We start from the raw sequence: 72089 nt of genomic DNA on the forward strand, positions 1-72089 counted from the left end.
ACTAATAGATATAGATTATAGATATAGATATAGATATAGATATAGATAGATATATCACATCTTCTTGATGTATATCACATCTTGATCATCAGTCAATGGACATTTGGGCTCTCTCCATGACTGGCTATTGTTGATAATGCTGCTATAAATATTGGGGTGCATGTATCCCTTCAAATCTTTATTTTTCTATCCTTTAGGTAAATACCTAAGTGCAATTGCTGGATTGTATGGCAGTTCTATATTTACTTTTTCGAGGAACTTGCATCATGTTCTCCAGAGTGGGTGCATCAGTCTGCAATATCATCAGCAATGCAAGAGGGTTTGCTTTGTCCTCATCCTTTCCAACATCTATGTTTTCTTCTGTTGTTAATTTTAGCGATTCTGGCAGGCGTGACGTGCCACCTCATTGTGGTCTTGATTTGTATTTTCCTGGTGATGAGTGAGGTAGAGCATCTTTTCCTGTGTCTATTGCCATCTGGATGTCTTCTTTGAAAAAGTTTCTATTCATGTCTTCTGCCCATTTCCCAACTGAGTTGTTTGTTTTTGGGTGTTGAGTTTGATAAATTCTTCATAGATTTTGGATACAAACCCTTATCTGGTCTGCCCTTTTCAGATATCTTCTCCCAGTTCATAGGCTGTCTTTTAGTTTTCTTAATTCTTTTTTTTGTGTGTGTGAATTCTTAAATCTCTGTCTCACATTTAGGTCTTTCATCCATTTTGAATTTATTTTTGTGTATGTATGGTGTAATAAAGTTGTCCAATTTTATGCTTCTGCATATCACCATCCAGTTTTCCCAATGCCATTTGTTGAAGAGACTCTCTTTTTTTTCCATTGGATATTCTTTCCTGCTTTGTCACAGATGAGTTGACCATATGGGTTCAGCTTTTGGCTTTGTCCAGCAAAGCCAAGGATGGCAGAAAGGATTACTCAAGATTCCATGCGAGTCAAGAGAGGTGAGAGGGAGTCTCCCTGAGCTGCTCTAAAGCTCCTGCATTTGTTGAGCATACATTTAGGAAAACAATGAGCAATATGTCAGTTGGCTATGTATCAGTAAGAACGTATAGAAAATGTGCAGAAAAACAAGTTACAACAGGGTAAAATATTCCATGTAATAACATGGCCTAAGGAATTTATGAGTATAGGCAGACCTAACACCTAGATATACATTAACTGGGTAAGTTAAGTGTGTGCCCCCTACATACACATTCACTAGATAAGCGAAGCATGGCTGCTGTTTTCAGCAAGGACAGAAAGCAGTTTTCTGCTTTGCAATGCACTCCCTATAATCTCCTAACCTAAGACATAGCTATTTGATTTTCCACATGACCATACAGTTGTGAGTCCATCTCTGGGTTTTCTATTCTGTTCCATTGGTCCAGAATCAGATTGATTCTGTTTCTATTTTTGTGCCAGTACCATACTGTCTTAATTACTATAGCTTTGTAATATAGCTAGAAATCCAGATATGTTTTGTCTCCAGTTTTTTGTTTTTTTTTTTTGTTTTTTTTTTTTTTTTCAGTATTGCTTTGGTTTTCCTTTGTGGTTCCATACAAATTTTAGGATTATTTATTCTAGCTCTGTGAAGAATGCTGGTGGTATTTTTATAGGGATTGAATTAAATGTGTAGATTGCTTTGGGTAGTATAGACATTTTAACAAGGTTTGTTCTTCCAAACCATGAGCATGGAATACTTTTCCATTTCTTTGTGACCTCTTCAATATGTTTCATAATTTTTCTGTAATTTTCAGAATACAGATCTTTTACCTCTTTGGTTAAGTTTATTCCTACATATCTTATGTTTTTTGGTGCAGTTGTAAATGGGATTGATTCCTTGGTATCTTTTTCTGCTGCTTCATTATTGGTGTATAGAAATGCAACAGATTTCATGTTAATTTTATATCCTATGATTTTGCTAAATTCATATATTCTAGCAATTTGTGGTGGATTCTTTAAGGTTTTCTACACAGTGTATCATGTCATCTGAAAATAGTGAAAGTTTGACTTCTTCCTTGCCAATTTGGATGCCCTTTATTACTTTTGTTGTCTGATTACTGAGCCTAAGACTTCTAATACTATCTTAAATAGTAAGGGTGAGAGTAGATATCCTTGTCTTGTTCCTTACTAGGGAAAAGGCTCCCAGTGTTTCCCCATTGAGTACGATGTTAGCTGTGGGTCTTTCCTATATGGCTTTTATGAGGTTGAGGTATGTTCCATCTATCCCTACTTTGTTGAAGATTTTTATCAAGAATGTATGCTGTATTTTGTCAAATGCTTTTTCTGCATCTATTGTCAAGAGCATATGGTTCTTATCCTTTCTTTTATTAATGTGGTGTATCATGTTGATTGATTTGCAAATAATGAATCAGCTCTGCATGAAAGGAATAAATCCCATTTGAGCAAGGTGAATAATTCTTTTGATGTACTATTGAATTCTATTTGCCTGTGTTTTATTGAGAATTTTTGCATTCATCTTCATCAGGAATATTGGCCTGTAATTCTCCTTTTTTGTGGTGTCTTTGTCTGGTTTTGGAATCAAGGTAATACTGGCTCCATAGAATGAATTTGGAAGCTTTCCTTCCATTTCTATTTTTGGAACAGTTTGAGAAGAATAGGTGTTAACTCTTCCTTAATTGGTAGAATTCCCTTGGGAAGCCATCTCGCTTCCAGGACTCTTGTTTGTTGGGGGATTTTTGATTATTGATTAAATTTCTTTGCTAGTTATGGATCTCTTCAAATTTTCTATTTCTTCCTTTTTCAGTTTTGGTGGCTTGTGAGTTTCTATGAATTTGTCCATTTCTTCCAGAGTGTCCAGTTTGTTGGCATATAATTTATCTTAGTATTCTTTTGTAATTTTTTATTTCTGTGGTGCAGGTTGTGATATCTCCTCTTTCATTTGTGAGTTCATCTATTTGGGTCCTTTCTCTTTTTCTTTTGAGAAGTCTGGCTAGGGGTTATTCAATTTTGTTTATTCTTTCAAACGACCAGGTCTTGGTTTCATTCATCTGTTTTACTGTTTTTTGTTTGTTTGTTTCTGTATTGTTTATTGCTGCTCTAATCTTTATTATTTCCCTTCTTTTGATGGTTTTAGGGTTTATTTGCTGACCCTTTTCTAGCTCTTTTAGATGTCAGGTTAGGTTGTGTATTGGGGACTTTTCTTCTTGAGATAGGCCTTGAGATAGGCAATATACTTTCCTCTTAGTACTGCTTTTGCTGCATTCCCAAGGGTTTGGACTGTCATATTTTCATTTTCATTTGCTTCCATGTATTTTATTTTTCTTCTTTAATTTCCTGGTTAACCTACTCATTATTTAAGTTGGGTGTTCTTTAACCTCCATGTATTTGAGGGGTTTACAAATTTTTCTCTTGTGGTTGACTTTAGGTTTCATAGAGCTGTGATCTGAAAATATGCATTGTTTGATCTCAATCTTTTTGTACTTGAGAGCTGTTTTGTGACCCTGTATGTGATCTATTCTGGAGAAAGTTCCATGTACACTCAAAAAGGATGTGTATTCTGCTGTTTCAGGGTGAAATGTTCTGAATATATCCATTGAGTATATCTGGTCTGGTGTGTCATCCAAAGTCATTGTTTCTTTGTTGGTTTTCACTGTAGAAGATCTGTCCATTGATATAAATTGGGTGTTAAAATTCCCTACTATTATCGTATTGTTATCAATGAGGGTTTTTTTTTTTATGTTTAATATTAGTTGATTTATATATTTGGGTTATTCCAAGTTGAGGGCATAAATATTTACAATTGTTACATCTCCTTGATGGATAGACCCCTTAATTATGATATAATACCCTTCTTCATCTCTTCTTACAGTATTTGTTTAAAAATGGTTTGTCTGATATAAGTATGACTACTCTGGCTTTCTGTTGACATCCTTTAGCATGATAGATGGTTCTCCATTCCCTCACTTTCAATCTGTAGGCGTCTTTAGATCTAAAATACATCTCTTATAAGGAGAATTTAGACGGATTTTTTTTTTTAATCCATTCTGATATCCTATGTCTTCTGATTGGAGCATTTAGTCCATTTACATTTAGAATGATTATGGAAAGACATGTGTTTAGTTCCATTATGTTACCTGTAGAGTTGCTGTTTCTGGTGATGTTGTCTGGTCCTTTCTAGTCTTTGTTGCTTTGGTCTTCTTTTTTCCTTTTTTTTTTTTTTTTTTTTTTTTTCATTTTCTTCCTGAGGTAGACCTGTATTGGTATATACTTCCCTCTTATGAACACTTGCTGCATCCCAGGGTTTTTGTACTGTTGTGTTTTCATTTTTGTTTGTTTCCATGTACTTTTTAATTTCTTCTTTAATTTCCTGGTTGACCCATTAATTCCTCAGTTGGATATTCTTTAACCTCCATGTTTTGTGGTCTTCCCAATTTTTTTTCTGTGATTGACTTCAAGTTTCAAAATATGTGTGGTATGACATTCTGCTTGTACTTGTTGAGTCCTGATTTGTGCCCTAGTATGTGATCTAATCTGGGGAATGCCCCATGTGCCCTTGAAAAATATGTGTATTCTGCTGATTTTGGATTAAATGTTCTGAATATATCTCTTAGGTCCATCTGGTCCAGTGTGTCATTCAAAGTCATTGTTTCCTTACTGATTTTCTATTTAGATGATCTATCCCTTTATGTGTGTGAGGTGTTAAAGTCCCCTTTGTTACTGTATTATTATCAGAGAGGTCCTTTATGTTTGTTATTAACTGTTTTAGATATTTGGGTTCTCTCAAGCTGGGGGCATAATTATTTACTATTTTTAGATCTTCTTGATGGATAGACCCCTTTATTCTGATGTAGCGCCCTTTTTCATCTCTTGTTACAGTTTTTGTCTTAAAATCTGTTTTGTCTAATATAAGTATGGCTACTCTGGCTTTCTTTTGATACCATTTGCATGATAAATATTTTTCAATACCCTCATTTGAATTCAATCTACAGGTATCTTTAGATCTAAAATGAGTCTCTTGTAGGCAGCATATAGATTGGTCTTATCTTTTTCATGCATTCTGACACCCTATGGTGGTTTGTTTATTTGTGCTTTTAGTTTTTGAGGAAGTGAGAGAGAGAATGAGTGGGGAAGGGGCAGAGGGAGAGGAGAGAGCAAATCTTAAGCAGGCTCCACACCCATCACAGAGGTCATTGTAGGGCTCTATCTTTGACCATGAGACCATGACCTCAGCCAAAATCAAGAGTCAGACACTTAACCGACTGAGCCACCCAGGTGTCCCAATTCTATGTGTTTTATTGGAGCATTAATCTATTTACATTCATAGTAAGTACTCATAGATACAAATTTAGTGCCATTTTATTACTTGTTTTGACATTATTTCTGAAGATTTTTCTGTTCCTTTCTAGTCTTTGTTGCTTTGGTCTTTCCCACTCAAATATTTCTCTTTATTATTTCCTGAAAGACTGGTTTAGTGGTCATGAACTGCTTTAGTTTTTGGTTGTCTGGGAAACTATCTTTCTTCTATTCTGATGACAGCTTAACCAGATAGATTATTCTTGGCTGCATTTTTTTTTTTCCCATTCAGCACATTGAATGTATTATGTCACTCTTTTCTGGACTGCCTAATTCCCATGGCTTGATCTGGTGCTAACCTTATTTGTCTCCCCTTATACGTTAGGGAGTTCTTTTGTAGCATTTAGGATTTTTTTCCTTATCTCTATATTTTACAAGGTAACTACAGTATGTCTTGCCGTTTGCCTGCTTTTGTTGATTTTGTTGAGAGTTCTCTGTGCCTCTTAGATTTGGATGTCTGTTTCTTTCCCTAGATTAGGGAATATTTCAGCTATCATTTGCTCAAATAAACCTTCTGCCCTCTTTTACCTCTCTTCTTTTCTGGGACTACTGTGATACAACTGTTATTATGCCTTATGGAGTTGCTGAGTTCCCTAAGTCTACATTTGTAATCAAATATTTTTCTTTCTCTCTTCTTTTCATCTTCATTCTTTTCCATAATTTTATCTTCTATGTTATTTATGCATTTCTCTGCTTATTCCATACTAGTGGTCATTACAGGTAGTCATTTTAGAATCTCAGTTCTTACATTTTCATTTTGGCCTGAGTAGTTTTTCAATCTTTTATTTCTGCAGTAAGCGACACTCTGGTGTCTTCTATGCTTTTCTCAAGTGCAGCTAGTATCCTTATGATTGTTGTTTTAAATTCTGGGCCAGGTGTACTACTTTAATGTTTTTATTAGACCCCTGGCCATGACCTTTTCTTGTTCTTTCTTTTGGAGTGAATTCCTCTGTCAGCATTTTATCTAGGTCTCTGTCTTCTTCTGTGTGTTAGGAAAGCCTGTGGTGTTTCCTCCTCCTGAGAGTAATTGCTTTATAAGGAAGAGGTCATATAAGTTCCAGGGCCTGGTACTTCAGGAAGTGTCTCTGTTGTATGGTATGTGCACAGTATGTGCTGCTGTGTTTTAGTTGCTCTTTTCCTCAGGTCAGTAATCTGCAGAGTTTCTCCTTCTCTGCAGTGGGAAGTGTTGAACCTTGGCCAGAATGTGTCAAGTTTTAACTAGGTGTGCTTTGGTCTGCTTCTTAAAAGAGATGTGATGCTGTTTTCACAGGAGCTGAAGCTTTGCAGCACTCCGTGGTTAGTACACTTTGTGCATACTGGGAGTTTGTGCTTGTCTTCTGGTGTATGGGCCCTCTGCCCTGCTTCTCAGTCACAATCAAGAAATGCAGCCCCTGCAGAGCACAGGGGAGCAGAGTTTGATGCCACTGTTGGCATTGTGCTGATTACTGAAGTTAGTTTAATATGAGGGATGGGGGAAAGAATTGATGTCAGCCCCCTCTCTCATCCCTGGAGAGGGGATTTAATGCTTGTTGCTGTCTGGAAAATCCTCACAGAAGATTGAGCAATCTCCTCTCATGTGTCTTAGGCATCCTTCACATCATTGCCTTCACCCTGTCTGTGTCTGGGCCTCTGGGTAGCACAGTGCACCTTAGGGTCTCTCCCAGGCAGGCTGTCTGAGTTTTAAAACTCCAAACTTTAGGGACCTGGCATGGTAGTACCTACAGTGGTCCTCTGGGGGAGTGTCTTGCTGTACTGGGACTGATGCATATTTGCCTCAGAATGGCATTTGCACCAAATTGCAGGGACATGGAGTTTGGAGTAAAGTGCAGCAAAGAGTCAGTGTCCAGATTAGCTGCCCTCAACTGGTGTTTCTGTGCCTATGCTGGGAGGTGGGGGAGGAAAATGGTACCCTCCAAGTCTTTTGTCCAAGGAGAGGTAATGCCACTTCTCCCAGATGTGCTCTTATAAGAAGTTGGAACCATCTTTCCCAGTATATGTCAGGTAATCCTCAGATCGTGCCACCTGCACTTCTGGAGTTGTCTTTTGCACTCCTCTCCACAGGAGCACTCTCAGGAATCCCCACCAGCCATGCCAAAGACCTCTAAAACTCCAGTCTTAGAACCTTCTGATTGTAAAACTCAGAAAAACCAGCCCCTCTCATTTTCCCAGTCAGTGGTTTTGGGAAAGTGTTTTCCTTGTATGATCCCCTGGGCACTTCTCCCCGGGCCCCTCTCTCTTGTCCCTCTTCATGACCAGGGCTCCTTCCCCTCCACAGCACCCACAATCCATTTCTCCCCAGTCCTTATCTCTGCACCTTTTACCTTCTACCTGGCAGTTTTTTTTGTCAGTCTTCAGATCAACTTGTTGGGTATTCAAAATGATTTGATATTTATCTAGCTGTGTTCAAGGAATGAGGCAAGCCTAGGGTCCTTATACTACTCCACCATCTTAACTCTTCTCCCCATTTTCTATCATGAAGCAAAGGACAAGTCTGTTCTTTCAGGAGGCCCTGACCTCACAGGGGCTTCCTCCTGGAATTCAGAGACTGCTCTCTAGCCCCATATTCTTACCCCTAGAATATGGTGATCGATTGACTGCCTCACTTATAACTGCAGTGCTCTCTTGGAGACATGATAATTGGTTATATTGCTTATTATTCTTAGAGAAAGAAGTACATGGAAATATTAGCAATACTGGGAAATAATTAATTGAAAAATGAAAAGAAAATATGGGAAAAAAGAAATGGGAAGATAGTGGGTAGAGATGAGAAGGATGCAGAGAAGAAAAAGAATAATAGGTCGTATCTATTAAGCATATACTGTGTACTGACACTATGCCAACCACTTTCAACTGGAACCATAGCTGAAGAGCATTTCTTGATACATAGAATCATTTACTCTATAACCCTTTGTTATGGGTTGAATTGTGTCCCCCACCAAAATTCATATGTTGAAGTCCTGACCTCTAGTACCTCAGAATGTTGCTGTATTTGGAGACAGAGACTATTTGGATGAGGTCACTAGGGTGGGCCCTAATCAGTCAAAGTGGACCAGTACCCTCATAAGAGAAGATTAAGACACAGATACTATCTTAGTCTGTCTGAACTGCTATAACAAAATAACACATACATGGTAGCTTATGAACAACAAATATTTATTTCCTACAGTTCTGGAGCCTTGAAGTCCGAGACCAAAGGACCAGATGATTCAATGTCTGGTGAGGATTCTCTTTCAGGTTCATAGACAGCCATCTTGCTGTGTCTTCACATAGTAGGAGGGATGAGGGAACTCTCTGGAGCCTCTTTTATAAGGGCACTAATGCTACCTCCTAATACGATTACTTTGATGTTAGAATTCAGATATGAATTTGGGAATATGGTGCACAAACATCCAATCTGTTGCAGACACATACATTGTGAAGACACAATGAAAAGACACCCAAAGAGAGACGCCTCAGAATAAAACACCCCTGATGGCACCTTGGTTTCAGACTTCTAGCTTCTAGAACTGTGAAAAAATATATTTTTTGGTGTTGTTTAAGCCACCATGTTTGTGTTAGTTTGTTATGGCAGCCCAAGCTGACTGTTTCTAGGATATGGTGATCAGTTGAGAGGCACTACAGCACAGAGAATAAGGCACAGTCTACAAATTGACCATTTGGGTTGGAGTTCCCATCCTGTTGCCACTTTTTCTCAATAAATTGTATGTGGTGATAACAGTAACACTGGCCCACTAGAGCTGCTATGACCTCTTCAGGAGTTGAATCAGTACAGAGTTCCCCATTATTACATCAAGAGTTTCCTTATAAAAGGTCTCTTGTGCAAGTTCTATCTTAATATACTGCCTCTCTGGTATTTTGCTGCTGAACCATTTTCTAGCCTACCATTTCCCAAATGGGGACTTGACTTGCATACACATTCCTTCCTCAAAACTTGCCTCAGTTTACCATATTTATATACCAGCATTGACTCTACCTCCTTTTTCTTCCCTAAGCTTTCTTTAATTATTTGTGCTTAGAATCCCATGCAGTTACATGCAACCCTGTCATTGTTCTCTATGGATTAGCTCCTTATCCCTGAGGGAGGGCCCTGTGTTTATATCACTGTGCTGAGCACACAGTGGGAATGCACATGAAATATGAGGATAGGGAGTCTTGGGCAGATAAACCCTATTCCCTGTGTTCTCAAAAGCCTAGGAAAGAGAAAGTGGAAGTAGGATTCAAGAGCCTGTACCTTACTCCCTGGAGAGAATCCCAAGGAGAAGTCAAGGCCACAATCCATCAATATAGATTTCATGCGCAGACAGCCTTATAGAGTTCTGGGCTGCAGCATCATGCAGACAACAGATTGCTTCCCAGAGGTAATCACTACATGTGGGGCTTTTTTTTTTTTTAAGTTTATTCATTTTGAGAGAAAGAGAACATGAGCTGGAGAAGGGCAGAGAGAGAGAGGGAGAGAGAAAGAATTCCAAGCAGGTTTTGCTCTGACAGTGTGGAGCCCAACATGGGACTCCATCTCACAAACCATGAGCCAAAATCAAGAGCCAGACTTTTAACCGACTGAGCCACCAAGATGTATGTGGGGCATTCTTTTCTTTTACGTAACTTACTGCACCCTGTAGGAAACTGAATTTGGAGAATCAAGAGATACATCTGAGCAGGCTACCAGGTCTCTCAGTTGTGTTCAGCACCACAAAGACATCATACAGTTTGGATCCTGTAATGGCTCTTCCTGGCATTACATGCAGTATGGCTGTGACCACCCATGAATTGTGAGGACACAGCCCTCTGGACTCCTGGTACACATGCCTACCTCTTCCTTGGCATTTAGAATGAACTTCACAGATCACATCTGTCTGTATCCTTCATCCCAGACACATTCACCCTGAGTACATGTTGTGTTTCCCAGGTAAGAGAGAGTCCATTATACTTGGGATTTTACAAGCTGTGGGAAAGGAACTTTCTGAGCCCGAATTGTTCATTTGAAAGCATTTTCCTTAGCAGTGGGCAATTAAGGGTCAACAGTGGAAACTGAGAATATTAGGAAAAAGGTGTGTTCTGGAGCAAGTGTGAAGGTATGGTTGAGTGACAAAGATGAGATTACAACAATTCTTAGAAATTCTGTCTCAATTTCCTTACTTGCTACTTGGGGTGAAGAAAGAACCCATTAGAGGAATGAATAAGATTTTTTTAACCTAAAGTACTAACGAATGATTACACACATACTTAAGGAAGTTATCAACAATTTAATTCTGCATTGTCTTGGGAATGCTGGGGAGGGGAGTCATCTGAGGACTCCAACCTTTTCAGGTTTGTAGGATTATGAGCTTGGTAACACTGGAAACTTCAAAGCAAGACTTGGAACAAGAAGGGATTATTCAAGATTGATGAGGTGATGAACATCAGCGGGGGTCTCCAGCACTTTGTTCTACACAGTAGGTACGGATTTTTATGTTATTCAATATACTTATATTCTTCAAGTTGCAGGCAGTTTCAGTAGCACAACCCATGGCAAAAATCAAAAATATAGGGTTATCTGCCAAAAGAAAAATCCAGCAGTTAGTCTTTTCTCTCATCTTGTCTCCCCTTTTCAACTACATCCTATCCTATCTGCCTCTCTTGGAGAAGAAAAGGATGCTCAGGATGCCCCAGAATCCCCTTTTGTCTTTTGTGAAAGAAGCAACAACCACAGTTCCATCTCTGTCCAGGGACCAAGCCTATTTCCCTCTGCCTCCAGTATCTCCTCAATTTAAGAGGGATCCCAAAGGGTCCCCACCTGTCTCAGATGCATGGCTGAGACTGGAGCCCCTGTGTCCTGACTAGGGAAGAGATGGCTGGAATAAAGGAAGAAGGCTGAGATCAGAACTCATGTATTCAGCTAAGAAGTCCCTGTGGTACCATTTATTTTCCTTACTTTTGTTTCCTGGGGGAAAACAGAGGGAAGCAATACAGATCCCTTTTGAGATAAGATCCCTTTTCCCCAAGGCTATGAGTTCAATAGTTGTTATCACTGTGGAACCTCATCACTTGTCTGTGCTTTCCTTGACAAGTTGGAGTAGAGAGACTGCCTCACTTTCAACAGCCCCATTGTTACCCTGTATCCTTCATGACATCCCATTTTCCTTACTCGTCTCCACTTCACCTATGCAAGGGCCCCTTCATGTGATAGTCCCAGGCTCTATCTCAAAGTCTTCTCAAAAAAAGCATAACCTACTTCCATTCTCACCATACTCTCTCTCCCACCATTTAATAAGCTCTTAAAATGCCACTAATTTCATGAAACCTTTTACATGATCAGTAAAGAAGTGACAATACCCTTTCTGCATGGTCCAATACTAGGTTAATTTCCCAATTTCTATCTGAATAGTACATGTCCTTCTTATTACGAATATATACTTTCCTCCTACTCAGGAAAATGGCAAAACCTTCTGCAGATTTCAGAATCACATAATTCAAAAATTAAGTGCTTAATCATGGAGTTTTGGTAATAGCAATAATGGTAGTGATGATGAAAACCAGAACTGAGGGGCCATCCTCTTCATAGCCAATGGCTCAATGTCCATTCCAGCAGATCATGATATGACATGTTCCCAAGTCTCAAATTCTGGTATAGGAAGAAGTTGTGTACTCTTCTCCTCCCCTCTCCTGTGCTTTCTTCCCCTCTTCTCTCTTCTCCTGACAGATAGCTCCCTCTAAACCTTGTAGGGATAGCCAGTACTTGATCCTGTATCAGCCTTTGCTGTACATGGTGGTCAGTCTCTAGGATGTCCTGAAATAGCTCCCACCTCCTAGTATCCATATCCTTGTGTAGTCTTCTCCCTTGTACCAAAGTTGATCTATGCAACCAAGACGATATGACAGAAGTGAAGAAATGTCACTTCTGAGATTAGATTACTTTAAAACTGCAGTATCTCCTTCCTCCTTCCCTCTCCTCCCCTTCTCCCTCTCTCTGTCATCACTTGTTCTGGGGAAAGCTAGCTGATACATGAGGACATCCAGGCAGCCCAGAGAGAGACCCATGTCAACAGGAACCAAGCCTGACAACCACATGGGTGATCTTCCAAGAGAGGATCTTCTGTCCTGGAGCAGGTCTTCTGTCCAAATGACCACAGGCCCTGCTGATGTCTAGATTACAACTTCATGAGAGACTCAGTCAGAACCACTCAGCTAAGCCACTCCCAGATTCCCGACCCACAGACACAATGAAATAATACATATTAATTATTTTAAACTGCCAAGTTTTGGACTAATGATGCAGCAATAGATAGCTAATACAGCTATACCCTTTGATAAAATTAACACCAAAAACCCTGAGGATATATCCATACCTATGCCAATAACTTCCACACACTTTGTCTCTGTACCAGTGCAGGTAAGAAGAACTGGGTCACAGGAAATGTCATGCACATTGTAGCAGGCAGGACATTTAATTCCATTGGGTTTTGAGGACTTCTGAGGCACTAAATGAAGAAAGAAAATTTTCATTTTAAGGACAGGAAAAAAGGAGCTGAGAGCATTATTACCACCCATCCAAGATCATGGTTATTCCAGGATTCCTCTACCCAAAATCAAAATGATTTAAAATTAGGATACCATGGAGGGTGCAGGGGTGGGGGGAAGTATTAAGTGGGAATATATAGCCAAAAATAATCTTACAGAAATCTGGTTTATCTGCTTCTTTCATGAGATGGCCCTCTCTGCCCTGGCTGAAGAAAAAAATGCTTACATAATAGAAGATAATTTGTGATTTAAAAACTACTATTGAAGAATTATATGGTTTCAGATTTCACATTTAAGACTTTAATATATTTTTAGTTTATTTTTCTGTATGGTATAAAAGAGTGATCCAGTTTCATTCTTTTGCATGCAGCTGTCCAGTTTTCCCAGCACATTTTTTTTTGAGAGACTGCTTTTTTCCCCATTGTAAATTCTTGCCTTCTTTGTCATAGATTAATTGACCACATAAGTGTGGGCTTATTTCTCGGCTGTCTATTCTGTTCCATTGATCTATGTGTCTGGGATTTTTGTTTTGTTTTGTTTTTTAGGTTTTTTTTTCTGTTTGTTTGCTTTGTTTTGTTTTTCCAGTACCATACTGTTTTGATCACTGCAGCTTTGTAGTGTATCTTGAAATCTGGGATTATGATATTTTCAGCTTTATTTCTTCTCAAGATTGCTTTGGCTACTCAGAGTCTTTTATGGTACAAATCTTAGTATTATTTGCTCTAGTTCTGTGAAAGATGTTGTGTTTTTATAGGGATTGCATATCTGTAGATTGCTTTGGGTAGTATGGACATTTTAACAATATTGGTTTCTTCCAGTCCATGAGCAAACATAGGAAATAATTTCTTTGACATCAGCTATAGAAACATTTTCTATATATGTCTCCGGAGCAAAGGAAACAAAAGCAAAAATAAACGTGGGACCTCACCAAAATTAAAAGCTTTTGCACAACAAAGAAAAGCATCAACAAAATAAACAAGCAACCTACTAAATGAGTGAAGATATTTGCGTATTATATATCCAATAAGGGGTTTATATTCAAAATATATAAAAAACTTATACAAGTCAATACCAAAAAATCCACAAATAATCCAATTAAAAAATGAGCAGGGGACCTGAATAAACATTTTTCCAGAAAAGATACAGATGACCAACAGACACATAAAAAGATGCTCAACATTGCTAACATCAGGAAAATGCAAATTAAAACCATAATGAGATTTATACCTGTCAGAATGGCTAAAAATAAATAAATAAATAAATAAATAACGAGTATAGGTGAGGATGCAGAGAAAAAGGCATCTTCATGCACTGTTAGTGGGAATCTAAATTGGTGCAGCCACTATGGAAAACAGTATGGAGGCTCCTCAAAAAATTAAAAATGGAATTACCATATGATGTAGTAATTTCATTACTGGATATTTACCCAAAGGAAATAAAAACACTAATTTGAAAAGATATATGCCCCCTTATGCTTACTGTAGCTTTATTTACAATAGTCAAGAAATGGAAGAAACCCAAGTGTCCATGGACTGATGAACGGATAAAGAAAATGTAATACACACACGCACACACACACACATACACACACACACGGGGATATTACTAAGCCATAAAAAATAATGAGATCTTTACATTTGGAAAAACCTGAATGGGTACCTAGAGAGTAAATGCTCAGCGAAATAAGTCAGAGAAAGACAAATGCCATATAATTTCACTCATGTAGGATTTAAGAAACAAAACAAATAAACAAAGGTAAAAGTAGAGACAAACAAACAAAAAAACAAAAAGACAAATAGAATAAACTAATGGTTGTGAGAAAATAGGTGGGATGGGTGAAATAAGTAACAAGAATTAAGGATACACTTATACTATGAGCACTGAGCGAAGTATAGAATTGTTGAACCATTATGTTGTATACCTGAAACTAATATAACACTGTATATTAATGTATACTTCAATTAAAAAATACTGTTAAGGGAGTGAGGAATTAAATAGCCAAGAACAAACTACTTTTCAAGTGGAATGGAAAAGCAAATAATTTAAACCTACAGACTCAGTAAATCCAGGACACATCCCAGCCACCCAGTTGTCATTCAGTCTTCCATGTTAAGGAAGGGCTTGTGCCTTTCCTTCTTGTGGTGGGATTTCGCTCATTGATTCTCACTTGCCAAATGAATGAGTGGGTAAATGAATGGGCAACTCTGTCCAGGTCTTGAGCCAAACCAGTAGGAAGCAGCTCAGAAGCAGAGACAGGTCGTAGGAAGGAACTTAGAAGGCAGAGACTTAAGGAAATGGATTGGGATAAAAAATAGGAGGGGAGGGAGAGCAGAGATGTGTTGGCACTCACCTTGGAAGTTCCCTTGGTTACAGAGCTCATCTTGGCAGCATTGGTGATTGTACACAAATGTTTGATTATCCCCCAGTGTTGCTGAGAACATCCTTGGGACACAATTGCTTGAAGAACAACCTTTCTCTTCAACATATTGTAGGAGTTCCCCTGCACAGAACCAAACCCCAGAAGGAATTTCCCCTTTGAACCATACAGAGTGATGCCTAAATGGGCGGCCAGTATTGGATTCTTGCCTCAAATCCTTTTGCCTTTAGTCTTTCCCCTTCTTCAAGAGTCCTTCTGCATTGGTCCATGGTATAAACCAATGGAAGGATGGTTTGCAAGCATTTGTTACAATGGGAATGTCATATTTCAGTGGGGCTGATGAAGAACAGTGATTGCCCAGACTTTTTCCCAGAGTCTCCCACCCTCCCACTTCCCACCACCCCATAATGCCAGCCCCATAGGGGTAGAATGCTACATTAGGAAGCAGGGTAAAATAGAAGGTGCAGAGGGAAGTGAGGAACTCCATCAAGTTGCTAAAAGCAGCAACCTCCCTCACTCTAAGCACCTTCTCTGTCTCACATGACTAGCAGCATGGGGAGGGGCCTGGCACAGCATACCTTTTGTCCTTAATTCTTGCTTGTATCTGAAGCAGCTTTGAGAGGCTTCACAAGTCGTCTCCATGTCAGCACTACATGCATTAAGAGAGCAGCTTGTACATTTATAACTCTCTGTGAAATGGATATAAAATTTGTTTAGAAAGTAATTCAGGAATGAAAACTGTCAGGAATCATAGTTTATGCTTCCAATAGCCAAACATATCTGAGAGCCAAGATACCATGTTACCCACGATACCCATGTTACCCATGATACCATGTGGGACCTAATGGGCCCACTTGGCCCATAGTCCCTCCCTGATGGCCACATCTTGCCCCTTAGTGCTCAGGCTCAGTCCCTTTCAACTGCCCATTGCTCTAGATGCTTAATCAGGGTTCCCAACCTTGCAGAGCTCATCACTACTCGAGAAACCGGACCTTGTCTCTCCCAAGTTGGTTTATTTTCTGTATTGTCTACCTTACTCTTCCAGTTTTGGGGAGAAAGAGGCCATTTTTTTCATTCTTACCCACAATGCTAGAAACCAAGGCAGCAAGGACACAGGTGGTAAGGAGACTCTTCAGGGCTGAATATGTAGACATGGTAGCCCTGCAAAAGGCTTAAGTGAGAGGAGAAATGTCAGGACCATGGAGCCCGGGTCTCTTGTCTAGCAACCCAAGACCTGGATAGAGTTGCCCATTCATTTATCCACTCCTTCATTTGGCAAGTGAGAATTTGTCAAACCCTGGTTTTATGACAGATATGCCTCCTGTTGGAATGCAAAGATGAAAAAGATGTCTTTGTTATCAAAGGGCCTCCCTTCCCTAGAAATAATTCACATAGAGGATTTCTTTTTTTTGCATGGATGTGGAAGATATTGGAGCTCTTTCTAAAGCTGAAATAGGAGGATTTGGCCAAGATGCAGAAGTCACAGATAGCAGCTCTCCATGTGCTAGAAAATTCTGAGCCTGCCATATTCTGAGGCAAATACCCCCTTAACCAAGGTCCCTCATTTCTTGATTCCAAAGTCACCTTCCTACAAAGAGCCATATCCAACTATATTTGTTACTTGCCAGGCCCAAGACACCTTGATTCTCTACCAAAATGGCAGAGCCAGGATTTTCAGATCCTGTCATTCTTTCTAACCTTACATCATCAATGCTCCTTTCCAAAAGCCCATTTGAATTTTGCCAATTTAGGAAGGAAATCCAAATTCCCTGCCCCACATTCCACCTACCTTCAAATTTATCCTCCTAGGAGCCTGAGGAAAAGCCTGCAAGATCACTATTTAAAGACTAGGGAGCAGTTGGAGGTCACCCACCATTTCCTTCCTGAAAACAGGTTTTCAGGAAATGACAAAACCTAATTTCACACTCTGAATTCCAGGTCTCATTTTCTATAAGTAACCATGAGCTACTTTGTCTCAGAGACAAAAACATATAAATGAAGCCTGTCCAAGAATCACCTTCAACTTCAATCCAAGTTCTCCTGCTCGGCCTATGTCACAACCTCAAGATGAAAGATTAAAATGTTATGTGTTTCTTTCTTTAAAGAGATGAAAAGGGCTATTTTGCAGAGAGGCTGGCTTAACACAATGACAACAGGTTTTGAAGCAAGGCATTTCCCAGCTCTGTGGCCAAGTGTTGTGTGAACCTGGGCACAAGGTTTCACTATTCAGAGCCTCAGTTTCCTGCTCTGCAGGGAAATAGTGATGCCTGCTTTGCAGGGTGGAAGTGAAGGCTTAAGGAGAGTGTGAAATGACCATCACTGTGTAAACACAATGGACTTTGCCTCTGTCCACATCAGAAATGTGAAAACAAAAATGTGCAGGTATTGTTTGAATTTGAAAGAACAAGAGACAATGGGCCTGTGGACTTGTTTAAATGTTGTATGTATGTCAATGTGGATATGAACGTCTGAGAGCCAAATCATAAGACAAGTGCATTCCATGTTTTTCCCTCTGCCATCTCAACCCACCAGACATATGACAGATGAACAGACACCCAAAAGCTCCCAGGGGGTTAGACTATGGGTCTGAGAGGTGCTATACAGGGTCCTCTCATGCGTGGATAGGAAAAAACATTGCATCTTTCTTTCCCTATCCTGTAACTGAAATGTAGTTTTTCTTCCCAAAAATGGAGTCCACAAACCACAGAAAAACCACCAACCCTTAGAAATTATTGAGGTTTTCCCATCATGTGACATCTGCAGATATATTATTTGCCCTCATCAAGTACTTTCAGATTATGTCCTTATCAGTCCCCTGCAAGGGCCTGGTGACTGATGCATTCATAAAGAACCACATCTGTTACTATTCTGTACATTAGAGAAGTTTTCTAATTGTATTCAATACAATTGTAATTTTATAAGGTTTGATTTTTCTCGTGAGAAGGGGTTCATAGGTTCTATCACCCTTCCTGGGTCACATATCATGGGACCCAGTGTTGCCACCCCACTTCTGTAAATAGCAAAAGCACCAACTTCCTCTCAAACAGAACTTTGTATCCATGTCTCCAGGTCCATGAGGGAAGTATGACCCAAGGCTATACATTTATAGTTCTCAGCCCTTTCTCCTAGTACTACCTGCCCATGAACTCCTGACCAGCTGAGGTGGCTGGAGATACAGGTGGTTTCTGGCAGGGGTATGAGGCCAGGAGGTCAAACATACAGTGTGGACTTGGTCAAGATGTTCTCTAGTTTAATCCAACTATCTGTTGTCATCTGACACTAGTCATCCATCCCACCTGACTCACGGCATGCATGGTCTAGGGCTTGAAGTGCAGGCTAGGCTCAGGAAATGATGTTCAGATGGAATGAGCCAGGTTTGTCTTCACTGGTGGAGAGCTGTGAAGCCATCACTTGTCTACATGGAGTATAGAACATTAACATAGGGGCTGGGACCACCCAACTCTGTGCCAACTTCCTGCTTCTCAGGGCAGGTCCTCAGTAAACCCTTCAGGGCTGCGGTTACTACAGGGAGGCTGCCAGAGTGCCACCCAGAGGACACCACTCCGGGAGGAAAGAGAAATAGTGAGAACACCTAAAGCATGGGAGTGTCTGAGGTTATGCCTTTTAGTTATGCCTCCCACCCACCTTCTACCTTCAGAAGTTCCCCCACAGAACCCCTTGCAGTGACCCCACTCTCTTAGATCACTTTTGCTTATTCTTGTAACCAGAAACAACATTCTGTACCATGTCTGAAATAAAAACCATGTCATGAGGAATTATCCCCATCCCATCAGCCCAATTCCTGGTCACAGTTCTGAGAAGAACCCACTCTTTTTTCTCCCTGACATTGCCTGAGGGACAATGGGAAGGGAATAGAGAGGACTGTGGCTAAGCACACACACCTGGGAACCACTCACCGGCTTCTCTGGCTATCCATTCTCCCTCTGTAAAGTAGGGATAAGAACTGACCCCACTTCATAGATTTCTTTTCTGTGAGAGTAACGTGAGTCTACCTATACTCTCTGAGAAAAGCTCCTAACATCAGCACCAACTAGCATCTCTGTGTTCATGTCTTTACTTTGGAAGATAAGGTAGCATTTCTTATGGAGTATTTGCTTCCTAACTAGGTTCCTGGACTGTTCCAGGGATCAAAGACTCCATACCCAGACCAGCTGGATACTGGGCTATAGAGCAGCCTCTCACAAGGCCAGTCAGGAGAGGTGGCAGCCTCTTTCTATAGACATGCAGTGGTCTTGCCCTGTGTCCTGAGACAACTTTAGGCTAGAAGAGAATCTTGGATGAACCCTAAGAAGTCTCTTCTTGGAATGGAGTCCTTCTCTTGTGAGCCTTCCTCTGGTCATAGGAATCTGACACCTGATCCATGAGTCTTCAGTGGGTTGAGTTAAATTGGGGGCAGTGGTATGCCCATCACAGGAAGTACCTAACATGCCAGGAAGCCAGGGCTGAGCCCCACGATGACTGGGTAAAGTGCCAATGTTCATACAGAATTCATAGAGGGAGCCTCTCTTCCCTTATAAGTCTGAGCACTCAAAAAGGGAATGGGCACAGTTACCATGCCTCATTAATAATAGTGGACCCCAATAGAGGGCTGGAAAGGAGTGGAAGAAGGAACAGAGCAATGTGGACTAGCCTAGTCAGAGCAGCTGATCCAGGTTGGGGAGACCCTCTATCTTCTGAGCCCAAAATAACATCCTTTGTGTTCAGCCAGGGTCTAGCACCCAGTCCCTGGTCAAGGCTTTGCGATTTGGGTCAGAAATGCCCTGGGCAAGTGGAGACAGAAGCAACAGAAGGATGGGGCTTCTGACAACAAAAGGTACAGGGAGAATGAGTAGGCATTGTTTCAGGAAAAGGAACAGATTTAGGACAAAGCAAACATCCTGTTCATGCTCCTTGTTTCTAGGTATTCTGCGCTACTTGAGAACATTGGATGTAACCAGAAGGCATAGGACATCTCCTCACTTCTCTTGATCCTATTTTAGCGTGTGATGCCTCAGAGGTTTATTTGCTGCAGTGTGTGACCTTCTATGGAGAATTACCCCCTGGACCCAGGCCTACTTTACTCCCTGACTACTGTATTTGGTCAGGCAGTATGGACATGGCGTGGGCACAGAAATGAAGAAAAAAATGCCCACTGCTCTCATGGCAGTAACTTGGCAGGAGCCACAGGGCAAATGGCAACTAGGTCAGACCCATTATCCCATACATGGGAGGCCATCATCATGGTCAAATGAGATGTAAACACAACACTCAGCCGCTGAATGATCTCCTCACTGGCCTGCCCTTCCTCACATTTACTGCCTTCACTATCAGTTTTTATTCTCTGGCTTCTCCTTTTCTCAGTTTTTGGGGACCTCCAAGGTGCCATCTGCTATCTTGATTAAAAAAAACAAAAAACAAAAAACAAAAAAAACCTAAAGAATGCATTAAGGGCTCAGAGAGGAGGCCAGCTTTGTGGAGCAGCTGGCACCTACTAAGAGATAAGGTGAAAGTTTCCACACAGTCAACATTCCAGCCAGAGAGTGGAGGACAGAGAGGTCTAGCACTGCCACCTGGGGCCTATTTGACTTTGTACTTATTGGAGTCATCCAGGGTACTTTGTCACTTATGTTTCTTTTGGTGCCAAGAGGACTGTCCTTAGGACCCCTACCTCTGCCTGCTGGCCATGATGTTAGAACGCCCATTTCCTGGCCACACAGCTGGTCATGAGTAGGGTAGGAATGGGAGGCCCAAGTACAGGTGTAACTCATCCCTCACCACTCCCTGAGGAGTACAGTATTGAGAGAGGTCAGAGACCACCTTACTCCCTGGTCTAAAGGCTTCCAGGGCCAGACAATGTGGGTTTTCATCCTCGTTCTGCTGTATGACCCTTGTCTAGTGACTCAAACTCTCCTTCCTCAGTTTCACCAGTTATAAAATGAGGATAAGATGGGAGTAATCACATGGAGTGGTTGTGAGGTTTTTCATGAGTTAACATATATATAGCGCTTAGAGCAAACAGTGCCTGGCCCAAGGAAGCTCTCACCAAGAATTGCTGCCATTGTTATCATTTATTATCAACTGTGTGCCTGCATTTCTAGGCAACAGTGAATGGGCACAGACCTTATCTGCAAAGAGGGAACGTAAGAGAGAAAAAGTACAGGGAACAGGTGTAGAGGCCCCCTAGATATGAGGAGAATGCTCACCCAGCCCAAGCATTACACATGGTTGGCTAAGCTTGGTGCATTCTGGGGGGGAGGGGGGAGACAGAGAGAGACAAGGACCCAACTGGACCAAATTCCTGCTTTCAGGTGCCATGTTCCTGGGACAGGACCAGCATAAAGCATGTGCATATGGGGCCCCTGAGTCAGAAAATCTATTAATTTCCCACAGGTGGAAGGAGCAGTGAGCCTTACCTGGGGTCCATGAAGCCTAATGAGGCCCTCCACCATAAAGGAATCAAGAAGGCACCCAGGAAAGTTTCTGTCCACTGTGAGCCCAAGAATGTCCAGTGGCCAGGATGAGATGCAGGCAGCACTGAGACCAGGCAGCCTCTGTGGGAGGCCAGAGTTAACCCAGGAGGGGATAGTGTCACCTTCATCATCCAGGATGTAAATCTATGGTTTCCTCATCTGGGTGAAGTGGTTGAAGTGGGGACTCTTGTGGGTGGAGGTACCTTTGGGCCAGATGCAAGAGCTGAGAGAGTGCAGACGGCAGAGTCAGACTCAGGTGAAGCATTGTGGGGACAGTGTGGTCTGCAAAAGGCTTTGCCCCATCTCCACAGTCCTCCCTCATCTACCATTTTTCCTTCTCTCCTTTTATGACTCAGGCATATGAGGATTCACCTGCAGGTTCTAAACAATGGCCTCTACTCCTCAGAAACTGAAAGCCAAGTATCAACACGTTACATTCAGGTCAAGGCAGAGACCAAGTTCTAAAGGGTTTCACTTTTGTTCAAACCCTTTGATCATGTAAATATTAACACATATTTTTCCTAACAGTTTGTGAGATATATATATTTTTTCATATATATGATATATATTTTTAATATATAAAGATATGAATCTTTTTTCATATTACTGTTATATGGCTCAGCATTTATTGCTTAACATTCAATTTGGGAGAAATTTTTTCTCATTAAATACTTTTTAAATTTAATTTCAAGTTAGTTAACATATAGTGTAGTATTGATTTCAGGAGTAGAATTTAGTGATTCATCACTTTCATATAACACCCAGTGTGCATCCCAACAATTGCCCTCCTTAATGCCCATTACCCATTTAGCCCATCCCCCCATCCACTTCCCTCCAACAACCGTCAGTTTGCTGTCTGTATTTAAGAACCTCTTATGGTTTGTCTCTCCCTCTGTTTTTATTTTTCCTTTTCTTCCCCTGTGTTCATCTGTTTTGTTTCTTAAATTCCACATATGAGTGAAATCACATGATATTTGTCTTTCTCTGACTGACTTATTTCACTTAGCATAATACACTCAAATTCCATCCACTGTGTTGCAAATGGCAAGATTTCATTCTTTTTGATCACTGAGTAATATTCCATTGTATGTATGTACCATTTTTTCTTTATCCATTCATCAGTCGATGGATATTTAGGCTCTTTCCATAATTTGCCTATTGTTGATAGTGCTGCTATAAACATTGGGGTGCATTACCCCCTTTGAATCAGCACCTTTGTATCCTTTGTATAGTTACCTAGTAGTGCAATGGCTGGATCATAGAGGATTTCTATGTCTAAATTTTTGAGGAACCTCCATACTGTTTTCCAGAGTGGCTGCACTAGTTTTCATTGCCACCAACAATGTACAATGGTTTCCCTTTATCCACATTTGCACCAACATCTGTTGTTTCTTGGATTGTTAACTTTAGCCATTCTGACAGGTGTAAGTTGGCATCTCATTGTGGTTTTGATTTGTATTTCCCTGATGCAGAGTGATGTTGAGCATCTTTTCATGTGTATCTTAGCCATCTGGATATCTTCTTTGGAAAAGTGTCTATTCATGTCTTCTTCCCCTTTCTTCACTAGACTATTTGGGTTTTAATTGTTACATAGACAAATCTTGTACCTCCCTTTCTGTGAGCTCCATGGGGTGGGATTTCCATCTACTTTGTTTACTCTTGCACTCTCAGCACTTTTAATGCTAGTAGCTAGTCCTAGTTGGTGAATGATTGTTCTTTTTTTTTTAATTTTTAATTTTTTTTTTAAATTTACATCCAAGTTAGTTACTATATAGTGCAACAATGATTTCAGGGGTAGATTCCTTAATGTCCCTTGCCCATTTAGCCCATCTCCCCTCCCACAACCCCTCCAGTAACCCTCTGTTTTTTCTCTATATTTAAGAGTCTCTTATGTTTTGTCACCCTCCTTGTTTTTATATTATTTTTGCTTCCCTTTCCTTGTGTTTATCTGTTCTGTGTCTTAAAGTCCTCATATATTTGTCTTTCTCTGACTGACTACTTTTGCTTAGCATAATACTCTCTAGTTCCATCCACGTAGTTGCAAATGGCAAGATTTCATTCTTTTTTGATTGTGTATATATATATATGTGTGTGTGTGTGTGTGTGTGTGTGTGTGTGTATATATACCACATCGTATTTATCCATTCATCTATTGATGGACATTTGAGCTCTTTCTACTCTTTCCATACTTTGGCTATTGTTGATAGTGCTGCTACAAACATTGGGGTATATGTGCGCCTTCGAAACAGCATACCTGTATCCCTTGTATGAATACCTAGTAGTGAAGTTCCTGGGTCGTAGGGTAGTTCTATTTTCAATTTTTTGAGGAACCTCCATACTGTTTGCCAGAGTGGCTGCACAGTTTGCATTCCCACCAGCAGTGAAAAAGACATCCTCTTTCTCTGCATCCTCGCCAACGTCTCTTGTTGCCTGAGTTAATGTTAGCCATTCTGACGGGTGTGAGGTGGTATCTCATTGTGGTTTTGATTTGTATTTCCCTGATGATGAGTGATGTTGAGCATTTTTTCATGTGTCAGTTGGCCGTCTGGATGTCTTCTTTGGAGAAGTGTCTAGGTGAATGATTGTTCTTGATCTAAGAACACCATTTTTTTTAAAGAAAATATTTCATACCTCTTATATAACTTTTAAAATGTATGGGAAACAACATGTGATGATAGAATTCACCTTTACGGGCCACATTTCTTGAGTTTAGCCCCTTTTTTTGTGCTTTAATATACTTTGATATTTCTCTAAAAGAAGTATAAAATACAATCAGTATCCTGAATCAAAGGAGGTGATATTACTTCTTTGGCATTCTAAGTAGACTTTTGACTAACTAGAACCTGGGCTGCACCCACTGTAGACATGACTCAGGCTTCCACTTAACCTGACAGCATCATAAACACAGAGCTGCTCAGCTCCAAAGTACTCCATGGCCATCTCCAGCCTGAACTTCCTCAGGAAACACCTTTCCACACCTCTGATAGCTAGGTTTCTCATATGGTGAAGCAAACACACAAATATAAAATCAACCTCCTTTTTTTGGATTCTGGAATATCTAAACAAGCAGATGCCACCCAATTCCTGATGGACTCCAAAAAACCTCAGATACTGCATAGGAAGACCTCCTTCCACAGAGATATAAATAAGCAGAGGCAACACACACTTCCACATGCATTCACACACAGGCACATTCACACTCAAATATTCATATACATTTAGAAGATAAAATAGAGAGAAGTACTTGAGGAAGTCAGGGCAAATGGGCCTTATGAAACAGGAAAACTTCATGAAATAAGAAAAAAACCAAAAGCAATAATGAGGTGTAGAAATTATTTGTTAAAAATATATATAGGGAGGGCACATTTTGGGATGAGCCTTGGGTGTTGTATGGAAACCAATTTGACAATAAATTTCATATAAAAATATATATGTGTGTATATATATATATATATATATATATATAGGAAAGAGGGTGAGATGAAGTATGGGAGCAGAGGGTTGAGAGCAAGGGGTGTGGGAGCAGAGGGAAGGAAATAGATATCAGGATCACCAACCTCACCTCACTATCATTCTTGACCACACCACCAGCAAAGTGATTGGGAAAAAGGTAAATGCTTGTCTGAAAACATAAATATTTCCACCAAAGCTAGTATTGCCCACTGAACGAATAGGTCCAATTGGGTAAGGTGTAAATGCTCCAAAACACCAAGTCAATTTTCAGGTTTCATGTGTCCTAAACAAAATGTCCTAAAGCACCTGAGGTTGTGGTAGCCAGAAGCATGTTACAGGTGACAATATCCTAGATACCGTTCAGGAGAGTAACCTATTTATGGAAAAAACCCAAATGTCTCAATTGACTTTGAAATTTCTGGTCTACAAAATCACATACATTCTCTTAACCTGAACTTGTAGTCCCAGAATGCTGAACACTATAGATGAGAAGGAAATAGAAAAATGGAAGTAGAACTTGAATGTGCAGCATCAGTGATAAACAACTACAAAGTGGTCAGTCCTGTGGTGAATTTTTTTTTTCTCAACATGAGCCATAGGCAACACCATTTCAAGTTCTCTGATGCATTAATATTTTTAGAATGTTCAGTACTATAATCTGGATTTCATTGAAGCAAGTAAGGAATCTAGCCTTTGAAATTCCAGATTCAATCCCATTATAGTAACCTCAGCCCCAAATATCTCAACTAGCCATAATGTCCCTACATATTTGTACATAGATGGTGTCCCTCCATCTATATTACCAGTCTGCAAGGTAATTTGACCTCTATTCAGCACAACTGTGTAGATCTAGCTGCATTCTAGCTGGTGTTTCAGTTTAATCTCATGCACCTCAACAAGTCCATCCACTTTCCAGGCTTGTCCTGCATCTAACCCAGCAATCCAACAGCCAGAGCAGCAAGGCCACCAACTCACTAGTCCACAACTACCAACAGTTTATCCATCTGGTAGCTCACAGTCATCATGTATTAGCCAATATAGCATTCAGAATATTTCAACAGAACCTCAAAAAACTAATTGAAATCAAACTTAAACCCCCACTGAGAAATATTTCTTCAAAATAGCATTTACCCGGCTTTGAACCTCCAGCACCTCCTCCTTCGTTAACAGCCAAACTATAATAGAAATCAGTGCACGATTACATGTCCCCCAAATACTAATGCGGCAATGTCCTACAGTGAACATAGTATATATATCAGTTAAAGACACCAAGAAGATGAACAAATCATGCAGAATCAGCCTTCATTTCTCATATCTACAAATCTTGGAGCATCTGCTGCCTCCAAAAATATGACCAGGCAAGTGATTATATACTCCGCCTTTATTTGTTACCACCCTGCCAAATATAAAGTAATAGGCAACAGCTCTGCAAAGTCTCCTCAAGCAGTGGTCTTTCATCTCAACAAAATATCCATTCAAAATTTTCAGGTATATAATCTAAAATTTCACCAAATGGGTGTCATCATTTTTTGAACTTTCAAATCTCCTAACCTTCCTGACTGTTGTATAGACACAGTGCATTCAGCAGCTCATGGATCCAACTTTCAAACATGAGAATAGAATAACAGAAGTGTAGAGAGTGAGCATTATTGGTTGTTATAGGCTGAATTATGTTTTCTAAAAAATCAGATTCTGAAGACCTAAACTCATTGCTGATTACCCCAAAATATGACTATATTTGGAGATAGGGCCTTTAAAAGGATAATTAGGTTAAAATGAGGTCATTAGTGAGGCCCTTAATTCAATATGACTGGTGTCCTTATAAGAAGAAGAGATTAGGACACAGTCATAGACAGAGAGAAGATCATATGATGATACAAGGAGAGCGGTCTCAGAAGAAAGGAACTGTCCAATCAGTTCTTTGATCTCACATTTCTAGTTTATGGTACTTTACTATGGCAGCCCTAGCAAACTAATACATTGGTAGATTAAAAAAAAAAAAAAGAATAGAATAGCTTCAAAGAGAACTTAAGATTTTAAAAAAGTTCTGGATAAGCTAAAATCTAGAGTCAATGAAAGAAAGAATAGGCTAAATGGAATATGCCTGAAAAAAATAAAATTTCATGTCACAAAGACTTGCTGTAGTGGTAAAGCTACACCACACAACTCCAGATTGACACTGGATACCTTAAGCAGAGACTGGACTTTTTCAAATCTCAAGACCACATTTTAATCCCCATGACAAGTTTGAATTTGTAGGTTCTGTGCCACCAAAACCCAAAGAAAAAAGACTGAGCATACAACCATAGAAGACTCAAGCCATAGATGAGCAAAGGGATTCATTGAAATGGTGCTGTCTCTACTTATTTGCCCACCCACTCTCAGTTAATTTTGAGCAGTGAGAACTGCCAAGGAATTTCTGAGCCAAAAGGCTCAATATATTCTCTGAACCCACATTCAAAGCTTAGGAGGAGTGACATAATCACCATGGCAGAATGAGAGTTTCTATTTTCCCCACAAAGAATGCTGATTTTAACAATCACCCACAAAAAGAATGCTTTTGTACTATCTGATAGTCTAGAAGAGAAGTTCCATCACACAACTGGAGCCAAAAATATCTACAATTAGATGCTTTGAAGAGGTTAAGAAGAACAGTTTCACCTTGGGGATTAAGGAGTGCACTTGTGATGAGTACTGAGTGATGTATAGAACTGTTGAATTACTATGTTGTATATCTGAAACTAGTATAACATGGTATGTTAGCTAACTGGAACTTTTTTAATGTGAAAAAAAATCTAAACACACTCACACAAACTCAAGAATAGTTTCAGAACAGTTTCACTTTACCCACATCATCCATCTCCCAATGGCACAGTGCCATGAGAGAACTCCTCAGCCTGTTCTTTCTACCACAGGGAATGTGACAGTGTGTCAGTGAGTACCTAGCTTCCCCAGTTATGAAGATGCTGCCCAAGAGGCCCAACTATTTCTTACTCTATCCAGAATACTGAGTCACAAACTTAAAGATAGTCGGCAATGAATAGCTGGAAAAACAGAGCAAGGGCATGGAATAAAATGTATCAAGTGAAATGCAAATCCTAATAACCCAAACTCCATAAAGAACTCTGCCCACAAGCTACTGAGGATCCCTCCAACTGGCCCATGAGCACTCCAACACACTCTGTGCCTCCATTACATATCCATTCACTCCATGATTGATTTCTTGTGCATGTCTCAGATGGTTAAGGGGCAGAACTTGGCCAAAAGTTAGTAGGCATACATGGAAAGCCAACACAACTGTGTTGGATAAAGGACAAAAACCTGAAAATTCAACACCACCCTAGGAAGTGAGCAAGTGGAAGTTTGTCAGCACTGCCTGGGCATTGGAGGATCAAGAGGAGGCATAAAATCTTAAGAGAGTAATCATAAAATGAAACAAAAAATGTCTATAGATGTATCCACAGAAAAGATCTGAGAAATCCCTATAAGCCCTAACAGGACTAAAGAAAGGTGTTTTTCTTCAGAAACCAGTCAGTAAACAGTGGAGGAGATCATTTTTTTTAATGCAAATAAAACAACACAAAATGTTAAAGAACTTACTTAAAAAAACAAAAACAGAAAAAGACACAATAACAAAAAAGAAAACTACAGAGAACTACTATGTTGCCTACTACAGAGAAAGAACAGAACTACTATGTTATTTATGAATAACATAGATGCAAAAACTCTTCAACAAAATATTAGCAGACTGAATCTAGCAATACATTAAAAAAAAATCATTCACTGCAATCAAGTGGGATTTATTCCAGACATGCAAATGTGGTGGTGTTATCTACAAATCAATCAACATGATACATCATATTAGCAAGAGAAAGTATGAAAACCATCTAATCAACTCAAGATACCAAAAAAGGCATTTGACAGGGAGAGGTTTTGGGGAAGATGGCAGCATAGGAGGACGCTGGGCTCACCGCGTCCTGCAGATCACTTAGATTCCAACCACACCTGCCTAAATAACCCAGAAAATCACCAGAAGACTAGCAGAATGGATTCTCCAGAGCCAAGCATAGACAAGAGGTCCACGGAAGAGGGTAGGAAGGGTGGAGAGGTGGTGCGTGCTACACAGACTGGAGGGAGGGAGCCGGGGCGGAGGGGCAGCCCGCCAGCAAAGCAGAGCCCCCGAGTCTGGCTTGCAAAAACAGAGGGGTTGGATGGAGTGTGTTCTGACAGCAAGCAGGACTTAACATCTGGAAGGTTATAAGTTAACAGATCTGCTTGGAGAACGGGAGGGCTGGAGGGCAATGGGAGGGAGAGTTGTTGAGCCCTGGACAACAGAACACAGATTTGCAGGGAACAATGGCACTTGCCAGTGCCATCTCCCTCGCCCATCCCCCAGCCAAAATCCCAAAGGGAATCAGTTCCTGTCAGGGAATATGCTTGCACATCCAAACACCCAACACTGCGCTTCTATGGATCCATCCCTGCAGCGGTTCTGACTCCCATTGCCGCAGGGCCCCTCCCAGAGCAGATCTCCAAAGGAAAAGTGAGCTGAGCCTGCCCCTCCCACCCCTGTACACCTTGCGGATCCACCCCAGCTAATAAGCCAGATCCCAAGCACCACAAGCCTGGCAGTGCGCAAGTAGCCCAGATGGGGCACACCACCGCACAGTGAATCCCGCCCCTAGGAGAGGGGAAGAGAAGGTACATACCAGTCTGACTGTGGCCCCAGCGGTGAGCTGGGGGCACACATCAGGTCTGACTGCGGCCCCGCCCACCAACACAAGTTATTCAAGACAGCACGGGGAAATGCCCTGCAGTTCCTCACCACTCCAGGGACTATCCAAAATGAGGAAACGGAAGAATTCCCCTCAAAAAAACATCCAGGAAATAACAACAGCTAACGAAGTGATCAAAAATGATTTAAACAATATAACAGAAAGTGAATTTAGAATAATAGTCATAAAATTAATTACTCGCTTGAAAAGAGTATAAAGGACAGCAGAGAATCTATTGCTACAGAGATCAAGGGACTAAGGAACAGACAGGAGGAGATAAAAAATGCTATTAATGAGCTGCAAAATAAAATGGAGATGACCACAGCTCAGATTGAAGAGGCAGAGGAGAGAATAGGTGAACTAGAAGATAAAATTATGGAAAAAGAAGAAGCTGAGAAAAAGAGACATAAAAAAATCCAGGAGTATGAGGGGAAAATTAGAGAACTAAGTGATGAACGAAAGAAATAATCTATGCATAATTGGTATTCCAGAGGAAGAAGAGAGAGGGAAAGGTGCTGAAGGTGTACTTGAAGAAATAATAGCTCAGAACTTCCCTGATCTGGGGAAGGAAAAAGGCATTGAAATCCAAGAGAACTCCCTTCAGATGTAACTTGAATCAATCTTCTGCACCACACATCACAGTGAAACTGGCAAAATACAAGGATAAAGAGAAAATTTTAAAAGCACCTAGGAATCAATGTGCTCTAACATATAAAGGTAGGCCGATAAGACTCTTCACAGATCTTTCTACTGAAACTTGCCAGGCCAGAAAGGAATGGCAGGAAATCTTCAATGTGATGAACAGAAAAAAAATATGCAGCCGAGAATCCTCTATCCAGCAAATCTGTCATTTAGAATAGAAGGAGAGATAAAGGTCTTCCCAAATAAAAACTGAAGGAATTTGTCACCACTAAACCAGCCCTACAAGAGATCCTAAGGGGGATCCTGTGAGACAAAGTACCAGAGACATCGCTACAAGCATGAAACCTACGGACATCACAATGACTCTAAACCCATATCTTTCTATAATAACACTGAATGTAAATGGCCTAAATGCACCAACCAAAAGGCATAGGGTATCAGAATGGATAAAAAAAAAAAAGACCCATCTATTTGCTGTCTAGAAAAGACTCATTTTAGACCTGAGGACACTTTCAGATTGAAAGTGAGGGGATGGAGAACTATTTATCAAGTTACTGGAAGTCAAAAGAAAGCTGGAGTAGCCATACTTATATCAGACAAACAAGACTTTAAATTAAAGGCTGTAACAAGAGATAAAGAAGGGCATTATATAATAATTATAGAGTCTATCCATCAAGAAGAACTAACAATTATAAATGTCTATGCACCGAATACGGGAGCCCCCAAATATATAAAACAAATACTCACAAACATAAGCAACCTTATTGATAAGAATGTGGTAATTGCATGGGACTTTAATACCCCACTTAGAACAATGGATAGATCATCTAGACACACGGTCAATAAAGAAACAAGGGCCCTGAATGATACATTGGATCAGATGGACTTGACAGATATATTTAGAACTCTGCATCCCAAAACAACAGAATATACTTACTTGTCGAGTGCACATGCAACATTCTCCAAGATAGATCACATACTGGGTCACAAAACAGTCCTTAATAAGTATACAAGAATTGAGATCATACTATGCATACTTTCAGACCACAATGCTATGAAGCTAGAAATCAGCCACAGGAAAAGTCTGGAAAATCTCCAAAAGCATGGAGGTTAAAGAACATCCTACTAAAGAATGAATGGGTCAACCAGGCAATTAGAGAAGAAATTAAAAAATATATGGAAACAAACGAAATGAAAATACAACAATCCAAACGCTTTGGGATGCAGCAAAGGCAGTCCTGAGAGGAAAATACATTCCAATCTAGGTCATCTCAAGAAACAAGAAAAATCCCAAATATAAAATCTAAAAACACACCTAAAGGAAATAGAAGCAGAGCAGCATAGACACCCCAAACGCAGCAGAAGAAGAGAAATAATAAAGATCAGAGCAGAAATGAACAATATAGAATCTAAAAAAAAACCGGTACAGCAGATCAATGAAACCAAGAGATGGTTTTTTGAAAAAATAAACAAAATTGATAAACCTCTAGCCAGGCTTCTCAAAAAGAAAAGGGAGATGACCCAAACACATAAAATCATGAATGAAAGTGGAATTATTACAACCAATCCCTCAGAGATACAAGCAATTATCAGGGAATGCTATAAAAAATTATATGCCAACAAACTGGACAACCTGGAAGAAATGAAAAATTCCTAAACATCCACATGCTTCCAAAACTCAATCAGGAGGAAATAGAAAGCTTGAATAGACCCGTAACCAGTGAAGAAATTGAATCAGTTATCAAAAATCTCCCAAAAAATAAGAGTCCAGGACCAGATAGCTTCCCAGGGGAATTCTACCAGACATTTAAAGCAGAGATAATACCTATCCTTCTCAAGATATTTCAAAAAATAGAAAGTGAAGGAAAACTTCCAGACTCATTCTATGAAGCCAGTATTACTTTGATTCCTAAACCAGACAGAGACCCAGTAAAAAAAGAGAATTACAGGCCAATATCTCTGATGAATATGGATGCAAAAATTCTCAATAAGATACTAGCAAATCGAATTCAACAGCTTATAAAAAGAATTATTCACCATGATCAAGTGGGATTCATTCCTGGGCTGCAGGGCTGGTTCAACACTCGCAAATCAATCAATGTGATTTGATCACATGTGATTGATCAATGTGATCAATCCATCACATTAATAAAATAAAATATAAAAACCATATGATCCTGTCCATCGATGCAGAAAAAGCATTTGACAAAATTCAGCAACGTTTCTTAATAAAAACCCTCGAGAAAGTCGGGATACAAGGAACATACTTAAACATCATAAAAGCCATTTATGAAAAGCCCACAGCTAATATCATCCTCAATGGGGAAAAAATGAGAGTTTCCCCCTGAGATCAGGAACACGACAGGGATGTCCACCCTCACCGATGTTGTTTAACATAGTGTTGGAAGTGCTAGCGTCAGCAATGAGACAACAAAAGGAAATCAAAGGCATCCAAATTGGCAAAGATGAAGTCAAACTTTCGCTTTTTGCAGATGACATGATATTATACATGGAAAATCCGATAGACTCCACCAAAAGTCTGCTAGAACAGATAGATGAATTCAGCAAAGTTGCAGGATACAAAATCAATGTACAGAAATCAGTTGCATTCTTATACACTAATAATGAAGCAACAGAAAGACAAATAAAGAAACTGATCCCATTCACAATTGCACCAAGAAGCATAAAATACCTAGGAATAGATCTACCCAAAGATGTACAAGATCTGTATGCTGAAAACTATAGAAAGCTTATGAAGGAAATTGAAGAAGATATAAAGAAATGGAAAAACATTCCATGCTCATGGGTTGGAAGAATAAATATTGTTAAAATGTCAATACTACCCAAAGCTATCTACACATTCAATGCAATCTCAATCATAATTGCACCAGCATTCTTCTGAAAGCTAGAACAAGCAATCCTAAAATTCATATGGAACCACAAAAGGCCCTGAAGAGCCAACGTAATTTTGAAGAAGAAGACCAAAGCAGGAGGCATCACAATCCCAGACTTTAGCCTCTACTACAAAGCTGTCATCATGAAGACAGAATGGTATTGGCACAAAAACAAACACATAGACCAATGGAATAGAATAGAAACCCCAGAACTAGACCCATAAACGTATGGCCAACTCATCTTTGACAAAGCAGGAAAGAATATCCAATGGCAAAAAGACAGTCTCTTTAACGAATTGTGCGGGGAGAACCAGACAGCAACATGCAGAAGGATGAAACTAGACCACTTTCTTACACCCTTCACAAAAATAAACTCAAAATGGATAAAGGACCTGAATGTGAGACAGGAAACCATCAAAACCCTAGAGGGAAAAGCAGGAAAAGACCTCTCTGACCTCAGTCTTAGCAATTTCTTACTTGACACATCTCCAAAGGCAAGGGAATAAAAGCAAAAATGAATTACTGGGACCTTATGAAGATAAAAAGCTTCTGCACAGTAAAGGAAACAACCAACAAAACTAAAAGGCAACCAATGGAATGGGAAAAGATATTTGCAAATGACATATCGGACAAAAGGCTAGTATCCAAAATCTATAAACAGCTCACCAAACTCCACACCCGAAAAGCAAATAACCCAGTGAAGAAATGGGCAGAAAACATGAATAGACACTTCTCTAAAGAAGACATCCGGATGGCCAACAGGCACATGAAAGATGCTCAACGTCGCTCCTCATCAGGGAAATACAGATCAATACCACACTCAGATATCACCTCACACCAGTCAGAGTGGCCAAAATGAACAAATCAGGAGATGATAGATGCTGGAGAGGATGTGGAGAAACGGGAACCCTCTTGCACTGTTGGTGGGAATGCAAACTGGTGCAGCCACTCTGGAAAACATTGTGGAGGTTCCTCAGAGAATTAAAAATAGACCTACCCTATGACCCAGCAATAGCACTGCTAGGAATTTACCCAAGGGATACAGGAGTACTGATGCATAGGGGCACTTGTACCCCAATGTTTATAGCAGCACTCTCAACAATAGCCAAATTATGGAAAGAGCCTAAATGTCCATCAACTGATGAATGGATAAAGAAATTGTGGTTTCTATACACAATGGAGTACTATGTGACAATGAGAAAGAATGAAATATGTCCCTTTGTAGCAACGTGGATTGAACTGGAGAGTGTTATGCTAAGTGAAATAAGCCATACAGAGAAAGACAGATACCATATATTTTCACTCTTATGTGGATCCTGAGAAACTTAACAGAAACCCATGGGGGAGGAGAAGGGAAAAAAAAGAGGTTAGAGTGGGAGAGAGCCAAAGCATAAGAGACTCTTAAAAACTGAGAACAAACTGAGGGTTGATAGGGGGTGGGAGGGAGGAGAGGGTAGGTGATGGGCATTGAAGAGGGCATCTTTTGCGATGAGCACTTAGTGTTGTATGGAAACAAATTTGACAATAAATTTCATATATTAAAAAAAAGAAATTGGATTTATAATTTTAAAAAAAAGCATTTGACAAAGTACAGCAATCATTCATGATAAAATTTCTCAACAACTATGTTTAGAGAGAACACACTTCAGCATAATAAAGGCTATATATGAAAAACCCACAGCTAAAATTATATTCAATGGTGAAAAATTGAGAGTTTTTCATCTAAGATCATGGACAAGACAAGAATATCCACCATCACCACTTTTATTCAATGTAGTATTGGAAGTCCTAGCCACAAAAACAAGACAACAAAAAGAAATTAAAAATATCCAACTTGGTGAAAAAGAAGTAAAACTTTCACAAAATGCATATAACATGCTATTGCATATAGAAAATCCAAATGACTCCACCAAAAAATAGTAAAACTCGTAAATTAATTCAGTAAAGTTGCAGGGATACAAAATTAATATATAAAAATGTGTTGTGTTTCCATAACATAATAATCAAGTAACAGAAAGAAAAAATAAGAAAGCAATTTATTCACAACTGCACCAAAAAGAATTAAATACCTAGGAATAATATAATCAAGGAGGTGAAAAACCTGTACTCAGAAAGCTATAAAACTTTGACAAAAACAATTAAAGATGACACAAACAAATGGAAAAATATTCTATGCTTGTGAATGAGCAAAGTAAGTATTGTTCAAATGTACATACTTCCCAAAGCAATCTACATATTTAATCCAACTCCTATCAAAATATTAACAATATTTTTCACAAAACTAAAACAAGTAATGCTAAGATTTTAATGAAACAACAAAAGACCCTGAATATCCACAGCAATCTTGAAGAAGAAAAAAGCTGAAGGTATCAGAATTCCAAATTTTAAGATATATTATAAAGCTGTAGTAATCAAAACAGTACGGTACTGGCACAAAAATAGACACATAGATCAATGAAACAAAATAGAGAGCCCAGAAATAAACCCACAATTATATAGTCAATTAATCTATGAAATAGGAGGAAAGAATATACAATGAGAAAAAAGACTTCAACAAATGGTGGTGGGATGACTGGAAAGCTATTTGTAAAAGAATGAAACTTGACCCTATGCCATCCACAAAAATAAACTCAAAATGGATCAAACTCCTAAATGTGAAACCTGAAACCATAAAACTTCTCGTAAACATAAGCAGTAATTTCTTTGACATTGGCCATAGAAACATTTTTCTACATGTCACTTCCAAAAAAAAAAAAAGAAAGAAAAAAGAAAGAAAGAAGAAAGAAAGAAAGAAAGAAAGAAAGAAAGAAAGAAAGAAAGAAAGAAAGAATTGGGACTACACCAAAATAAAAACCTTTTGCACAGCAAAGGAAACCATGAACAAAATGAAAAGGCAACGTACTGAAGGGAGGAAGATATCATTAGCATTATCAAATGATATATTTGATAATGAATTAATATTTAAAATATATAAAGAACTTATGCAACTCAACACCAAAACAAAACAAAACAAAGCAAAACCCCTAATAATCTGATTAAAAATGGGCAGAGGACCTGAATAGACATTTTTCCAAAGAAGACATAAAGATGACCAACAGACACATGAAAAGATGCTCAACATCATTAGGTAAATGCAAATTAAAACCAGAATATATCACTTTACACCTGTCAGATGGCTAAATTAAAAAAAACAAAAAACAAAACAAAAACAAAAACAAGAAATAACAAGTGTCGATGAGGAACTGGAGAAAAATGAACCCCCATGCACTCATGGTGGGAATGCAAATTGGTACACCCACTGTGGAAAACCATATGTGGTTTCCTCAAAAAAATTAAAAAAGCATTACTGTATGATCCCATAATTCTACTATTGATGTTTACCCAAAGAAAACTAAAACACTAATTTGAAGAGACATATGCACCTCTATGTTTATTGCTGCATTATTTATAATATGGAAGCCACCCAAACGTACATTGATAGAAAATAAATAAGTGGCATATGCATACAATGGAATATGACTCAGCCATAAAATAAATGAGATCTTGGCTAATCTCTGCCACTCCCAACACCTACAATGGCAGACCATTTGTCAAGGATTTTGTATCCAAAGCCAAAAAGTTTTTACCCAAAATGATTGCTGACACGGATGCAGTTGATGCTAAAAATCAGGTGGAACTGGAAATAAAAACATGACTTATTAAGCAAATGTTGAAACTTCAATACATACTTGAAGATGCCTGCAAGAATAGATGCAGTTAAAGAAGAAATCTGAAGCTAAAATCAGAAAACCAAGTTCTTGAACCATATATAGAAAACTTCATGTCAGCTTTTAGTGTATTTCAAACTGACCCCCCCAAAAAAGTAAAAAAAAAAAAAAAAGTAAGGGATTAACATCCCTTTGTTTTATGGAATTGGTGCTGATCTTTTTTTCTTTAAAACATGGATAGATTCAAGAAAGTTATAGTACTTTTTTTTGTGGCTTAACTGAATATTTATGAAGATAATGTCAGATCTAGGTAAAATTAAGAGAATAACAGAAGACTTCCCTGAACTTGTGTATTATATGTTAGTCTATAAAAACATGCAAATATATTGTAGAGATTTTATAATTAGAAATGCATGCATTTATGAAACTTGAAAATTAATGTTTTATGAAATTTTCATTAATTTATATGTTTAGCATTGTCTTTTACTACAGGTATAATAAAAGATACAAGAAAATAATCACTGTGTTGTGAAAGTGACCAAAATCATGCACTGAACACACAGCTTTATGTATCCTGTCCATCATGTTGTGCCTCTTCTCCACTTGCTTTTTCCTTCCCTTTTCCCCGCCCCTAAGGAAAAAATTGATTTCACACTAGTAAAAGTAATTTTAATAGTTACTCATCTGTGAGAGTAACCTCAGTTTGAATTCTTGAAACTTAACCAAAATAAGATACTTTCTCAGTTAGGACTTGTCATAGTTAGTAATAGAATTGTTGGTTTCTTTTTAATTAATTGCAAATAGAGGCTCTACATATGAAGATTTTTCTTTGCAAAAGTTTTGCACAAAATAACCCACTTGGTATCTGAAAAGATGAGCTCTGGTTATATGTTTGAAATAGAAAATTTTAAGAAAAATAGAAATTGGATGGGGAAAGTACTGGCAAACAGTAGTCACCAGCTCCATATGTTGTTTAACTTTTTTTTTAAGTTATTTATTTATTTTGAGGGAGAAGGGGCACAGACAGAAAGAGGAAGAGAGAATCCCAACCAGGCTCTGCCCTGTCAGTGCAGAGCCCACAGTGGCGCTTGAACTCATGAACCATGAGAGCTGAAATTAATAAGACACTTAACTGACTGAGCCACTCAGGTACTTCCCAAATGTTTTTATCCCAGATTTGTGTGAAATATGGAACAGACTAGATCTTTAGGAATATATATGTGAAAGTAGTCTAAATTTGACTAACCTTATGTAAACTATACCTAGGAGAAAACACAAAGAGTTTAGTCTCAAGGTTTAGTTGTGGTACCCAGTGTTAGGATGTCCCTGGAAGGGGATGGCCCTCTCACCAGCCTGTGGGAAGAAACATTGCCAGCGCGCTGGAAGAAACTGAAGGGCAACCAATCACTGAGCTCCAGCACAACCCAATGGAGAGCCCCGCACGAAAGAAAGACCCACCGGAGCCTAAACCCGGAACTACTATAGCTTAAAAACCCTACCCCACCATACCCGGGGGCGACTTCCCTGAGTTCTCTCTCTCTCTCTCTCTCTCTCTCTCTCTCTCTCTCCCTGAGTCACGGAACCTCCCCTGAGACCTTAGTTCCCAAATAAAGCCTTTGACTGCTAAATTTTTTTAGCCTCTGACTCCTATCTTTACCCTGACTTACGCCTGACCCTAACACCCAGCAGATCAACTTTTGCAAAATTCCTTTAGAATGTATTAGTATCAGAATCATGAATAAAATAGGAGAGTTTTATATGTATACTAATTGATATTTTCTCAGTATTTTATTTCACTACATCTCCCAGAATTGCCTGTACACCCAAGTACTTGCTTTGGACCGTTGTAGTCACTTTTTGATAGTGTAATGCCTGAAGTCCCTAAACCTCCCACAAAAGACCACCAGAGTCGTAAGTCAAAGCCAAGCGGCAAGGGTCGTTTATTGCAGGTTCGAACCTGGTCCTCTGCGCACTCGTCGCCGGTGACGCAAGAGGCCACGATCAGGGTTGGTATAGCGTTTTTATAGACAGAGACAAATAGCACAGGGGAGGTTTCAAATTATGAGGGGCCTGATTAGTTGATTTTAAAGTAAGGACATTTGTTGTTCTCTGATTGGGCGTCCTTTGTCTGTCCTTTGGCGGGAAGGCTTTGTCCGTTACTTGTGGTGGGAGGAAGAAAGGGGGAAGGGGGTAGGTGAGGAATGTGCTAAGCAAGCAGGTTTACAGAAGCGAGAAATGCCGGTTAGTTTATGTACAATCACTTATTCCATTACATATCAGACTACATTTAGGAAGTTTTACAGCCCGTTTTACTACACAGCGGGTTACAATCAGGAAAGGTCTCACAATGCTCATAGCAAACAGCAAGCAAAACAGACTTCTCAGCAATTGTATTTCTTATCAAAGATCCATAATAAGCAGAAAAGAGAACCTAGCTTTAAACTAAGGCAGGGCTGTCATTTGGATTCAAAGCTGTTCCTTTCAATAGTTTCTAAAAATTTAGTTTGTAGACTCTATTTGGTAAGAAAATCAGTATCAGAAGTATCATTAAGTATCATTAAGATGTTAAATAGGAAAAGAAATACACTAATGTAGTTTGAGTTACTACATTTGGGCTGCTTTTAATCAGAATAATCTTATGTTTGTATTCAATGAAGCTTTAGTTCTATGAATATAATAGTTATGCTGCAAACATTTTGCATTCCTTTTGTGATCTAATTTACAAACATTTAAAATTGTGTTGCAGTTTTGCTTTGCTATTTAATAAAAAGCTGTCTCATCAAAAAAAAAAAAAAGTAATAAAATGAAAACGTCTTGCCATTTGGAGTAACATGGATGAAACTAATGCGCAGGAAACCTTGAAAAAGAAGACCAAAGTTGAAGGAAGCGTAACAATTCCAAATTTCAAAGGTGTAGTACTATATTACAAAGTTGTACTAATTGAAACAGTAGTACCAGCACAAAAGTAGGCATATAGAACAATAAAACAGTATAGAAAACCCAGAAGTAAAGCCACAATTACATGGTCAATTAATCTTTGACAAAGCAGGAATGAATATCCGATGAGAAAAAGATAGTCTCTTTAGCAAATGGTGTTGGGAAAACTAGACAACAAAATGCAAAGGAATAAAACTGGACCACTTTCTTACAGCATACACAAACATAAATTCTAAATGGATTAAAGACCTAAATTTAAGAACTGAAACCATAAAAATCTTAGAAGAGAACACAGGCAGTAATTTCTTTGACATCAGCCAAAACTACTTCTTCTAGCTACACCTCCATAGTCAAGGGAAATAAAAGCAAAAATAAACTATTGTGAATTAGTGCATTTACATTCAGAGTGATTATTGAGAGATATGAATTTAGTGTCATTGTGTTACCTGTAAAACTGGTGTGTCTGGTGAGGTTTTGTATTCCTTTCTAGTCTTTGTTGCTCTTTTCCCCCACTCAAAGATGGATATTTTTTTGCAGGACTAGTTTAGTAATAACAAACTCCATTATTTTTTTGTTTTTTGGGAAACTCTATATTACCTTCCATTTTGAAATACTGCTTTGCTGGATAAAGTATTCTTGGCTGCATTTTTTTTCCCATTCAGCATGCTGAATATATCCTGCCATTCCCTTCTGATGTGCCAAGTGTCTGTGAATAGAACTTCTGTGAACCTAATCTATCTTCCCTTGTAGGTTAAGGACTTTTTTTTCCCCTTACTGCTTTCATAATTCTTTCCTTGTCCATGTATTTTTGTGAATTTGACTATGATATGTCTAGGTGATGGCTAAGTTTTTTTTCTAATTTAATGGGAGCTCTCTGTGCTTTTTGGATTTTGATACCTGTTTTCTTCCTCAGATTGGGGAAGTTTCTTGCTATAATTTGCTCGAATAAACTTTTTCCCCTTTCTCTCCATTTTATGGGAGTACCTATAATATGAATGTTATGCTTTAAGGATTTGCTGAGTTCCTTAAATCTGCATTTGTGATCCTATACCTTTATTTCCCTCTTCTTTTCATCTTTGTTTTTTTTTTCCACAGAAAAATCCACAGAAAACAATCCCTTCAGCATAACTTGAAGTTGGAGAATGTCAAAACCAATTTGACAATAAATTGTATTTAATAATTAAAAAAAAAAAAACTTCAAAAGAATTGTAAAACAAAATGGAAAAATCACCAAATCTCAGGACAAAATCTCTTACTACTACCCCACCCCCACTTAACCCTTATCTTCCCACAATTATTTATGGAAAGCAAAGCAGGTGGCAAAAAAAAAAAAAAAAATCCAGGGAAGAGAGAAAAGAGTAGCTAACAATGAGGCCTAAGATTCCTCTGAAACAACTACTAGAAAGACTGAAAGTCCTAAGTCTGACAATACTTAAAATAGTATCCAGGTAGATCTATTATATATCATACTAGAATAGAAGTATGAGTCCATGAAATTAGACAAGAAAAATCAATTAGATGCCTAAGAATGGATAAAGAAGTAAAATGTTATAAGCATAAAGGTAAGTTCTGAAAAATAATGTCATTTTAAAAGAAAAAATACAGGTATTCTGTTTTTTCTTCTCTGACAAAATATAGTTTTCACAGCCTCCTCTTAAGAATTATGTGAATCATTTCCATTCTACTTTCTTTTACAAATCTCAAACTAAGAAACTGAAATTGGTATGTGAATTTAAGTAAATCACTTAAACACAGATTATAGATTATTATAGATTATAGACCCAAATGATAACATGTCAGAGTACCTGCCCTTCCAAATGTATTCAGAGAAGAATGAAAGTCAAACTTTTGAACTCAAGACTTTCAAACAATTATATATTAATTAATACTAATTTTAAAAAGAAAACATACACAAAACCAAAAGTAACTGAAAAATAGGGAGAAAATATTTGCAACATATGCCACAGACATAGGCCTCATAATATAAAGAACTCTTAAAATTGAAGAACACAGAATTTTTTTTTTTAATTATCTAAATTGGAAAGGAAAAAGTAAAATTCTTTATTCACAGGTAGAGTTTTATCCACAGGTAGAAATTTCTTAAAAATCCACACACACAAAAATAGAGCTGATAAATGAATTCAGCAAAACTTCAAGATGCAAGATCCACACACAAAAATCAGCAGTATTTCTTTGCACTAACAATGAGCAATCCCAAAAAGAAATTAAGAGAGAAATTCCATTTACAATTATATCAAAACTATCTTTAAACTTTGTAATAAACTTAGGCAAGTAGCACAAGACTTGCACATTACTGGAAAAAAAGTTAAAGAAGGCCTAAATAAATGAAACGATATCTCAGATTTATGAATTAGAACACAACATGGTTAAGATAGCAAGAACCTCAAAGTGATCTACAGATTCAGTGTGTCACCACAGCCTGTTTTTGTAGAAATGGAAAATCCAACCCTAAAATTCTTCTGGGATTGCAAAAGAACCAGAATAGCCAAATAATCTTTAAAAAAAAAAAAAAGGAAAGGAAAAACAAATATGGAGGACTCACTACCCAAAACTTACTGCAAAGCTACTACTTACCGACACTTATTACAGAACTTACTACAAATTAAAACAACGTGGTACTGGCATACAACAGACATATGGATCAATGTATTAGAATTGAGAGTCCAGAAATATGTTCATATATCTTTATTCACTTGATTTTTAACAAGACTATTCAATAGAGAAAGAATAGTCTTTTCAACAAATGGTGCTGGGATCACATTATATCCATATACAAAAGAATAAAGTTGGACCCCTACCTCACACATACACAAAAATTAACTCAAAATGGATCAAAAACCTAAATATAATAGTTAAACTATAAAACTCTTGGAAGAAAACTTAGAAGTAAATCTTCATAGCTGTGGATTTGCCAATGGTTTCTTAAATATGACATCAAAACCATAAGCAATAAAACAAAGAGTTGAAAAATTGTACTTCATCAAAATTAAAACTTTCTGCACATCAAAGGACTCTTCCAAGAAACTAAAAATACAAATCACAGAATGGGAGAAACTATTTGGAAATCACACATCTGATGATAGTCTAATATTCAGAATATATGAAGAACTTTTACAATGCAACAACAAAAAGGGGGGGAAGCACTTTAAAAATGAGCAAAGGACTTGAATAGAAATTTCTCCAAAGAAGATACTAAATGGTGACAAAAATCTTCAAGTATCATTAATCTTTAGGTAAATTCAAATCAACAACAATGACATATCACTCCACACCCATTAATGTGGCCATAATAAAAATAAATAAATAACAATGTTTTCTTGAAATCTTATATATTGCTGGTAGGAATGTAAAATAGTGCAATTGTTGTGGGAAAAAATTTGGAAAGTCCTCAATAACTGAATTACCATATGACCCAGAAATTCCACTTTTAGGTGTATATACCTAAAAGGGTTGAAAACAAGGGTTCAAACAAAAATCTGTACATAAATGTGCGCAGTAACATTGGCACAATATTCAAAACGTAGGAAAAACCCAAATGCCTATCAACAGATGAGTGGATAGACAAAATGTGGTATACCTGTACATTAAAATATTCTTCAACCATTAAAAACAATGAAATACAGATATATGATACAACATAGGTGAACCTTGAAAATATTAATACCAAATGAGTGAAATCAGATATAAAAGGCTACATGTTAAATGACTCCACTGATATAAAATATTCAGAATAAACAAATCTATAGAGACAGAAAGTAGAAAGTAGATTGGTGTTTGCCAAGGGCCAGGGGAAGAGAGGAAGGGCAATGACTGCTTACTGGGTATGGGATTTCTTTTGAGAATGATGAAGGTATTCTAGAACTAGTTATCAGTGATGGTTGCACAACACTGTTTATGTACTCAATGCCACTAGCTAAAATGGTTAACTTTTTAAGTTTTATTAATGTAAAGCTCTTAAGAGAAGCCTAGTTGGCTCAGTCAGTAGAACATCTGACTCTCAATCTCAGGGTCATGAGTTCCAGCCCACGCTGAGCATGAAATTTACTTTAAAAAAAAAAAAAAACAAAAAACAAAAGTAAAGCTCTTACATGTGGGATATTATTCATATATCCATGTAGGACAATGAGTTCTGGAAAAAAAAAAACTATAAGATTTTCATTTTAAATTGGTTAGAAAAACATTTACTCTACTCATTTTTTAAAAAGGCAATTACTCTACATTTCCTAAAGCCTCCTTTTTGTTAAAAGATTATTAGAAATGTTCAATATTATAATATTAAATGCTTATTATTAATATTTAATGTTTAGTACCTGCTCAGGCTGTGGAACTTAGTATCCAATTGTGTATTATTTCATCAGTTGTTTATTTAATGCTCAATTATATTATAATTTTATTAATTTATATCATAACCATTTTATAAAGATTGAATGAAGTAAAATATGTTATTCTTTTGTAAATTTAAAGTTGCAAGACACACTACTGATATGATTACAGTGTTTGTTTCTGCACCTATTAAATCAAAATGAAAAAAAATGAAGGACCAAGAACTGAAATTCAATGGAAAAATAAGGAAAAGACATTAACAGACAAAATATGTAAGATGTATATAAAATCCTTGTAGCCTTTAAACATGTGAAAAAATATTCATACTCCATAATTAGAGAAATGCAAATTAAAACATCACTTGGGAATGGGTTACAATTTTCTTCAGCAAAATTCTTCTAACTGGTCACTCTTCTTCCATGAAGAGTGTTTCTTCCTGAAACACTGTACTTGAAGCCTTATATCTTTTAGCAACTTTGCTAGTGGCAGCACTTTGGAGGACACCAGAATCTTTGGAATCACTTGACCCAAATAGCTGGTCTCTGTAGCCTAAGAGCAACCATCTCTGAGCCCTTTGTCCACCACCCCACCTCCCACCCCCAAGACATCCTTTCCCTCAAACTTCCTCTGGTGCTCAGATCTACAGTCACACCTGGATACTTAAGACCCTTGCAGAACGTCTCAAGACCATTATCACTCTCACATCCTCTTGGGGTATATTCACTCATCCAGTTAAAAATGGAATTGATGAGAGTTACGGTGATTAGTGGTTTTAGCTTTAGTTCAGGTAATATTTTAGATCAAGAAGTATTTGGAGTTTTGGTTCAGATCATAATTCAACCAAGAGATGCAATATCCAGCCCACAAAGAAAACTCCAAACCTTCCTGCTGTCTTCCCAGCTGAGACACTGAGTAGGTGGAAGGGTCGGGTGGAAATGGTCCCCTGACTTTCCCCTTCCATGGGGCAGAGTTGTTGCTGGGAATAGCTGACCACCCCACCCCAAGCCATTGCTTTGTATCCAGGTAGTTAAGAACTGCTCAGTTTGATGGAATGTGAGCAAAGGATCTGCCCTGTCACTTCCTGGAGGGGACAGTGGAGTTACAAGTGGATGCATGGGGCTGGAGTCGAATGGACTACAGGGATACTGGCAGAACTCAGCGGGTGGGGGTAACACTTGTTTTTTTACTGGAATAGTGGGCATGTTTATCAAAACTCATCAGTCTGCACACATGCATTTTATCATATGTAAATGATACCTGAATAAAGCTGATTCTAAATAAAATAGCCTGAGCTAAAAAGCTTTACAAACTAAAAAGTACAATGGAAAGAAAATGAAGCCATTTGTGATCAGTCCAGCTGTACAGTGTAAGTGTAGAATTCTGTGGAGCTCCTCAGCCATAAGGACTTATCCTGGAGCCTAGGCTAGGACTAAGGAAGAATTGGCAGCAAAGGGCTTTATCCCAGTGGTAAGTCCAAGACCTAGCCCAGATGACAGGGGTCTGGAGTTAAGCATGGACAACCAGGAAAAATAAGGTGGACATTGAGCAGGAGTTGTGCTCAGCTCTCTTCCCTACTCTGGGTGAGGAGTCAGGAACCATCAGTGCAAACAGAAGTGCATTTCTAGGGTATTAATTACTCTCAATTAAAGCAGGATAGCAGAGCATCTGCCTGGGCAGGTCTCCACTACTTCTCCATTTAAACTCCTTCCTTGTCCTGTCTTTTTGCTGTCTTTCCACATGACCCTGAGGTCTGGGAAAGCCTCCCAGAATGGAAACCTAACCCCACTCCTATTCATGTGCTCATGCTATGGCTCCACGCAGCCTTGGTCTAATGCCAGAGTCTTTGCAACATGCAGAGACCTCCTGCGATCTGGCCCTCTCACCCTCCAGCCACCTCCCCAATTCTCAGCATCCTGGTTTCCATTCCTGTGTGACACTTTATACTTCACCAAAAATACCACTGCTTCCTCACATCAATGCTGAGCATGGGGAATTCCAGGAGGTTCTAAGAGAAGATCAGCTCTGGTGGTGCCCTTGGCTGCCTGGATTAGACAGCCATAGGGGGATGCAGATGAGCCTTCTTACAGTCCATGGGGCCATGGTGTCAGCAGCCATGAAGTGTGTGGGGAGGGGGTGAGATGAGAGAGGGAATCCTGAGACATGGAGGTAGTGAGGTCAGCATGCTTTGAGGGAAGTGGGCCAGGTATGTGCCTTCTACATCACCATTTCTGATTGTCCTCTCTCTCCCTAGAGCATATGGAAGAGCCACTTTCAAACTAGATTCACTTATTAATGTCTAATAGGGGCACCTGGGTGGCTCAGTTGGTTAAACATCCGACTTTGGTTCAGGTCATGATCTCATGGTCCATGAGTTTGAGCCCCACATCAGGATCTATGTTATCAGTTCAGAGCCTGGAGCCTGCTTCGGATTCTGTGTCTCCCTTTCTCTCTCTGCCCCTCCCCATTCACACTCTTTCTCTCTCTCAAAAAAAATGAATAAATGTTAAAAAAATGATTAATGTCTAATATTTACTCATTGCCAAGATGAACTATGTTGGCAGCTCTCACAAACCAATGTGACAGGCATTATCACTATCCCTGCAGTTCAGGTAGGAAACTGAGGCACAGAAAGGTGAGATCTGCTGCTCAGTGTTCTAGGGCTGAAATCTGAAGCCATACTCTGGTTCTATAGACCATATCCTTTATCATTGAGTCATACTGCCTCTGAGACAGAGACTTTGAGGTGCCTGTGGATAAACTACTTCCTCTCATGACATGTGATTTACTTCTGGCCAATATTATGAGCATAAGTGTTGGATGCAACTGCCAGGTTTGGCCCCTGGAGCATACTGTGTGGCTCTCTAAGCTCTCTCTCTCTCTTTCTTAACTTGTAAGCCAGATAGATGCAGAACACTTAACTGAGAGCCCAAGAAGTTCCATGGGGGAACCATGGGGTAAAAGTAGCCTGGGTTCTTCCTCACTCTCAGAGGATAGCTTCCCAGGACATCTGCCTAGTCAGAAACATCTGTACAAGTTTAAGTAACTGAGAAACAAACTGTGGTTATTAAATTCCTTTGTATTAAATATATTTTTGACTAATACCTGTTTGTTATAGCAGCACAATTTAGCCTATTATTAATGGCAAAGGGAAGAAATCTGGCAGATACTATCTCAACCAAGCAATTAAGGTTAACACCAACTGTGATACAACACATCAACATCATATACCTCCCAATAAGATGAACTGAGAAAGACACAATATTTCTGTGGCATTCTTGCCAAAAATGTGTAACTTCAATCTTATGATGAGAAAATTTCAGGCAAGTTTAAATTGGAGGACATTATGAAAAATAACTTTCCAGTAAAGGAAAAACTCCAGAACTGTCACAGTGTGTAGGAGCCTGAGGAGACATAGCAATTAAATGCAAAGAATTGGATCCTGGGCCAGAAAAAAGGACATTAGTGAAAATTGGTGAAATGCAAAGGTCTATTACTTAGCAATATTGTGTTAATGCTAACTTCCTAATTTCAGTAATTGTAGCATGTTATGTAAGATGTAAACATAAGAGGAAGGTGGATGAAGGGAGTGCTAGAATTCTCTGTGTTGTTTTACAACTTTTTGGTAAGTCTCAAGTTATCTCAAAATAAAAAATAAATAAAATAAATACACGAATAAGAATGTGGTGATGAGCTACTGCCATATGGTAGCTTTGCTCTTGATACATTGTCATCAAGCCTGGACAATCAAGACCCACATTGGTTTATACACCTTCAAAAAAATTTTATTACAGAAAACTCCATTCTTCCAAGTCCATTTCAAGACCCACCTTATTTATTAAACTTGGACTTCTGTGTCTATTGGATTGAATACCTTTCTTGTTCCTTGGGTATCTGATATGGAGTCAAAAACTCTGTCTTTCATTGTAGGTTCTCAAGAAGAGGGACTGGGGCTCCGTAGCTACGTTCCATTCTGTGAAGGCTATGAAACATCTGGTCACCTGGAGCACCAACAGCATTATGTCTCTGCCTGTGAGGTTAGGCAGGGGAGTCTGCCATGCTTCAGCATCTCCTCTGCACCCCTCTTTGGGCCCTGTGGACAATGTCACTGTGGGCCTGTGACCATATCAAGGACCATAACTGAAGAGCCAGATATCAGTCCTAGGGTTAACACAGGGCATTACAGGCATGACTGTGTGCAGGTGGGGATGGTGACATGTCAGTCCCCAGAAGTGCGGGGCTTTAGGCAGAAAATGCCAATAAGGTGAAAGGGTCTGTTTCTCAGAAGCAAGATGAGAAGATTAGGGAGGTCCTGGGAGCCCACACACTAAGGTGCACAGGTTTCAAATGCAAGAAACTGGGTTGTGGTGCTGGACAGCAGCTGAAAGGAAGCCCATCCCAGAGCACATCAGGACAGATTTGGCCAGCCAGTGTACCAATGCTTTAATAATGGAGAAAAATGTGGCTGTCACAGGGCTTTGCATGGAAGGCTGTGACTGCTATTTACTGAGCAGTTAACAGGGGAAGGGTGAGGCATTTGAGGACGGCAGTTGAATCTCAGAGTAGCAGCCTCAGCAGAAGGAGGCTGGCAAAGGCTGCAGGGGTGAAAGAGACTTTGGACCCCATATCTGGGGTGGTGGGCTCATTGGAGATGGGTGTTGAGGAGCTGCCAACAGGAGGGGTGGTCAAGGTTGCATTGGGAATGGCGGTTGAGGAGGTGTTGGCACTGTCTACACACTCAAACTTTCGGAAGATGACTCCTCCAATTGTCCGGTTCTCAGAAGATAGGAACTGACAGGTGGAGTTACTGATGTTAGAACAGCCTTTCAGCACAAGCGTCTTAGACTCTGTGAATGCAATGGAGACAGTAAGGACTTCACCTCCCTTTTTGTGCTTCTTCCACAGGCCTCTCAGCAACCTGAAACCTGTTTTAAATCTAAAACAAGAGCTTAGAGGAAAGACCTAGGATCAAGAACACCAAATGGAGGGGCGCCTGGGTGGCTCAGTCAGTTAAGTGTCTGACTCTTGATGTTGGCTAAGGTCATGGTCTCATAGTTTGTGAGTTCCAGTCCTGCATCAGGCTCTCCACCAACAGCACAGAGCCTGCTTCAGATCCTCTTTCTCCCTTTCTCTGTGCCTCTCCCTCTCTCTGCCTCTGCTCTCTCTCTCTCTCTCTCTCTCTCTCTCTCTCTCTCTTTCAAAATAAATGAACATTAAAAAAACAAAATCACACCAAATGGTAATAGCAGAGGGGCCACATAGGTCAGAACACAGACCCCCACCTAACTCCAGAAGAAACTGAAGCTCCAGAAGGTGGATGCAAGCCTGAGCTCACAGAAATAAGCCTGGGACTCAAATCTCCAGTGTTTACTTGAGGAGCTGACAGGTGAAAAAATCCAGGGATGGGCTCATCCCCTCTGCTCTCAGTCCAGGAAGGTCTTCTCCCAGATTCCCCTCCTCCAGGTTCTGCTTTCCATCCCCACTTTTCTTTAGACCTGAGTTCTCTCTGCCAGAATTTTCTCTAAGAAAACTAGAGGTGATCTTAATTCTAAATCTGAATTATATTGTATTTAACCCTGTTAAAGGTGCAAGTCCTAGGAAAAGGCCAAGGGAATTTGCAAAGAAGATGTTGTTGTGATTGCAACTACCATTATTGAGCTCATAGTATGTGCCAGTATTGCTCTAATGGCTACAACTTAAACAGCTCTGGGGAACAGACAGTTCACAGGGGAGGAAAAACCTGGAAGGGACTAGCTACTTATCTGAACAAGGGCTACAAACTTGCTTTGAGAAGGAAGGAAAACTCTCCAAATCCCTTTGAAGAAAACAATGACTTACTTTTCTATAGAAAATAGCAGTGCTGGAGATTGAATTAGAGTGAGCTACAAAAATGTGTTGCTTGGCACATGTCTACAGTATTGGGGGGGGGGAGGGAAGTGGGCAAAAATAAACAAACAAAAAAACACTCCTACATGTATGGCCACTTTGATCTGTCTGGCCTTCAGATTAAGTCAAATACTATGAATTTAAAAAAAAAAAAATCTATCCTTGGCACCAAATGATACCTGGTAACAAGCTGAGTGGAAAGAGAAAGTCTTTCTGATGTTGTTGTTATCTTTAGACATAGTTTAGAATTAAACATCAGAACTGTGTTTAAATCCTAGGGATTTTTAAATTTTTTTTGAAAATCCTTATATCACTAAATGAGAGAAGTCAATGTGAAAAGGCTACACATACTATGTGATTCCAAATATATGATATTCTGATAAAAGCAAAATTATGGGGAGAGTACAAAGATCTGAGGTTTCCAGGGGTAAGAGATTAATAGAGGATTTTTAGGGCAGTGAAACTACTGTGTGTGATGCTATAATGGTAGATACATGTCATTATACATTTGTCAAAACCTATGGAATATGCAACACAAACAGTGAATCCTAATGTAAACCTTGGACTCTGGGTAATAATGATGTGTCAATGTAGGTTCATAGATTACAACAAATGTTCGATTTTGGTGTGGAATGTTGATAGCAGGGGGAGTCTATGTATGTGTGGGAACACATATGGGGTATGTGGAAATCTCTCTACCTTTTTCTCAACTTTTCTGTGAACCTAAAACTCTTCTAAAAAATCTTTAGAAAAGTAAAAAAAGGCTTCAAGATACGTGTGATGTTTGACCCCACTGAAAAATCTGCAATTACATGTAAACATGGATTTCCAATACTATAATTGTCATTAAAAAAAGTTGAAATTAAATTGTACTTGAGTGTTGGTGTTCTTAAACTATTTTTATTCTAAGCCATATTGTGACGGAGACTCACTGGCTGTTCTAATTTTAGCTTCATGTCTCTTCCTTTCCTGCTGGCCCACCACTAGACACCATTAGAATGCATTTCCACCCTCCAATGCAGTTTGGGTTCTGGCCAACAGAATGTGAGAAAGTGACTCATGTACCTCCAGGCCTTGCCTATAAAAACCTGCCTGCCTGGGTGCCTGGGTGGCTCAGTAGGTTCATGAGTTTGAGCCCCCCATGGGGCTCTCTGATGTCAGTGGGGGGCCCACTTTGGATCCCCTGTCTCCCTCTCTCTGCCTCTCTCTCTCTCTCAAACATAAACATTAAAAAAAAAAAGACTTTCCTGCCTTCCTCTACTCCTTCTCTTTCCCCCACCTATTGGTGAGATTCAAAGAATATAGCAGGCAGCTGCCAAGTCCTGGGTAGGTGGGAACCAGAGCCTCGAGATGGAAGAAACACAGGCCCCAAAACTCTGCAATCAACTGCCATATGAGCAAAAAACAAACATCTGTTACATTGAGCCAGAGGATTTAGAGGTTGCTTTTTAACAGTAATAAACATAACCTAACTAATAAATGTATTATTCTTTAAATACTTGGGTATAGTATTAGCTTTGTATTTTATAATGGTTAACTTGTGGGGCTCCTGGGTGGCTCAATCAGTTTAGACTCAGACTCTTGGTTTCAGCTCAGGTCATGATCTCATGGTTTGTGAATTCAAGCCCCACATCAGGCTTTGTGCTGACAGCAGAGAACCTTCTTGGAATTCTCTCTCTCCCTCTCTCTCTGACCCTCTCTTCCTCTCTCTCTTCCTCTCTAAATAAATAAATAAATAAATAAATAGTTAACTTGTATTTCATAATGGTTAATATCAAATTACTTCTATAGCAAAAAGCAAATTGTTGGCTCTTAAACCCAATCTAACTCTTTCAGTCAGGTGATCCATGTTGTCATAAGCCGACACTTCTCAGTGACAAGTAGAGAGAAAAGTGTTAAGTATTAAAAGGAAATAAAAGCAAACACACACCCCCACAGAACAACCCAACCTAGTAAAGAAATAAATGCCAGGAATGACACAATGCACTTAAACAGGCCTGGCTTGATTATAAGCCACAGTAGAACAAGGTTCAAGAGGTGGACAGCCCAGAAGGAATGGTTCTGGACTAAGGTGGCAGAAATAGCAAACAGCTCAAGGCTACATTAACAGCCTCACTATCTCAAAGACATTCTGACCTTGTCTTTTTATCCTACTAACCTCCCCCAGCCTTCTTTTGTTAACCTAGAACTTATTACCCAACACTTGATAGGTTTTCAACTCAAGTCTCATAAAAGGAAATCAAAACCCCAAGACGTACCAGTCTTAAATTCTGCAACAAGACTAACACACCGTTCTTCTTTATAACATTTCCTGGATTTCACACTACAGGAAGTTTCATTAGATCCGTAACATGCAAGACACTCTGTGTTGTTGGACACATCTTCCTGTAGAGGAGCTGGGAAGAATAAGAGAAATTTAGAACAGTGTTAAAACACAGAACATGGCACTGCCTTGTACTGAAGGAGACAAGCAAGCAAATATGCTGGCCAGAGAGAACTTGAGAATGGGCAATTGCATGAAGACACTAATCATCCCAGCCAAATAGTTACATATCCCCCCAAAACAGTTATAGCACACAACCCCACACACTTGCCCTTACAAACCATTCAGTCTTTAAGAACTATGGTCAGTGGTTGTGTTGGGCTGAGAAGAAAACCAACCGATGTCAACATTAGCCAGCTATGATGAACATGCCAATAAGTGTATAGATGTCACTAAATCTTTCTCTGAATAGGGGTACCTGGGTGGCTCAGTCTGTTAAGCATCCAATTTCGGCTCAGGTCATGATTTCACAGTGAGTTTGAGTCCTGTGTTGGGCACTGTGCTGACAGCTCAGAGTCTGGAGGCTGCTTCAGATTCTGTGTGTGTGTCTCTCTCTCTGCCCCTCCCCAACTCGTTCTCTCTCTCTCTCTCTCTCTCTCTCTCTCTCTCTCTCTCTATATATATATATATATATATATATATATATATATATATATATCTGCCTCTCTCTCTCTGTTCCTCTCTCCCCAAAATAAATAAACCTTTAAATAAATAAATCTTTCTCTGAATAAATGAACACATGCCATTACTTACCAAAATTATACTGAGACCCAGTTCTGCTATTAATGACCTATGCTAGAACTATGACCAATTAACCTTGCCTTTGTGGCTATGTTTTCTTCTCCTTGAAAAAAGAGCTTTGGTAGGAGGGGCATCTGGGTGGCTCAGTCAGTTAAGTATCCTACTCTTGATTTCAGTTCGGGTCAGGATCTCATGGTTCATGAGTTCAAGCCCCACATCAGGCTCTGCACTGACAGCAAGGAGCCTGCTCGAGATTCTCTCTCCCTCTCCATCTGTTCCTCTCCTGCTCTTTCTCTCTCAAAAATAAATAAACACTAAAAAGAGAGAGAGCTTTGTATGGACCAACAGTTGTCAAATTATGGTCCAAGAACTACTGGGAATCACCCAAGAATCTTTCAGGGAGTCTACAAGGTCAAAAACATTTTCATGATAATACTAAGATGTTCGTTGCCTCTTTCACTCTCTTTCTCTCATGAATGTACAGTGGAGTTTTTGAAAGGTTACATGACATGAGAGATTGCAACAGATTAAATAAATGCACAAGCAAATGCAAAGAAGACAACTGGGTTGTCTTCTATTAAGCCAGTAACCAAACATGTTTGAGAAAATATGTAACAATGCCACTTTTCTTACTAAATATTATGTTTTGTTTTGGAAGATATGCTTTTTTCTATTTAAAAATGTTATTAATGTTCATATGTGGGTTTATTATTTTTTAGGAACCTCAATAAAGATTTTTAAAATTTCTTTTGGACATTTTTTTAATTTTTAAAATTTCTAATACAGTAAATACTGATCATATGGATCACATAAATCAAAGTTCTCTGGAGTTCGCCATAATTTTTAATACCTACAGTCTTAAAATAGGGCCTGAAACCACATTTTAGAACTACTAATAAGCATCTAATTCCATCCAACTTGGAGTGCTGTGATTTCTGTCTGTACTTGGAAAAGAGGAAAGCATGAGAGTAGTGGTGGTTTTCCCATTTTCCTGTAATTGTTGTAATTGTTGTAAGTCAGCTATTTATATTACTTAGATATGTACTGAAGCTCTTGGACCTGAGATGTCCCCCAGAGAGTGAGAACCACAGGTGGCAAAGGAAGGGACAGGGCCAGGTACACAGAGGGAGGATGGCACATTGCCAGCACCCACCTAGAGCATCACTGGTGTCATTACACTCCTTCCCTTGGCAACACTGGCTTGTAAAGTGAAAACGTTCTTCACCAGACACGTGGACAGTGAAAGCTTCAACCATGTCTCTTCCTTCCCTGCAGTTCTCTGCAGAGCAGGCCTTATCCTGATATAATGCAATGGCTGCCGCTGCACAAAGACAAACACAGAATATCATCCCTGGGTGCTGAAGCTTCAGAGAGGGCAGAGACCCTGAATAGTGACTGCTTTAGGAAACAGTAGAAACATATCCTCAGTTCAATGTGATTTCAGAGACACTTGGGAGAGTTTCCTGCAAAAAGAAAAAATTTTCCCCATGAGGTAGTTCCTTCCTTTAGCAGGAGACTAGCAGAGGTGCAGGCTAAACTTCAGGACAAAGACTGATGAGGAGCTTGAAAATGGTAGTTCGGGCCAATATTCCAGAGTGCACTTATCAGTCTTAGCATCTTGAAAAATAGCCAAGCAGATCTGATGGTCCTAAGTGCAATCTGATGTTAAACCTGAATACAGTCAAGCTTTTAGATCAGAGCTATCTGATATGGTAGTTAGTAGCTATATGTGGCTATTTAAAATTCAGCTCTTCAGTCATATAACCACATTTCAAGTGGCCAATAACTACATGAGGCTACTATATAAGACAGCATTGATGTAAACTTTTCCATTACTGAAGAAAGTTCTACTGAGCAGCATGGATCCAATTTATAGGAAAATACCAGAAATAGGGGAAGAAAGAAATGACACCACAAAGAAGCAATTAACCAAAGCCAGAATATGAGACAACTATAGGACAAATGGTCCAGTTTCTCCAACAAATCAGTGGGATTGAACAACAACAACAAAATGATGATTGATTCCTGTTATAAAACAAATTGGACATATTAGATCTGACAGCAAAATACAGTGTGGGGATTTTGTTTATATATAAATTCTAATACATTAACTATAACACAACATCTGAAACAATTGAGAAATTTTTAAGATGCCCTGGCTACTACAGAAAATTAAAGAATTCCAGCTAATTTTCTTAGGCATATAATGGTATGGTAGTTACATAAAAAGAAAAAAAAAAGTCCTTATCAGAGATGAATAGTGAAGTATTTTTAGGTGAAATTACATGATATCTAAGTTTGCTTTAAAATACCATTGCATGGGCACCTGGGTGGCCCAGTTGGTTAAGCATCCAATTTTGGCTTAGGTCATGATCTTATGGTTCATTAGTTCAAGCCCCACATCAGACTCTGCTCTGGCAGCTCAGAGCTTGCTTGGGATTCTGTCCCTGCCCCCATCTCTTTCTGCCCCTCCCCCACTTTCTCTCTGTCTCTCTCTTTCTCAAAAAAAAAAAATAAGTAAATTTTAAAAACAAAAGAAAAAATAAATTTCAAAAAATAAATAAAATATTATTACAAAAAAAGGCAAAATGTTGATAATTATTGACACAGGATAGTGGTTACATGGCAATGCATTATATTCTTCTTCTTGCTTTTGTGCATATTTGAAAATGCCCATAATAAAAAGTTAAAAATAAATCTAAGTGCTCTGAGAGAGAGGTAACAATCATGCCAGGAAAACACCCTGGGAGGGAGTATGAGTGAAAGTATGTTGGGTCTGGAACAGGAATGAGCACTGAAACAGAGAAAATTGGGGAGGAAAAATGGAAGAATGCAAGCACCCAGAGCAAAGTTCCTGCTTTGCGGTTTACTAAGAGGTTCCCCTGCTTCTCACATCCACTAATTCAGGTACAGAATGAGATTTCAGTCAAGGGCAGCCATTCCAAAAAGCCACAAGGGCTTGCCTGTTTGCTCCTGCATTCTCATCTGACTTCTGAATTTTGCTTCTTCTGGAAGGCATATCCATGAGCCCATCTCTCTCTTTGCACAGCTGGGCCTTTCCTCAGCCTTCCTTTCTTCCCTCGCCACCCTATCCAGCTCCTGCCCCATGCTAATCCCAGAAATGGGGGGTTATAGCATCCCAGACTCACCTAGAGAAGAGTTGGCCAAGAAACTGGTACAGCTGACATTGGCACTTGAGGGACACCTAGTGATGTTGCTGTTGACACAGGAGTTTGTCAATGAATTACACTGCACACAACTGAGGGATTCTGGGGAGACAAGATGTCCAACATTGTCAACATTCAGGAGACACTTATAGAGTGTACTATGGACAAAGCACCACATCCATCTCAAGCTAAAGGAATAGCTGGGAGGTATCCCTTCCCTCTGGCATCCCCCAAACTTGAGGCTGTGAGATATAGCCACCCCCATTAGTTTCTCACCACTGTCCACCATTTCCCAGTGGGAATAACCACAGCACAGAGCCCCAGCTCCACTGACACCAGTGTGCACAGAGAAGTCTCCCATTATCCACTGACCAGACTTTGACATGAGAGGCCACATGAGAGAACCCCAGAGCACCAAGAACAGAAGACCTTGATGAGGTGTGAAAAGAGGTCTTTATTCCCAAAGGGTGTCATTGTTTTCCCTCACCTACAGCTGTTACCACAAGTGCCACGATGATACAGGTAAGGAGGATGCCTTTCATGGTGCTGGATCTGGTGTCTCACAAGGACAAGGACTGTGGCTGTACAGCTCTAAGCCTGAAGAGACACAAATAAGGCAGTCTGGGGTCTTGGAACATCCCCTAATTGTAATCATACTTTGATAAGCCCAGCACACAGCCCATCCTTGTGAAAGAAAGAGTCAGCATTCTTAGCTGTGAGCACAGATTTGTGATGCAGTTTCTATGCTGTCCTTTTATGTGCATCAGTCTGGGATTTCCCCAATTCTGGATGCCTGCAGAAACATCTACACACAGATACAAAATGCAGCCTGTGCATTTCCTACGGAGCCACTTCAGGTACAAGATGGGCAAGCAGAAGATTGCCAGCCCCACTGGGAATGGGATCCAAGAAGAAAGCTGGGCTTTCCTGTCCCAGAGCATAATGTAATCCTCTAGCTAATATCTGGCCTCATACACATAATTGAGGGGCTTACCGTTGTCATCACCACCCCAGTGGGCAGACACCTATTGAGCACTTTATTCTGAGCACTCTGTGTTCTTTAATTCATGTAATGCCTCCACCCTAGCAGACAGGAACTATTATTAGCATCGCCCTCATTTCGTAGGGAAAATCAAGTCCCAGAGAGGTTAAATAAATCACTCAAAGTCAAGGTCACATTCTTGGGAGGTGATAGAGCTGGGGTTAGCTAAGGCCCCTAACCACCACCCACACTGCCTCAAACTCATGTGAGTACCAGAGCCCCAGGCCTGAACACAATCAGGCTACAGGACTGAACCAGAGGCTCCAGCACAGCAGTCTTTCTGTATCCACCAATCATCTGATAGCTACAGTTTCTCTGTATTCATTAGGATCCTGAATCAGAGCTCCCAGAATTTCATCTTGCCCATGTATCAAAGGAGCAAGGAGGGGAAGTATCTGGCTCTGCACGGAGTCCTTCCTGATTGTTAGCTCATTTACCCTATAAACAGTAGCCACAAGCTGCATGTGGCTATTTGAATTTAGATTCATTGAAATGTTGAAAAAAACCAGCATTCTGTTTCTCAGTCACCTGGCTAGTGACTGCTTATTGGCCAGCACAACTTTGGAACATTTCCTTCATCACAGAAAGTCCCAGCGCACAGTGTTGCTTATTGCTCTGCTCAGCAGGTGGCAAACTTATAGACAGAGATAATGAATGCTGCCCAAATTCACTCAGCTTGTTAGGTCAAAATTGGGACTTCATTCTGAATCCTTTAAGCTCCAAAGCTGAGTTGCACCATGATAGGGAGAACTGACCTTCACCTGGGAGCTGCAGCCCACCTCTCACCTCTTACCTTTCCACACTACATACATGTACACACCACACACACCACTTCAACTATGATCTCTTAGTTGACTTATTAGGGGTTGGTGAAAATGAAAAGAAACTAGTTCAATCAGGGGAGGCAGATGGGCCCATATATTATCTAATGGCCACAAAATATAAAAAAAAAAAAAAAAAAAAAAAAAAAACAAGGAGAAAAATTAAGTATGTCTAATTTGAAGCTTGTGGCAGATGTTCTCTTCATTGCACCCTGCATGTCCCCATGCCCGATGACCCCTCCAGGCTTCAGGAACCCCAGTAGGGAGAGAGGCTCATGGGGGTGAGCCTCCTGGGAAGGGTCTTCTCAAGCCTTGTGAGTGTGGAAGAGGATGGAAAGGGAGGTAAAGAGATGAGCGTAAAGAGGCCATAGCAGCCATGCCTGGTACATAAATTGCTTCTCCTTGTGGCATAAACATGATTATTAGCCTCATTTTCATAGGGAAATAAAGGAGGCCCAGAGAGATCAGGATCCAGTCCAGGGACACATGGCAGAGAGTCAGAGTCTGGAGTGGTGAGAACTTGGGCCCTGCTTGCCACCTCTGAAGCCAGTGAGGTGGAGGTTGGGAAAGGGAGCCTCATATGGAAAATGTGAACACGCAGCATCTAAAAAAACCCTTTGCAAAGTACTTCCTTCCACTCATTCTATAATTGGGTATTTTCAATAGCCTGAGAGGGTTCTACCACAATTGCTTTCATTTTATACACAGGCAAGCAGAGTTCAGAGCAGGTATGAAAAGGACAAAGCACATACCATGAGCAAACCCCACAATGCACACATCTCTCCTCACCAGCCTTCCCTTTCCTGAGTGTTGCTAAAGAAGCCAGAGCCATGAGAATGCCCTGGACCGCAACCACCCCCACAATGCCCTTCCCTTGGTTTCAGCTCCTCTCAAGGTGGGACACCCTCCCCCCACCCACAGCTTGGCTTCAACCCCTCACCTTCAGAGTCTGTCCTGGAGACTGCCCACAGAAGGTGGATCCCAGCAGAGGATTAGAGCAGGAGTGTAAAGGGCCTTATATAGCAGGTGACTACACAATCAGAAACCACAGCTACCTGCAGGGAGGGACTTCTGGGTCAGGCTGGACTCTGCCCAGCCACAGGGCCACAGGGAGCTTAATCCTTTGGCAGCTGTGCATTTGGTCAAATATCTGAGGCTTCCAGAATTTGAGTGCAACTTTGGTTAAGGCCTGCCTTTGGCAAAGCATGCAAGAAGTAAGATGTGTCTCAGGCATGGTCTTATGTTGGCTGTGGCCCACAGAATGGATTACAGTATCTGTTAATAAATCACAAGCCTCACATTATACCAGCTTGATAAAGCAGTCACCTTGATTAGTCCATTTACAGATAAGGAAATGAAGGCACAGGAGAGAAACATAAGAGACTTGCCCAAGATCACACAGCTCAGGCAGAGTCAGAACTCAGAATCAGGTCACATAGAGTCCATGCAGCTTAGGAAAGGGGAGTCAGGCCCCATGGGGCCTCAATAAGTCTCAGAGTCCTTTAGCCAAGATGAGGGAAAACCCACTGTGCAACCTCACAGGGTAGAGGGGTCACAAAGCCCTTGCTTGCAGCATATCCTACACACCTGTGTGAGGGGCCCACAAGCATTTCTGCTGCCAACACCAACACTCGAATTCATCCAGCCTCACCATCAGGGAAGCCACTATTGATAAGAACCTGGGTCAGCACCTCCCAGCAGCATCACATTGTGCCATCGATGCTCCTGGCATTGAGAATAAACTGGAGTTACCTGCTCTTTTCTTCTTTCTGCTGTCCCTGCCACCTCAAGACACATATGCATGCACATTCATGCACACACTGACATACACACAAACTCAGACATATATTCACACACATCATAAACCACAGACACACACACACACACACACACACACACACACACACACACACATGCATGAACATCCATACACACACACACACACATACACACCACATCACACCAATATCCCCAGCCTGCAGTTAAACTTGGAGTTCCCCATTCTTGAAAATATCTTTGTTTTTTTAAAAAAAAGTATGTATGTATGTATGTATGTATGTATGTATGTATTTTGAGAGAAAGAGAGAGCGTGAGCCAGGGAGGAGCAGAAAGAGAGGGAGACAGAGGATCCCAAGCCCTGACCCGGGGCTCCAACTTGAGATGGGGGGCTCCATCTCACAAACCATGAAAACATGACCTGAACCAAAATCAAGAGTCAGATGATTAACCGACTGAGCACCCAGGCATCCTGAAAATACTACTTATCCATTTGACCTACTCTGTCACTCAGCTTTCCCTTCTTTTCCCAAGCTCATGCTTTCATTCAACAAACATTTTTTTTTTTTTTTTTTTTTTTTTTTTTTTTTTTGCACTATGCATCAGGTCTGCTCCAAGCATTTGGGAGGTATCTGAGCAAAGAGACAGAGACTGCCCTCCTTGAGTGTAGTCATGAATGTGAAACAGAAAACATACATAAAGTGATAAACAAGCAAATTACAGAGTAGATTAGAATGTGGTGACTGCTCTGATGAAAAGACAGAGAAAAGCAAAAGCAAAGGTGAAGGACCAAGCATGCTGGGGAACACAGGATTCAATTTTAAATAAGGAGGTCTGCATTGGTTTCATGAAGAAGGTGAAATTTGGGTCATTTTTGTAAGCAGAGCCTCTGACCATCCCTTCTTTTCTCTTGCTCTCTCCTACCCTCAGGATGGCTATAACAGCATTTTCCTAAACAAAGGTAAGTCCCTCCCTTACAGAATCTGTTATGTCTTCACTCCAGCCACCTGGGACACCCCATTAGGAGAGGTGGTAGCAGGAGTAGCCAATGGGATGTGGTGAAAGAAAAGGCCTATACATTGGACTTTCCCCAGCCTAAGATGGGGGATTTGAAAGGCACAATAACAGCCCCAGGGACCACTCTGTTAACACACTGAAAACTGACAGGAGAATCAGGCTAATCTACATTAATCCTTCTCAGAAGGCACCAGATGCCCAGGAAAATGGGCCAAAGGCAACGAGGAAGGTCTGGATCTGAATGCGGTCTTTGCCTTTCTTGCCACATAAGTTACTTATTAATCTGTCTCACTGGGCCTGAGTTCCCCAACTATAAAATGGGAACATCAGACCTCAACGAAATGCTTGTTCGTTATTTATTTCCTTCTTCATTCCTCACCCCATCCCATTGTGTTGTTTCTAATGTCATATAACAACAATGACATGGGAGGTGGGGATTGATCTTGAGTGATTTGGTTGCAGCCCTGGAGCTCAGCTGTACACAGACATTCACAGCAGTCCTGGATTTGCCCTACCCAAGGTCTAGACAGTATGTAGATGGGTATCATAACCTCCCTTGACAGATAAGGATGCTGAGCCCCAAAGAGGCCTCTCTGTTAGGCCTTCAGACACCTGGGCCAATATTCTTTCCACTCCAACACAGCTCATGTAGGGCCAGCCTCGGCCCCAGGGTTGGGAACATTGACCCACCTTCCCTCCTCCCGTTCTATTCCATAGTCAGCATGGAACTATCAGAACTAAAAAGCTGGAATCAGTCACGAAACATTATAAAAATGCATGCCCTAAAGCAGACACTCCTTCTGACTAGCCAAGAAGTCCAGGGACCCAAGAGAAGAAAGACCTCAACACACAATCTAACTTTTGCTCCTAAACTAAGGACACTGGGCATGCCTCAGGCACCCTGGTTCTATTATCACCTTAGAAGAGAACAAAGCTGGCTGTCCTCATGACCATTCAGCAAGGGTAAGCTAAAACTCACCCAGATATTGGAGAGCTTCTTTGGGGTGTGAACCTGAAAGCCATGTGGAAAATGGGTTTCCTAAACCATCAACAAAGCTTGACAATGAGTTCTCGGAGAAGTGCACTCCATTTTAGAATAAATTTGCAGAGGTAGGCAGGGTCAGGGCAGGACATCCAGAACAGAAACTCCAATAGAGATCTAAGCCAAAAACTCAGCTAAATGTCCTTCACCCATGTTCCACCTGCTCTCCATCTGTGTTTGCTTCAGGGAACTTTCATTGCCTGGCTTGTTCCTCCAGCTTGAAAACGTGAAAATGAGCTAAAATCATTAAATTACTCTTCCAAGTATTCCTGATCTGCAGACACCACTCAGGGAAAATGGGAATGCTCTAAGAGATAGGCCTCCCCAATAGTCCATGCCCTGTGCAAGATAACAATCCCTGAGTCTTGGGTTCCCTATCTGTCAAATGGAGACAGCAATACCACCTACTTCTTAAGAGCTGTTCTGAGGCTTAAAGGAAATCACTGACATTCTGTATGTACTTATCATGTTGAAAGGGCTCCAAAAATGATGCTTCCCACTGCTGTCACTTTATGAGCTTACACCAGTGACATCATAGCCCGGGAGAATACACAAAGCCACACAGAGCAGGGGCTAAGATGAAGCCTGACCTCAGAGTGCTCCTCTGTCACTTACCAATTGATTGAGCTTAAACAGTTCGTTTAAGACTCATTCTCTGAGTCTTGGTTTCTTCACCTGAAAGAAAGGGACATCCACAATACCCAATGTGTTACAAAGATTAAGAGGAAAGCCATGATGCTTTTTGCACAATGCATACACTATTATAAATCTAGCCCAAGAAAATGTGGCTATTATCATTAATTTAGTCACTCAAAGTTTACCTGGTCTTCCTTTGTGGCAGGCAACCTGTCTAGTACTAAATAAAGAATTATCTCAGGAAATTTTCAACATGACCATTTCCCAATAGACTCCTGGCTCTAAATGCAAGGCCTTTTGAAAGAATTGTTGCATCCAACATTATATAAAATCAGTTTGTTTGCATGATCTACTCTTGTGGACCTCCACTGGACTGATGAGGAAAAACAAAACCAAACAGACAGGCCTGGCTTGACACCTGGCTACACCAGTTATCAGGTCTGTAACCTTGTTTAAAATTCTCAGCATCTCCATCAAAACAAAAGGAGAAAAATGTCTATTTCACACAGATGCTGACTCACATAGTGGCTGACACACAAAAAGCACTAAATTAAAATGGAGGCCCCTTTCCCCAAATCCTTTTTCTGACAATTAAGACCTAAATGTCCTCATTTATTCAAGAAAATATATGTTAGTGCCTTTATGCCAAGCTCTGGATAGTGGGAATACAAAGCCCTTGCCCTCCCTAAGATTTAAGCTGATAACAACTACAAACAAACAAGAAAACATTTTTTTAATACAAGTAAACAGGCAAATAAAGATAATTGCAAATCGAAGACTTGAGATGGAAACAAAATGGTAGCTGAGATAGGAAGGAATTGGGTTAAGGCAGGGAGACATCTCTGATAAGTGAGAAAGAACCATACAAAGACAAGGAGGTCAGATGGCTCCCAGAAGAGGACAAAAAGCATGATCAAAAAAAAGGCTCGTTGGTGAAAGACATGCCTTGCTTAAGGGACTGAGCAGAGGAACACCAGTTTATGGAAGAATCACAAGGTTAGTATTCACCCCCTCCTGAGCTCACTTCAATATTTTATGTTGGTTCTTACAAGAAGCTTAGATTAGGTGCAAAGAGCACTAGACTTGTTGGCAGGATATGGGTGTTCAAAGTTAGTTTTGTAATTTACTAGCTATTATGTTAACTTTTCTCCATGAATCACAACTTCCTTATCTATAAGATGGTAAAATTAGTAATAACTACCGAGAAGAGAATGGATGGTGACCTCCTGCCCTCATCTACAAAACATAAAGAGAAATAATTCTCCACTGGCTACATCATTTCTAACAAATGAGGTAGGTGAGCCAGACTAACCAACATCCCTTAAACATCATGCCAAGGTTATTGCGTCCATGTGGAGCAGAGTCAAAGTCATGTTGACAGGAAGATGTGCTTTCTTTATATAAGACTGAATTACATTGTCTTGGGAAGAATATTAACACCCACTTTTGCCCTCTGAGTAATGAGTGAGGTAAACTGCAGGTACTTCCACTATTGAGGAGTCTGAACTGGATCTGTTTACCTACCTCCTTTCTCATCCTTCCACTCTTCAGAACCAGAAACCCTGGACAGAAAATGGCCTCCATTAGCAGCTGTTCAGAGCCCAAAGTGATGGTACTGGGGAGACTCCTGAAAGAAACAAAGCATGAGGTAGTTCATGTCTCTTGGTATTCAGTGGAGTTGAATTTCTCTGGAGAATGGGAAGTGGAGAGAGAAAGTAGAAGAGTGGAGCCTTCATTAAAAGAGACAGAGGGATAGAAATTAGGGAGAGGTGAGGAGAGATAGACACAGAAGAAAAAAGGATAATTCAGGACCTTCCTTCCCTCCTTCTGCCTCCTCTGTGAGGCCCAGGACAAAAGTGAGTTGACTCAGGATCTTTCTAGATGTAGCTGTCTGCTGTTTCCCACCAATCTGTCACAGAATGCTCCTCCACCAATAGGCAAAACTGGCCAATTTCATTAAAGTGTGATAAATAGTTTCCAATCACTCTGATGGTGATAGTGATGACAAATGATAGTGCTGTTTTGTAGTGTGTATGTTTTTCTTTTACTATACTTTCTTTTAAAAATAAAATCTAGAAACCCTATGGAAGTTCCAGATGTTTGTTTGGGAGTCTAGGACATGAAACTCATTCTTCTGTTCAGCCAACATGTTCTAAAAACAGCATCTAGAATGGAGAAGAGTTAGGAAAGACTGTCAGGACTAAAGGAAGGGGAAAAAAAGTACAAAGGCAGCTGAAAACAGACAAGTCATGAGAATATCTCCTGTAGCTTGCTTCCAAGGCTGTGTCTATTAACTCATGGGTATAAGGACAGGATTTCCATGTCCTTGTGACTCATTCAAATGGAATGTTTATTTAGGAATATGATACCATTTCAGACATATTAAATGAGCTATTAAAGGATGAAACTATGAAAAGTCTATATTGATGTTGGTGACAATAATAGTGTATGGAACATAAAGCTGGTTTCTATTTCTGGTTCTCATGGGCTGTGTGACTTTGTCCCATGTCATCCCCCCTTTTGTACCCCAGGAAAGTACTATAAGTGAAGAATTCAGTCTAGTTTCAAGTGTGTTATTCTAACAAAGCTAACCATTCTGGGGCTTCAGACCCCAGAGTTCAAGTCTTTTCTCTGAATTCAAATGCAGTCATTAAGATTAAGAAGATGGGAAAAGTTAAAATGGTAGAGTAGGAGGAGGACCCTATGCTTGCCTTATCACTTGAACATAGCTAGATAAATATAAAATCATTCTGAACACACAAGAAATCAATCTTAGGACTGAGAGACAAGACTCTACAACAAGAGGGAGAGAAGAGGCTACATTGTGGAAGGTTAGGAGGTGTAGAGATGTGATTTCGGGGAGAAAAGGGTTGTGGCTGCTATGGAGGGGAAGGACCCCTGATCATGGACAGAGGAGAAAGAGAGAGACAGAGAGAGACAGACAGAGAGAAGTGCACAGAGGATTGCACAGGGAAAACACTTTCCCAAAATCATTGTTTAGGAAAACTAGAAGGGCTGATTAGCATGGGGCTTTACAGCCAGTAAAGCTCAAAGACTGACATTTCAAGTCTGCCATGGCTGGGTGGAACCTAGAGGGTGCATTGGTGCTCCTGTGGAAAAGGAGGGTAAAGACCTGGGAGCAGAAAAGACAATTTGAGGATACCCTGGGATACACTAGAAGACAAGTTACCCCCTTATTGGAACACATCTGGGAGAGGTGGCACTGCCTCTAAGGGGGCAAAAGAGCTGTTATGTGTTATTGTACTGCCCAGTCCCTTAGCATAGGGGCAGAGACACCTGCTGGGGGCAGCTAACCTGGACATCAGGTTTTTGCTGCATATTATACACCAAGATCCTGCTAGATGGTGTGACTGCTCTTCTGGGACAAATACACACTAGCCCCAGCAGAGCAACACCTTCACCAGAGGATCAGCATAGGGTCTGGGCCAGGTCCCTAAATTTGGAGTTTGAAACAGTCAGCATGCCTGAGATAAAACACAGTTGTACTATGCTTCCATGTGGGCAGATTGCCTGTACATAGAGTGAAGGCAGGCATCTGGGACATTAGGGAAGACAATTCACTCTTCTATAAGGGCTTCCCAAACAGCAGCATGCACCAACTCCCCTCTCCAGGAACAAGGAAGAGAGCTGTTACCATTTTTGTCCTCTGTCCATCAGCATGGACTGACATCAGTGAGCAACACAGCACTAATAGTGGAGGCCTGAGCTGCCTACACCATATCCCACCCCCTGCATTCTGCAGGTGCTAAAGCAAGTGTGCCTGAGAAAAAGAGCAATGGTCCCCTCCACAAGAAGACCAGAAACCCCCCCCCACACACACACCAAGTCTACTGACCATAAAGTGCTACAAAGTTTCAGCTCTAGTCAAAATAGGATTAGAACTCTTTCAACAAGCAAATAAGAGCATACATAGTTAAAACTCACCACACACTAGCCAAGGTCCAAACACTATCCACAGGAGACAAGGAGAAAACCTACAGAGGCCTAACTGAGGAAAAGAGCAGCCAAAACACAGCACAGAGTGCACACAGCATACACCAGAAACATTTCCTGAAATGCCAGGTCCTGGACAGTATAAGACTCTTCTTAACAAAGCCATTACTCTCAGGAGCAGGAAACAAAATGGGATTTCCTAACACAGAGAAAAGACAGAAACCTAGACAAATGCCAAGATGAAGGAATACATCCCAAAAGAAAGGACAAGCAGAGGGCATGGCCAGGGATCAAATAAAAACAGATATAAGTAATATGCCTGAGCCAGAATTTAACAACAATCATAGGTGTACTTAGGTGGCTCAGTTGGTTAAGCATCGGACTTCAGCCCAGGTCATGATCTCACAGTTTGAGGTTGAACTCCACTACAGGCTTTGCATTGACAATGTGGAGTCTGATTGGTATTCTCTCTCCCTCTCTCTCTGCCCCTTCCCCACTCATGCTCTCTCTCACTCAAAATAAATAAATAAACTTAAAAAATACAAAAAAATAAAAACAACAACCATAAGGATATATAGAAGACTTCAGGGAGTTCCTTATGGCAGAGATAAAAGACATAAAAACTAGTCAGGCCAAAATTTAATTTAATTTAATTTAATTTTATTTTATTTAATTTAATTTTATTTTATTTAATTTTATTTTATTTTATTTTATTTTTTTAATATAATCTATTGTCAAATTGGCTAACATACAATGTGTATAGTGTGCTCTTGGCTTTGGTGCTCATCCCAACAGGTGCCCTCTACAATACCCATCATGTATGTTCCACTCTCCCCCACACCCATCAATCCTCTGTGTGTTCTCTGTATTCAAGAGTCTCTTATGGTTTGCCTCCCTCCCTCTCAGTTTGTAACTATTTTTCCCCTTCTCTCCCCCATGGTCTTCTGTTAAGTTTTTTAAGTTCCACATATGAGTAAAAACATATGATATGTGTATTTCGCTGACTGACTTATTTCACTTAGCATAATACCTTCTACTTCCACAAACGCTGCTGCAAATGCCCAGATTGCATTCTTACTCATTGCCAAGTAGTATTCCATTGCATATATAAACCACATTTTCTTTACCCATTCATCATTTGATGGATATTTAGGCTCTTTCCATAATTTGGCTATTGTTGAAAGTGGTGCTATAAACATTGGGGTACATGTGCCCCTATGCATCAGCACTCCTATATTCTTTGGTAGATTTGTAGCAGTGTTATTGCTGGTTCATAGTGGAATTCTACTTTTAATTTTTTGAGGAACCTCCACACTGTTTTCAGGAGCAGCTACACCAATTTGCATTCCCACCAACAGTGTAAGAGGGTTCCCATTTCTCCAAATTCTGGCCAGCATCCGTTGTTTACTGAGTTGTTGATTTTAGCCACTCTGACCAGTGTGAGGTGGTATCTCAGCATGGTTTTGATTTGTATTTCCCTGATGATGAGTGACACTGAGCATGGTTTCATATGTCTGTTGGCCATCTGGATGCCTTCTTTGGAAAAGTGTCTAGTCATGTCTTCTGCCCATTTCTCCACTGGATTATTTGTTTTTTTGGATGTTGAGTTTGGTAAATTCTTTATGGGTTTTGGATACTAATCTTTTATCCAATATGTCATTTGCAAATATATTTTCCCATTATGTCTGTTGCCTTTTGGTTTTGTTGATTGCTTCCTTCGTGGTGCAGAAGCTTTTTATCTTCATGAGGTCCTAATAGTTCATTTTTGCTTTTAATTCACTTGCCTTTGGAGATGTATCGAGCAAGAAATTGCTGCAGCTGAGGTAAAAAAGGTTGTTTGCTTTCCCCTCTAGGGTTTTGATGGTTTCCTGTCTCACATTTAGGTCCTTCATCCATTTTGAGTTTATTTTTTATTATGGTGTAAGAAAGTGGTTTAGTTTCATTCTTCTGCATGTTGCTGTCCAGTTCTCCCAACACCATTGTTAAAGAGACTTTTTTCCATTGGATACTCTTTCCTGCTTTGTCAAAGATTAGTTGGCCATACTTTTGTGGGTCCAATTCTGGAGTCTCTATTCTATTCCATTGGTCTATGTGTCTGTTTTTGTGCCTATACCATGCTGTCTTGATGATTACAGCTTTGTAGTAGAGGCTAAAGTCTGGGATTGTGATGCCTCCCGCTTTGGGTCTTCTCTTTCAATATTACTTTGGCGTTTTGGGGTCTTTTATGGTTCCATACAAATTTTAGGACTGTTTGTTCTAACTTTGAGAAGGATACTGGTGCAATTTTTATTGGGATTGCATTGAATGTGTAGATTGCTTTGGGTAGTATTGACATTTTAAAATATTTACTCTTCCAATTCATGAGCCTGGAATGTTTTTTTTCCATTTCTTTATGTCTTTCTCAATTTCCTTTATAAGTTTTCTAAAGTTTTCAGCATACAGATCTTTTACATCTTTGGTTAAGTTCATTCCTAGGTATTTTATGGCTCTTGGTGTGATTGTAAATGGGATCGATTTCTTGATTTCTCTTTCTGTTACTTCATTATTGGTGTATAGAAATGGAACTAAATTCTGTACCTTGATTTTGTATCCTGCAACTTTGCTGAATATGTGTGTGAGTTCTAGCAGCTTTTTGGTAGAGTATTTTGCTTTTTCAATGTAGAGTATCATGTCATCTGAGAAAAGTGAAAGTTTGACTTCTTCTTTGCCAATTTTGATGTCTTTTATTTCACTTTGTTGTCTGCTGATGCTGCGACTTCCAAAACTCTGTGAAATAACAATGGTGAGAATGGACACCCCTGTCATGTTTCTGATCTCACGGGGAAAGCTCTCAGTTTTTCCACATTGAGGATGATATTAGCAGTGCGCTTTTCATCTATGGCTTTTATTATGTTTAGGTATGTTCCTTCTATTCTGACTTTCGGGGGGGGAGGGGTTATGAAGAAAGGATGCTGTATTTTGTTAAATGATTTTTTCTGCATCTATTGACAGGGTCATTTGGTTCTTATCTTTTCTTTTATTAATGTGATATATTACATTGATTGATTTGTGAATATTGAACAAGCTCTGCAGCTCAGGATGAATCCCACTTGATCATGGTGAATAATTATTTTTATATGCTGTTGAATTTGCTTTGCTAGTATCTTGTTGAGAATTTTTGCATCCATTTTCATCAGGGATATTGGCCTGTAATTCTCCTTTTTCGTGGGGTCTCTGTCTGGTTTGGGAATCAAGATAATGCTAGCTTTGTAGAATGAGTCTGGAAGCTTTCCTTCTGTTTCTATTTTTTGGAACAGCTTGAAAAGGATATTATTAACTCTGCTTTAAATGGCTGGTAGAATTCCCCAGGGAAGCCGTCTGGTCCAGGACTCTTATTCATTGGGAGATTTTGGATAACGGGTTCCATATCTTTCTTGTTATTGGTCTGTTTAAATTTTCTATTTCTTCCCCTTTGAGTTTTGGTAGTGTGTGGGTGTCTAGAAATTTGTCCATTTCTTCCAGGTTGTCCAGTTTGTTGGCATATAATTTTTCATAGTATTTTCTGATATTTGTTTATATTTCTGAGGAATTCTTTGCAATAAGTCCATTTTCATTCAGGATTTTATTTCGTTTGATCCTCTCTATTTTCTGTTTGAGAAGTCTGGCTAGGGGGTTATCAATTTTGTTTATTTTTTCAAAAAAAAAAACCCACATCTCTTAGTTTCATTGATCTGTTCTCCTGTTTTTTTTTAAATTTTTTGATTCTATATTGTTTATTTCTGCTCTGATCTTTATTATTTCTCTTCTTCTGCTGGCCTTGGGGTTTCTTTGCTGTTCTGCTTCTAGTTCCCTTAGGTGTGCTGTTAGAGTTTGTGTTTGGGATTTTTCTTGTTTCTTGAGATAGGCCTGGATTGCAACGTATTTTCCTCTTAGGACTGCCTTTGCTGCATCCCAAAGCATTTGTACTGTCATGTTTTAATTTTAATTTGTTTCCATATATGTTTTAATTCTTCCCTAATTGCCTGGTTGACCAATCCATTCTTTAGTAGAATGTTCTGTAACCTCCATGCATTTGGAGGTTTTTTAAACCTTTTCCTGTGTTTGATTTCAAGTTTAATAGCATTGTGATCTGAAAACATGCATGATCTCAATTCTTTCATATTTATTGAGGGCTGTTTTATGACCCAGTATGTGATCTATCTTGGAGAATGTTCCATGTGCACTCGAGAAGAATGTGTATTCTGCTGCTTTAGAATGAAAAGCTCTGAATACATCTGTCAAGTCCATCTGGTCCAGTGTGTCATTCAAGGCCATTGTTTCTTTATTGATTTTCTATCTATGTTATATGCCCATTGTTGTAAGTGGAGTATTAAAGTCCCCTGCAACTACCACCTTCTTACAAATAAGATTGCTTATGTTTGTGATTTATGGTTTTATATATTTGGGTGCTTCTGAATTTGGTGCATAGACATTTATAATTGCTAGCTCTTCTTGATGAATAGACCCCATAATTATGATATAATGCCCTTCTTCATCTCTTGTTACAACCTTTAGTTTCAAATATAGTTTGTATGATATAAGTATGGCTACTCCAGCTTTCTTTTGACTTCCAGTAGCATGATAGATGATTCCCCATCCTCTCACTTTCAATCTGAAGGTGTTCTTGGGTCTAAAATGGATCTCTTGTAGATATCAAATAGATGGGTCTTATTTTTTTTATCCATTCAGGTACCCTATGTCTTTTGACTGGAGCATTTAGTCCATTTGTATTCAGTGTTATTATTGAAAGATATGGGTTTAGAGTCATTGTGTTATCTGTAGGTTTCATGCTTGTAGTGATGTCTCTGGTCCTTTGTGGTCCTTGCAATGTTCCATCCTCAGGATTTCTTGTAGGGCTGGTTTATTGGTGATGAACTCCTTCAGTTTTTGTTTGTCTTGGAAAACCTTTATCTATCCTTCTATTCTGAGTGACAGCCATGCTAGATAAAGGATCCTTGGCTGAATATTTTTCCTATTCACAACATTGAATATTTTCTGCCACTCCCTTCTGGACTGCCATGGTTCTACTACTCCCCTTATGTGTATAACCTTGTAAGTTAAGGCCCATTTGTCCCTAGCTGCTCTCAGAATTCTCTCTTTATCTGTATTTTGCCAGGTTCACTATGATATGTCATGCAAAAGATCGATTCTTTTTATGTATGAAGAGCATTCTCTGTACCTCCTGCATTTTGATGTCTGTTTCCTTCCCCAGATTGGGGAAGTTCTTAGTTATGATTTGTTCAAGTATACTTTCCATCCTTTTCT

The 72089-nt window shown here is 39.7% G+C and overlaps 2 protein-coding genes across 2 annotated transcripts; both read right to left on the bottom strand.

Moving 5' to 3' along the window:
• Positions 1-10562: 10562 nt before the first annotated feature.
• Positions 10563-16350, bottom strand: LOC122199744 (protein RoBo-1-like). The gene is made up of 5 exons (XM_042905057.1): positions 16264-16350; positions 15761-15871; positions 15156-15305; positions 12634-12765; positions 10563-10841 (listed from the first exon to the last, which is right to left on the bottom strand). Exons 1-5 carry the CDS (start codon positions 16334-16336, stop codon positions 10708-10710), a joined length of 600 nt encoding a protein of 199 aa, XP_042760991.1. The 5' UTR covers positions 16337-16350; the 3' UTR covers positions 10563-10707.
• A 32446-nt stretch (positions 16351-48796) lies between these two features.
• On the bottom strand, positions 48797-57060 carry LYPD8 (LY6/PLAUR domain containing 8). The gene is made up of 5 exons (XM_042905083.1): positions 57006-57060; positions 56501-56620; positions 54505-54672; positions 52546-52683; positions 48797-49248 (listed from the first exon to the last, which is right to left on the bottom strand). Exons 1-5 carry the CDS (start codon positions 57058-57060, stop codon positions 48959-48961), a joined length of 771 nt encoding a protein of 256 aa, XP_042761017.1. The 3' UTR covers positions 48797-48958.
• Between the last annotated feature and the right edge of the window lie 15029 nt (positions 57061-72089).

Source organism: Panthera leo, chromosome A1 (genome assembly GCF_018350215.1).
Source record: "Panthera leo isolate Ple1 chromosome A1, P.leo_Ple1_pat1.1, whole genome shotgun sequence".
Lineage (NCBI taxonomy): Eukaryota > Metazoa > Chordata > Mammalia > Carnivora > Felidae > Panthera > Panthera leo.

Bases quoted from the DNA above. Each gene is read 5' to 3' on its own strand.
- LOC122199744 (XM_042905057.1), bottom strand. From the start codon at position 16,336: ATGTCTACATATTCAGCCCTGAAGAGTCTCCTTACCACCTGTGTCCTT. The intron at 15,872-16,263 runs GTAAGAATGAAA...TCCATTTCACAG, and splicing joins CTTGGTTTCTAGCATTGTGG to AGAGTTATAAATGTACAAGC. The intron at 12,766-15,155 runs GTGAGTGCCAAC...TTCTTCATTTAG, and splicing joins TAACCAAGGGAACTTCCAAG to TGCCTCAGAAGTCCTCAAAA.
- LYPD8 (XM_042905083.1), bottom strand. From the start codon at position 57,060: ATGAAAGGCATCCTCCTTACCTGTATCATCGTGGCACTTGTGGTAACA. The intron at 56,621-57,005 runs GTGAGGGAAAAC...TTGTCTCCCCAG, and splicing joins ACTTGTGGTAACAGCTGTAG to AATCCCTCAGTTGTGTGCAG. The intron at 49,249-52,545 runs GTACGTCTTGGG...TTGCATTCACAG, and splicing joins TGTTGCAGAATTTAAGACTG to AGTCTAAGACGCTTGTGCTG.